Source organism: Nerophis ophidion, linkage group LG05 (assembly GCF_033978795.1).
Source record: "Nerophis ophidion isolate RoL-2023_Sa linkage group LG05, RoL_Noph_v1.0, whole genome shotgun sequence".
NCBI classification, from domain to species: Eukaryota; Metazoa; Chordata; class Actinopteri; order Syngnathiformes; family Syngnathidae; genus Nerophis; species Nerophis ophidion.
Window position 1 is genome coordinate 80,469,818 of NC_084615.1, and position 72,089 is coordinate 80,541,906.

Consider the following 72,089-nt stretch of genomic DNA (forward strand, 5'->3'; position numbering starts at 1 on the left):
TGTTGATGTGGACACCACTAATTGTTCTATTCAAGTTTTCATTGATGGTGACTTCAGGCTTACTGTAGCTCAGGGTCACTTTAGCTGCTGGTGGAAGTGGTTCCCAAATTGTGAACCACTCTACCTCCAGCGGCCCTGAGTTAAATTGAATTTGAGACCCCTGTTTTAGCTGAAACTGCCCTTGCTGGTTGTGTTTTCAGGTAAAACTAGCAGTGATCTCCCAGTGTTTGACCCCGGCATTTCCCTGGAGGCCCTTGGAATCCTAGGAGCGGCCAACAGCATGAACCCAAACTCACCTCTGATGCATGAAGCAGGATGGATGGAAACAATGTCAGCGAGACATGGATATGAGGTTCACCCCCAAAATCTTCAGTGGTAATCAGGGAAGCAATTGTGACCTAAAGAAAATCCCCCAAAAACAACATAAAAAGCCAATATTGTCATAATCGTCTCACCCAATTTAACACTGATATGCTACGACTACACAAACATTAGAACAAAGGTCATATCCCTTTGTAAATGCAACACTATTTTAAATACTAGGGGTGTGGGGAAAAATCGATTTGAATCGAATACGTTGTGCGATTCAGAATCGATTCTCATTTTTAAAAAATCAATTTTTATTTTTATTTTTTTATTAATCCAACAAACCACTACTCAGCAATACCATAACAATGCAATCCAATTCCAGAACCAAACCTGAGCCAGCAACACTCAGAACTGCAATAAACAGAGCAATTGAGAGGAGACACAAACACCACACAGAACAAACCAAAAGTAGTGAATATTATCAACAACAGTATCAATATTAGTTATAATTTCAGCATAGCAGTGATTAAAAATCCCTCATTGACATTATCATTAGACATTTATAAAAATAATCAAAAAGAACAATAGTGTCACAGTGGCTTACACTTGCATGGCATCTCATAAGCTGGACAACACACTGTGTCCAATGTTTTCACAAAGATAAAATAAGTCATATTTTTGCTTCCTTTAATAGTTAAAACAAATTTATATTATTGCAATCAGTTGATTAAACATTGTCCTTTACAATTATAAAAGCTTTTCAAAAAAAAAATGTACTACTCTGCTAGCATGTCAGCAGACTGGGGTAGATCCTGCTGAAATCTATGTATTGAATGAATACACAATCCTTTTGAATAAGAAAAATATCGTTTTTGAATCGGGAATCGAATCGAACAAAATCGATATATTATCGAATCGTGACCCCAAGAATCGGTATTGAATCAAATCATGGGACACCCAAAGATTCACAGGCCTATTAAATACTGATGTACTCTAAAGGGACAAGCAGTAGAAAATGGATGGATGTATGTAAAAATGGGTAAGATAAAGAGCAGCTGTAGTAAAAACTGCAGCATGTTACTAGGCAGCCTGAGCAGGGGTGAGGAGAATTCTGGCTCTTTTATGAGCTCCTTATGGATTCGGTCACTCAAAACTTAATCCTGCATACTACAAGCCAGTCATCTTTAACTGGTTTTGTTGCAGGACCCTAAATCACACCTTAATAGCAAGCGGCTCTACTGTAAATTGAAATTCCTCAGAAATATTAAGTGAAAAGAATGTTCAGTGAGGTATTGTAGATAATTATATTCAGTAGTGTGCAAACATAAACAAAAAAGTTTAATGAACATGTTAGGGGTCATATGTTTTATCCACAAACAGATAACTCTATTTAAGTTCCATTAAGCCTTTACTTTAAACACAGTAAACATGACCATAAAGCAGGCCTGGGCAACTGTTTAGACTCGGGGGGGCAAATTTAGAGAAAAAAATGTGTCTGGGGGCAGGTGTATATATATATATATATATATATATATATATATATATATATAAATGGAGCATATCCGTTCGGCCACCGTGTTCAATGGAGAATTCTGATCAAAACAATAGTGTCACAGCGGTTTGCATTTGCATCACATCTCATAAGCTTGACAACACATTGTGTCCAATATTTTACACAAAGATAAAATAAGTCATATATTAGCTTCTTTTAATAGTTAAACCACATTTAAACAATGGATGCCTTATTCCAATATATGACTCATTATTATATAAACTAAATGAAAAATGTTCTACTGATATCATCTCCATAGCTTGTGTATGCCAGTCAATATTTATTATGTGTGTATGCCAGTCAATATGTATTATATGTGTATGCCAGTCAATATTTATTATGTGTGTATGCGAGGCAATATTTATTATGTGTCTATGCCAGTCAATATTTATTATGTGTGTATGCCAGTCAATATTTATTATGTGTGTATGCCAGTCAATATTTATTATGTGTGTATGCCAGTCAATATTTATTATGTGTGTATGCCAGTCAATATTTATTATGTGTGTATGCCAGTCAATATTTATTATATGTGTATGCCAGTCAATATTTATTATGTGTGTATGCCAGTCAATATTTATTATATGTGTATGCCAGTCAATATTTATTATGTGTGTATGCCAGTCAATATTTATTATATGTGTATGCCAGTCAATATGTATTATGTGTGTATGCCAGTCAATATGTATTATGTGTGTATGCCAGTCAATATTTATTATATGTGTATGCCAGTCAATATTTATTATGTGTGTATGCCAGTCAATATTAACTTTTAAATACAAAATTTGCTTTCGCCTGAAAACAGGACTCTGGACCACTCTGCAACTGTCCGACAGTCAGACGCTTGTCTTGAGTTCAGGAGTGGCTTGACCATGGGACTAGGGCTATTGTATCTGTTGAAAAGCTCTATGGAGATGATGATTTCATTTTCCAGCATGATCTGGCCCCTGCCCAAAGTGCCAAAACCAGCAGTAACTGGTGTATTGACCACGGCATTACTGTCCGCGATTGGCCTGCATACTCCCCTGACCTAAACCTCATAGAGAATTTGTGGGGTATTGTGAAGAAGAAGCTGAAAGACACCAGACCCAATAATGCAAATGAGCTAAAGGCCGCAATGAAGCATCCTGGGCATCCAGAACACCTCAGCAATGCCACAGGCCAATTGCCTCCATGCCACGCCGCATTGATGCAGTAATCCATGCAAAAGGATTCCCAACCAAGTACTGAGTGCATTAATTGACATGTTCAAATGTTTGACTTTGTTTTGCTGTTATAAAACGTTTTTGTTTACTTGGTCTGAGGAATTATTCTAATTTTTTGAGATAACATTTTTGAGTTTTCTTAAGCTGTATGCCATAATCAGCAATATTAAAATAGTAAAAGGCTTACAATATTTCAGTTGATGTGTAGTGCATCCAGGATGTATGACATTTCCATGTTTTTAGTTGCATTACAGAAAATAAAGGACTTTATCACAATATTATACTTTTCTGAGACAGTCCTGTATATACATACACACATATAAAAAAATTTAAATTCCATTCCGTTTTTTCAGGCATAACGTTTTTAGCATTCAGTCAGACATTGTGAGGTTTTGTATTAGTGTTCCTAAAAATAGGACCCAAGCACAAATATTGTACAGCAAATTTACACTTCTTATATGTATGTATATATATATATATATATATATATATATATATATATATATATATAGTAACTCATTACATTACCATAGTAACTAGTATATCATGCAAAAGCGCAGATTCCAACCATTGAAATACTTTGTATCGTTGAAGACTTATGGTCATTAGAAAACATCATAATGGCAGCTACACTTTCCGTCTTAAAGATCTTAAAAAATGATTTGGGAATGTCTGGCGGGCCAGATTGAAATGGTTAACGGGCCACTTGCAAATAGAATATTTGCTTGCCAGATGAGTATTCCATTGCCGTGCTAGCGATTAGCATTAGCACTTTTTATTTTTATTTCAAATAGCGCCATTGTAGCCACCCTTAAGAGCTTTAATAGACGACACACAGCTGCATAAAAAACAACTTTCAGAATAAAAGCTCAAGATTTATTAGTTTTTTTCAGAGGGAAAGACCCACGGAAAACAATTTGCTCTGGTCTACATGTAATCTATGACAGCTGGTGCAGCTCTGTGGTTGTACCTTGGGAAACCTTACTTCCTGACGCCTTAAAAGAAACGTGCTGGACAATGAGCTGAGAGTTTGTGTTTACAGTAGCTTTTTAGTTAACGCTTCCGACTCTCAATTAGGGGACTGCGGTTGTAGCTCCGGCAGGACACAGGCAGGTTACATAACTCTGCCTTTGTGCGACTATCATTTCAATAGGAATGTGTCGGAATTTTTCAGCATTTCCTCATATTTTCAACTTTCAAGCCTGAAACCCTTCCCCTTCCAAATCCTTCTCAAAGCAGACAATGAGATGTGGCTTGAGTCGCTTGACCAAGAAAAATACAGAAAAAACATCAGAAACAAAGGGACCCTAGTATGGAGGTTCATTCGGGGCAGTATAGCTCGGTTGGTGGAGTGGCCGTGGCAGCAACTTGAGGGTTCCAGGTTGGATCCCCGCTTCCACCATCCTAGTCACTACCGTTGTGTCCTTGGGCAAGAAACTTTACCCACCTGCTCCTAGTGCCACTCACATTGGTTTAAATGCCCTTCTACCGCTTATTCCCTTTAGGGGTCGCGGGGGGCGCTGGCGCCTATCTCAGCTACAATCGGGCGGAAGGCGGGTTACACCCTGGACAAGTCGCCACCTCCTCACAGGGCCAACACAAATGGACAGACAACATTCACACACTACGGCCAATTTAGTGTTGCCAATCAACCTATCCCCAGGTGCATGTCTTTGGAGGTGGGAGGAAGCCGGAGTACCTGGAGGGAACCCACGCATTCACGGGGAGAACATGCAAACTCCACACAGAAAGTTCCCGAGCCTGGATTTGAACTCAGGACTGCTCAGGACCTTCGTATTGTGAGGCAGACGCACTAACCCCTCCGTCACCGTGAAGCCTTGGTTTAAATGTAACTTAGATATTGGGTTTCACTATGTAAAAGCGCTTTGATTCACTAGAGAAAAGCGCTATATAAATATAAAAATATAATTAGGGACTGGATGTCCCTTTGGGACAGAGGAGCCTATTGTATTTCTAAGGTTTTATTATTATTATACTGCCGCCTCTTTGAGCTGTAATTTGACTCCCTTAACATGCTTCAAAACTCACCAAATTTAACACTAACATCAGGACTGGCAAAAATTGCGATCTAATCAAAAAACCAAAACCCAAAACACAAAATTGCACTCTAGCGCCCCCTAGGAAAAGACAGACACAGCTGCTTGTAACTTCCGTTAGGAATGTCGTAGAGACATGAAACAAGAACCTCTATGTATGTCTGACTTAGACCAACATTTCATACAGTGACCTCCATCAGCAAAAAACAGGAAGTTGGCAAAAACACCTTCAAAACAAAAGTTTCCTAAAAAATGTCATTTTTCCTCCCTAGGAATAAAACAGACAAAACTGCTCCTAGGAAGAAAACACAGACAAAACTGCTTGTAACTTCCGGTAGGAATGTCAAAAAGTCTAACTTAGACCTACATTTCATTCATGACATCCTTCAGCAAATATCAAAAGCAAGTTGGCAATTACACCTTCAAAACAAAAATGTTGTAAAAACCAGTCACCTTTTTTCAAACATTATCTCCTCTGAGCGCGTTTGTTGTGTCGGCTTCAAACTCGCACAGGAAAGAGATTGAACCCTATTGATCAAAAGTTGCGCAAAGAGTTTTTCTAACTGCTCCGGTTTTGATTTTACGAGCCTTCAAAGAACCACTTCGCTGATGCTGCTGCCGTCTCAAGATGGCCGCTTAAAATTAGGAAGCACCAGTGTGACCGCACAATGCAGAGAAGGTAGGTACTGTGCAGGTAAAGATATGTTGACTGAGTGAAAGGAAGAGGCACCAGTTTGGCACCAGGATACAGATAAGGTAGGTAATGTGCAGGTAAAGATATGTTGTCTGGGTAAAGGCAGGAAACACCAGCAAAAATCGGTCCTGTTCATCGCTGCTTGCAGCTTTAATTCAATTTGTGTCTTTATTATGAAAGCTTAAATTCATGTACATTTTTTTGCATTATACTTTGGTGAACTTATTTTTTTTTTACATCAGATCATGCTGACAATGTAATTGTAAAATTCAGTGTAAAAAAAATTCAGTGTGGAAAAATTCTGAACTAAAAAATTCAGTGTCAAAAAATGTGCTGCTTCAAAAAGCAAGACAAACTTGACACCTCATTGGCTGGTTCTGACACAGAATCTATTGCTTCAACTGTAAGTGAGTCCAGCAAAATTTTTCAGCACTGAATATTTTTAAACTGCATTTTTATACACTGCATTTTTTTTTACATTGACATTTTTTTACACTGAATTTCAGAACACTACATTTCTTTTTAATGCAACTGTCAGCATAATTTGATGTAAAAAATAAAAAAATCAGTTCACAAAATTGAAATGCAAAAAAGCCAGTTACTTAACTTCAGTGTCAAAATAAAAGCTTTCATAAGAAAGACACACATTAACCTCCATACCCCACACTGCAAAAATTGAAATCCGTCAAAGTTAATTGGTGACGAACCCCCAGATGCAGAGATGGAGGCAGGCAGGCATGGAGTGAGAAAACATGATTTAATTTAAATACTAAAACAAAAACAAACAAAGGGTACAAACAAAAAGCGCGCACGTGGGCGGATAACAAACAAAAAGGCTTAGCGTGGAAGCTAGCAGGTATCGAGCAGGAAACAGAAATCGTACATGTAATATGAAAACAAACTTGGAAGCAGGGAACAAAAAACAGTAAGCTACAAACCACTATCAAATATAGCTTACCGCAACGATGCATTGACACGATACGACAAGTGCGACATCGACAAGACAATAATCCAGCCCCTGACTGGAAGACAAACAAACTCAAATAGAAACAGGCTGATTGACCCCAGGTGTGGCCAGGTGCCAATCAACCGCAGCTGAGGGGAAAACAGCACACAGGGGAAAAAAAACTGAAAACGGACAAAATAAGAGCGCTGACAAGAACTAGAAACAGGAAATACTAAACACACACAGAGGAAAAACTAAAACACAAACAGTCAGTGGCACGCCTGACAAAATCTAAGTAAGATTAAATATCTCAAATAAGGGTGATATTTGCTTATTTTATGTCTGATAACATAGTTCGTCTCACAAAGCAGATTTTATGTTAGAGTGTTTTACTTGTTTTAAGGGTTTTGGTCCTAAATGATCTCAGTAAGATATTACAACTTGTTGCTGCGATTTGAAGACCTATATTGAGTAAAATATGCTTGAAACTAGAATATCAACTGTTGCAAAGCTGTGTCATCAACACTCTCAAGTATAAAAATACTTTATTAAAGTAATAATTTCTTACTTCAAGCATGAAAAAAAAATCATGTTAACGAGCGCATATCAGTATTTCAAGATAATGGCACTAGCATTTACTTAATTAAAGTATATTTTTCATCATATTGAGCAAAAGTCTATTTTTTTTTCCACCAAGAAAAGTGCACTTGTTATTAGTGAGAATATACTTAATGCAAGGTATTTTGGGGTTCATTGAAGTTAGCTAATTTTACTTGTTTCGGAAAGTCTTGACAAGCCAAATTTTCTTGTTCTATTAGCAGATAATTGTGATTAGTTCAGTTAAATTACCCCTCATTTTTTATTTTTTTTTCTTGTTTTTGAACACTGACTTTTTGCAATGCAGCTTTGGGACCCTGACACAGCTAGACCACTGAGGATGGGTCGCAGATGGGTCTTCTGGCATTTTAATGACCCAAACAATAGAAGTGGCTCAAAAATAAGCACACCATCCTGCATCCTAAATAAAGTCTGGGTTGCCAAGAGACACCCCTTGAGATTTAAAGTGTATCTGTAAATAGAAGTGGACTAAATCTAAAAAAAAATGGACTAAAACATAGAGTTGCAAAAGTGTCATGGAATAATAAAACCGTTTAAGTATTGGTTATTATTCGTAAAAAAACAACGTGCCGCAGTTGAAAACCGCACTAATGGACAGAACTCTTATCTGGTCACTGCATCTAATGCTTCCTAAAACGTAAATAGAATCGATAAACACGTTGTACGCACTGATCTATACATTAGAATCTGAGGTGCTGCCCTGTAATGGACATTAAGATCTTAAAGGCCTACTGAAAGTCACTACTAGCGACCACGCAGTCTGATAGTTTATATATCAATGATGAAATATTAACATTGCAACACATGACAATACGGCCTTTTTAGTTTAATAAATTGCAATTTTAAATTTCGTGCCGAAGTATCCTGCTGAAACGTTGCGGTATGATGTGACGTCACGCATTATAGAAGACATTTTGTTCCAGCACCGTTCCCAGCTATAAGCTGTCTGTTTTCACCGCATAATTACACAGTATTCTGGACATCTATGTTGCTGAATCTTTTGCAATTTGTTCAATGAATAATGGAGACGTCAAAGAAGAAAGCTGTAGGTGGGAAGCGGTGTATCGCGGCCGGCTTTAGCAACACAAACACAGCCGGTGTTTCATAGTTTACATTCCCGAAAGATGACGGTTAAGCTTTACTATGGAACAGAGCGGTCAAGCGAACACGGTTGGATTGGACCACACACACAAAGTACAGTGTATTATGCAGCGATCATTTCGAAAGATTGTGTTTCGAACAGGGTCCCTTGCGAAGGGCAGAGATGGGCATCGCCACCACCCGTCGACTGGTGCTGAAGAAAGGTGAGGGGCCGACCTGCAGGTTGTACAGGTACGACCATATAATCTCACTAAAACACTAGTAACACAATAAGCAGATTAGGGATTTACCAGAATTATCCTAGTAAATGTGTCTAATAACATCTGAATCACTCCCATTGCCCTATTCTTTTTTTTTCTAGTCCGTCACTCTAGTTCAAGTTTTCAAGTTCAAGTTTATTCACAATACCATACAACAATTTCAATAGTAGTAAATATCATCAATTAAAGATGTTGATACGTGAAAGGGTCCCCCAAATAAGCTAGAAGAAGCTTTTGACAGGGAGTCCAGGGAACTCTCACTTTCCTCATCCACAAATCTTTCATCCTCGCTCAAATTAATGGGGAAATCGTCGCTTTCTCGGTCCGAATCGCTCTTGCTGCTGGTGGCCATGAGTGTAAACAATGTTCAGATGTGAGGAGCTCCACAACCCGTGACGTCACGCGCACATCGTCTGCTACTTCCGGTATAGGCAAGGCTTTTTTATTAGCGACCAAAAGTTGCGAACTTCATCGTCGATGTTCTCTACTAAATCCTTTCAGCAAAAATATGTCAATATCAGGAAATGATGAAGTATGACACATAGAATGGACCTGCTATCCCCGTTTAAATAAGAACATCTCATTTCAGTAGGCTTTTATTGATGAAAGCAGGGGCGCACTTACAGTACTCCTAGGTAAACGCAGGCAGTTGCCATGGGCTACAAAGGTCTCTTGAAAAACAATCATTGAAGTATATTCCTTTTTGATGAGTCTATTTAACTTTATTGTCAGTGACAGCAAAAGTGTTTGATCAACACAGGAAGAGATAAACGCTGTCAGTGGAGGATACAAGTGGAAAGTGAAGGTTTTTATCTCAAATATTTGAGTCAGGCCTGGGCAATTATTTTGACTCGGGGAAGCAAATTTAGAGAAAAAAATGTGTCTGGGGGCCGGTATATTTATTTTTAGGAACCCTAATACAAAAACTCCCAACAATGTCTGATTGAATGCTAAAAACATCACACAGGTGTGCAGGCTAATTGGGAACTGGTGGGTGCCATGATTGGGTATAAAATCAGCTTCTCACCCTGGTCACAAACTATTCTCCCCTCAGGCAGGAGAATACGGTCCATCCAGACCCACACCTCCCGCCACCTGAACAGTTTTTTCCCCTTGGCCATCAGGCACATGAAAAATAATAAGATCTGATAGCTACTCTGTGTAATGTGTTGCACGATTGCACCAAGAAAAATGCCTAGTTTGTGAACCCGTTCTCAAACAATGGCAATAAAAAACTATTGTGATTCTGATTCCATGAAATGCTCAGTCATTCACAAACAACGATGGGGTGAGGGTCACCACTTTGTGAACAAATTGTCAAAAAGTTTAAGAACAACATTTCTCAACGAGCAATTGCACGGAATTTAGGGATTTTACTGTCTACGGTCCGTAAAATCATCAAAAGGTTCAGAGAATCTGGAGTAATCACTGCACGTAAAAGTAATAAACATTGAAGGTCCGTGACCTTCGACCCCCTAGGCGGTACTGCACCCCCCCAAAAAAACATGTGTAAAGGATATCACCACATAGGCTCAGGAACACTTAAAAAACACTGTCAGTAACTACACTTTGTTGCTATGTCTGTAAGTGCAAGTTAAAACTACTATGCAAAGCGTAAGCCATTTATCAGCTGGGCCCTCCATCCCACACATGTAAGTTCTTAGATTTGGTGAAAAGGAGCAAATAACCTCTTTTTCGTTCTTCTCTTGCGTGCTTGAACGTCTTGTCTCGCCAGCCTAGACAGAGAAGGGCACCACTGTTTATGCTGCACTGTTTACCTTAAATCCATATACATAGACTTTACTGACACCAAGCCCATTTTAAGATAAATATTCAAGATTGCACCAAGAAAAATTCCTAGTTTGTGAACCCGTTCTCAAACAATGGCAATAAAAAACTATTGTGATTCTGATTCCATGAAATGCTCAGTCATTCACAAACAACGATGGGGCGAGGGTCACCACTTTGTGAACAAATTGTCAAAAAGTTTAAGAACAACATTTCTCAACGAGCAATTGCAAGGAATTTAGGGATTTCACCATCTACGGTCCGTAAAATCATCAAAAGGTTCAGAGAATCTGGAGAAATCACTGCACGTAAAAGTATTAAACATTGAAGGTCTGTGACCTTCGACCCTCTAGGCGGTACTGCATCCCAAAAACAACATCAGTGTGTAAAGGATATCACCACATAGGCTCAGGAACACTTAAAAAAAAACACTGTCAGTAACTACACTTTGTTGCTATGTCTGTAAGTGCAAGTTAAAACTCTACTATGCAAAGCGTAAGCCATTTATCAACAACACCCAGAAACGGCGCCGGCTTCGCTGGGCCCTCCATCCCATACATGTAAGTTCTTAGATTTGGTGAAAAGGAGCAAATAACCTCTTTTTCGTTCTTCTCTTCCGTGCTTGAACGTCTGGTCTCGCCAGCCTAGACAGAGAATGGCACCACTGTTTATGCTGCACTGTTTACCTTAAATCCATATACATAGACTTTCCTGACACAAAGCCCATTTTAAGATAAATATTCAAGATTGCACCAAGAAAAATTCCTAATTTGTGAACCTGTTATCAAAAAATGGCAATAAAAAACTATTCTGATTCTGATTCCATGAAATGCTCAGTCATTCACAAACAAGGATGGAGCAAGGGTCACCATTTTGTGAACAAATTGTCAAAAAGTTTAAGAACATTAACATTTCTCAACGAGCAATTGCACGGAATTTAGGGATTTCACCATCTACGGTCCGTAAAATCATCAAATGGTTTAGAGAATCTGGAGAAATCACTGCACGTAAGCGTAATAAACACTGAATGCCTGTGACCTTCGACCCCTCTATCGGTACTACATCAAAAAACAACATCAGTGTGTAAAGGATATCACCACACGGGCTCAGGAACACTTAAAAAAAAAACACTGTCAGTAACTACACTTTGACGCTACATCTGTAAGTGCAAGTTAAAACTCTACCGTGCAAAGCGTAATCCATTTATCAACAACACCCAAAAACGCCGCTGACTTAGCTGGGCCCTCCATCCCACACGTGTAAGTTCTTAGATTTAGTGAAAAGGAGCACGCAAACCTCTTATTAGTTCTTCTCTTGCGTGCTTGAAGGTCTCACCAGCCTAGACAGAGAATGGCACCACTGTTTATGCTGCACTGTTTACCTTAAATCCATATACATAGACTTTCCTGACACCAAGCCCATTTTAAGATAAATATTCAAGATTTATAGACACACAAAAAAAACACCCGGGTTCATTCGGGCAGCAGAGCAGAACTTTTTTCAGCAGGGCTTGAATAATAATAGTATTTATAGTGGCACAGCTGTCATGGTACAGTACAGACTTGCATGTTCTTTTATTTTTAGCACGGCCGTGTTTATTTAACCCCTGCATGAAGCCATGTTCTATTGTTTGGTGTTATGTTTAAAGTATGTAAGCTTTTAGCAATCGCCATTAACACAAGTTGTTTTCCCCTCCGCTGTTAAAGATGATCGTAAGTGTTCTCACTAAGTTACTGACATGAATCTTTAATGGCTGTTTAGTTCCTTTACATGCTGATCGAACCACGTAGTGGCTGAACAAATAAAATATAAATGGCGGTTTTACATTGATGGTGTGGGTAAAGAGAAAGGTAAAATTGAGAGCAGCAGATGTGTGCTTATTCGTCCACTTGTAGTTTGTTGCCCCCTTCAGGTCAATGCAAGCAGGGACATTCATAAATAAATAGCTTCTGTACCTTCACTGTTTTCGTTTAGGGATCTCAAACTGGTTTTCATTGAGGGACACATGGCAGTTATCAGAGGGCCGCTTGCAACTGTGAATAATGCATGAATTTGCCTCTGGATGTCATTATCAATTATATAAATCAGGGGTCCCCAAACTACGGCCAGCGTCCAAAATCCAGCCCGCAAGTAGTCCCAAGTTAAACAAAATAACAGTCATCTAATTTTACTTTTTATTTTTATTTTTTTTTAAATCTGTCCTTTCTAATCGATTTTACTCTTGTTACTCTCGGTGTCTCCTAGCCAGTCAGGCAATGCAATGCATTTTCTCATCGATAATGTGACATCATTAGCGGCAAGTGCGCACTCTTTCAGTCATTTAGTGCGTGAGAAATATATATATATATATATATATATATATATATATATATATATATATATATACACACTATAAAATCGGTACCACTTTTTATATTTTCCTTTGTTTGTTTTTTATTGTAGCCACATGGTGGTTAACGTTTTGTAGACTTGTGTATGCGTGTGATTGTGAATATATCCGTCCATCCATTTTCTACCGCTTATTCCCTTTGGAGTCGCGGGGAGCGTTGGTGCCTATCTCAGCTACAATCGGGCGGAAGGCGGGTTACACCCTGGACCAGTCGCCACGTCATCGCAGGGCCAACACAGATAGACAGACAACCTTCACACACTAGGGACCATTTAGTGTTGCCAATCAACCTATCCCCAGGTGCATGTCTTTGGAGGTGGGAGGAAGCCAGAGTACCCGGAAGGAACTCACACATTCACGGGGAGAACATGCAAACTCCACACAGAAAGATCCCGAGCCTGGGATTGAACCCAGGACTACTCAGGACCTTCGTATTGTGAGGCAGACGCACTAACCCCTCTGACACATGTCATACATACATACATACATTCATATACAAATCCCGTGTCCATATGAGTTGGGAAATTGTGTTAGACGTAAATATAAACAGAATACAATGATTTGCAAATCCTTTTCAAGCCATATTCAGTTGAATATGCTACAAAGACAACATATTTCATGTTCAAACTGATAGACATTTTTTTGTTTTTGCATCCATCCATCCATCCATCATCTTCCGCTTATCCGAGGTTGGGTCGCGGGGCAACAGCCTAAGCAGGGAAACCCAGACTTCCCTCTCCCCAGCCACTTCGTCTAGCTCTTCCCGGGGGATCTCGAGGCGTTCCCAGGCCAGCCGGGAGACATAGTCTTCCCAACGTGTCCTGGGTCTTCCCCGTGGCCTCCTACCGGTTGGATGTGCCCTAAACACCTCCCTATGGAGGCGTTCGGGTGGCATCCTGACCAGATGCCCGAATCACCTCATCTGGCTCCTCTCGATGTGGAGGAGCAGCGGCTTTACTTTGAGTTCCTCCCGGATGGCAGAGCTTCTCACCCTATCTCTAAGGGAGAGACCCGCCACACGGCGGAGGAAACTCATTTCGGCCGCTTGTACCCGTGATCTTATCCTTTCGGTCATGACCCAAAGCTCATGACCATAGGTGAGCATGGGAACGTAGATCGACCGGTAAATTGAGAGCTTTGTCTTCCGGCTCAGCTCCTTCTTCACCACAACGGATCGGTACAACGTCCGCATTACTGAAGACGCCGCACCGATCCGCCTGTGGATCTCACGATCCACTCTTCCCTCACTCGTGAACAAGACTCCTAGGTACTTGAACTCCTCCACTTGGGGCAGGGTCTCCTCCCCAACCCGGAGATGGCACTCCACCCTTTTCCGGGCGAGAACCATGGACTCGGACTTGGAGGTGCTGATTCTCATCCCGGTCGCTTCACACTCGGCTGCGAACCGATCCAGCGAGAGCTGAAGATCCTGGTCAGATGAAGCCATCAGGACCACATCATCTGCAAAAAGCAGAGACCTAATCCTGCGGTTACCAAACCGGAACCCCTCAACGCCTTGACTGCGCCTAGAAATTCTGTCCATAAAAGTTATGAACAGAATCGGTGACAAAGGACAGCCTTGGCGGAGTCTAACCCTCACTGGAAATGTGTTCGACTTACTGCCAGCAATGCGGACCAAGCTCTGGCACTGATCGTACAGGGAACGGACTGCCACAATAAGACAGTCCGGTACCCCATACTCTCTGAGCACTCCCCACAGGACTTCCCGAGGGACACGGTCGAATGCCTTCTCCAAGTCCACAAAGCACATGTAGACTGGTTGGGCAAACTCCCATGCACCCTCAAGAACCCTGCCCAGAGTATAGAGCTGGTCCACAGTTCCACGACCAGGATGAAAACCACACTGTTCCTCCTGAATCCGAGGTTCGACTATCCGACGTAGCCTCCTCTCCAGTACACCTGAATAAACCTTACCGGGAAGGCTGAGGAGTGTGATCCCACGATAGTTGGAACACACCCTCCGGTCCCCCTTTTTAAAGAGAGGAACCACCACCCCGGTCTGCCGATCCAGAGGTACCGCCCCCGATGTCCACGCGATGCTGCAAAGTCTTGTCAACCAAGACAGCCCCACAGCATCCAGAGCCTTAAGGAACTCCGGGCGGATCTCATCCACCCCCGGGGCCTTGCCACCGAGGAGCTTTTTAACTACCTCAGCGACCTCAGCCCCAGAAATAGGAGAGTCCACCACAGATTCCCCAGGCACCACTTCCTCAAAGAAAGACGTGTTGGTGGGATTGAGGAGGTCTTCGAAGTATTCCTTCCACCTATCCACAACATCCGCAGTCGAAGTCAGCAGAACACCATCCGCACCATACACGGTGTTGATAGTGCACTGCTTCCCCTTCCTGAGGCGGCGGACGGTGGTCCAGAATCGCTTCGAAGCCGTCCGGAAGTCGTTTTCCATGGCTTCCCCGAACTCTTCCCATGTCCGAGTTTTTGCCTCCGCGACCGCTGAAGCTGCACACCGCTTGGCCTGTCGGTACCTGTCCACTGCCTCCGGAGTCCTATGAGCCAAAAGGACCCGATAGGACTCCTTCTTCAGCTTGACGGCATCCCTCACCGCTGGTGTCCACCAAGGGGTTTTAGGATTGCCGCCCCGACAGGCACCAACTACCTTGCGGCCACAGCTCCGATCTGCCGCCTCGACAATAGAAGTGCGGAACATGGTCCACTCGGACTCAATGTCCAGCACCTCCCTCGTGCAAACATGCAATTCAATATGCTTTGTAGCATATTCAGTTGAATATGCTACAAAGACAACATATTTGATGTTCAAACTGATAGACATTTTTTTTATTTTGCAAATAATCATTAACTTTAGAATTTGATGCCAGCAACACATGACAAAGAAATTTGGAAAGGTGGCAATAAATACTGATAAAGTTGAGGAATGTTCATCAAACACTTATTTGGAACATCCCACAGGTGTGCAGGCTAATTGGGAACAGGTGGGTGCCATGATTGGCTATAAAAGCAGCTTCCATGAAATGCTAAGTAATTCACAAACAAGGATGGGGTGAGGGTCACCACTTTGTAAGCAAATTGTCGAACAGTTTCAGAACAACATTTCTCAACGAGCTATTGCAAGGAATTTAGGGATTTTACCATCTACGGTCCGTAAAATCATCAAAAGGTTCAGATAATCTGGAGAAATCACTGCACGTAAGCGATGATATTACGGACCTTTGAACCCTCAGGCGGTACTGCATCAAAAACCGACAATAGTGTGTAAAGGATATCGCCACATGGGCTCAGAAACACTTCATAAAACCACTGTCAGTAACTTACAGTAACTCTGCTATGCAAAGCGAAAGCCATTTATCAACTACACACAGGAACGCCGCCAGCTCATCTAAGATGGACTAATGCAAAGTGGAAAAGTGTTCTGTCGTCTAACGAATCCACATTTCAAATTATATTTGGAAAGTGTGGACGTGGTGTCTTCCGGAACAAAGAGGAAAAATAACCATCCGGATTGTTATAGGCCCAAAGTTGAAAAGCCAGCATGTGTGATGGTATGGGGGTGTATTAGTGCCCAAGGAATGGGTAACTTACACATCTGTGAAGGCACCATTAATGCTGAAAGGTCCATACAGGTTTTGGAGCCACATATGTTGCCATCCAAGCAACGTTATTATGGACGCCCCTGCTTATTTCAGCAAAACAATGCCAAGCCACGTGTTACAACAGTGTGGCTTCGGAGTAAAAGAGTGCGGGTACTTTACTGGCCCGCCTGCAGTCCAGACATGTCTCCCATCGAAAATGTGTGACGCATTATGAAGCGTAAAATACGACAACTGTTGAACAACTTAAGCTGTACATCAAACAAAAATGGTAAAGAATTCCACTTTCAAAGCTTCAACAATTAAGTTTCCTCAGTTCCCAAACGTTTATTGAGTGTTGATAAAAGAAAATGTGATGTAACACAGTGGTGAACATGCCCTCATTGACATTATCATTAGACATTTATAAAAATAAAAAAAATAACAATAGTGTCACAGTGGCTTACACTTGCATGGCATCTCATAAGCTGGACAACACACTGTGTCCAATGTTTTCACAAAGATTTTGCACTGTTTTACAATTTAATAAATCAGAAACTGATGACATAGTGCTGTATTTTACTTTTTTATCAACTAAAAATGCTTTGCTCTGAATAGGGGGTACTTGAATTAAAAACATGTTCACAGGGGGTACGTCACTAAAGAAAAGTTTGAGAACCACAGCATTAGGCCACTGAGGGGCTGTAAAGAATGACGTAAAATTTGATTGGCAGTTTGCTGTGAAGTTAAGTATTTTTATGGATATTTATTTAGACAAAAACATGTTTGGAAAGTATGATAATTTACTATAATATTTTTTGCAATATTTGATACTATAAAAACTTTAAAAGGTGTGCAATATCAAGCAGTACATCTATTATTTTCAGTCGAAATGAAAAAAAGGAATTACATTTAGTAAGATAATATTAAGTACTTTATAGAGATGTACGATAATGGCTTTTTTGTCAATATCCGATATTGTCCAACTCTTAATTACCGATTCCGATATCAACCGATACTGACATATACAGTCGTGGAATTAACACAATATGCCTAATTTTGTTGTGACGCCCCGCTGGATGCATTTAACAATGTAACTTTACCAGGAATTGATTAATGTGGACCCCGACTTAAACAAGTTGAAAAACTTATTAGGGTGTTTCCATTTAGTGGTCAATTGTACGAAATATGTACTATACTGTGCAATCTACTAATAAAAGTTTCAATCAATCAATCAAAAACGAGGTTTTCCAAAATAAGAGTACAACTTCAACTCCAGTTATGAAAAGAAAAATGCCAACATAGCACTGCCATATTTATTATTAAAGTCACAAAATGCATTATTTTTTTAACATGCCTCAAAACAGCTTGGGATTTGGGACATGCTCTCCCTGAGAGAATCCTGATACCCACTACAACAGGGGTGTCCAAACTTTTTCCACTGAGGACCACACACAGAAAAATTAAAACATGCGGGGGCTGTTTTGATATTTTTCATTTTCAAACCATAACAAAATATATGGATTCTTTTTTTTTTTACCTTTAGGACTCCCAGGGACCATAGAGGGTCTCCGTCATTAACATGTTAAAAATAAGTCAAATTATTATTTTAATTTTTTATGTAACGCTTACAGTAAATCTGTATATACATTTCAGGTTGATATAAAGTAAAAAAAAAAAGGTTTTATGCCTTTTCTGTCAAAGACAACTTTGTTTTTTACAATAAAACTGAAATATGCAGTATTTCCCCCATTGCCCAAAACATTCAGAAAGCAATGTTTGATCTGAAGTATATGGAGCCCTAAAAGATCAATGATGCAGGACAACATTGATTTAAATGTATTATTTCTGAGTAATCACAGTGAAAACATAAATAAAATCCCACTAAATATCTTTGGGATCCAAAAGTTCCCCCGCTCATAAAGTGATACATTTTTATTATTTGTTTTACTTTCAACACTTAAGGTACGAGATCAACTTCAGATATATTTGTCGATTTTACGTTTGAAATATTATTTTGTTGGCAACCACACAGTATATGCACATAATATTTTCCACATAAAACATTATGAAGTGAAACAGTTGAAGTAATTGGAGCATTAAATAGGTCAATATGTCATTATAAAAAATAAAAAATAAAAAACTTTTTTTTTAGCATTGGCAATAAGAGCACAATAAAGAAAAACAAACAGCCTGCATGGCAGCTTTGTGTCAACATTGCAACTTTTCCCCGTTAGATTTCACCTCATTCTACTTTTTTTTTTTGTGTTTTATTTATTTTTGCAATAGCATTTCAAAAATGTGTGGCGGGCCACTGAACAATTGGCTGCGGGCCACAAATGGCCCCTGGGCCGGACTTTGGACACCCTTGCACTACAACTGTGGGAAATACTTTACTTTGACTTTCACAAAGTGCATTATTTTCTTTTTTTTTTAACATGCCTCCAAACAAATGCTACAAAAACAATGAAGGCACACAGCTTCAGTCTGGATTATACTACGTCCGTGTTTTACCGGATACGTACCGCGCCGTACAGAGGCGTTTTAAAAAGTCATTCATTTTACTTCTTGAAACCGATCATTTCCAATATTACATTTTAAAGCATTTATCAGCCGATAATATATAATTAATATTATCGGACATCTATACTACTTGGGCTTCACGGTGGAAGAGAGGTTAGTGTGTCTAACTCACAATACAAGGTCCTGCAGTCCTGGGTTCAATCCCGGGCTCGGGATCTTTCTGTGTGGAGTTAGCATGTTCTCCCCGTGAATGCATGGGTTCCCTCCGGGTACTCCGGCTTCCTCCCACCTCCAAAGACATGCACCTGGGGATAGGTTGATTGGCAACACTAAATGGTCCCTAGTGTGTGAATGTTGTCTGTCTATCTGTGTTGGCCCTGCGATGAGGTGGCGACTTGTCCAGGGTGTACCGCGCCTTCCGCCCGATTGTAGCTGAGATAGGCGCCAGCGCCCCCCGCGACCCCAAAAGGGAATAAGCGGTAAAAAATGGATGGATCTATAGTAGTGTATCATTTCCAAGTGTTTTGGGCCAGCTAAAATGATGTCACGGGCCAGATGTGGCCCCCGGGCCTTGAGTTTGTTTGACACCTGTGGTTTAACATCTATATTATCTGCAATGAGTATAGATTGTAGGTAAATGTTTCCATAAATCTACTGCTTTCTTAATTAGTAGAACACCATTTTTCGAAAGAGTTTTCTTTTGTGTTTCGTCATTAACTGGATTCAACAGTAGCTCTGTTTTTACTATTGCTTTACAATGGGATGTATACATTTGAGGTATTACAGCGATGCATGCAAACTACAGTCTATCATGGTGATACTTTGCCGATAGCCACAATAAAAGTGCTCGCACAAGGTGATTATCTACAACATCAGCGTAACAGTATGGCCTGTCATTTTACTTTCACTCTGTTAGACCTTTTGACCCTCAATAAAACATTCATTACTTCCTCCACCTCTGGAAGAAAGCATACACATCTTGATAAGGCCCCATTGCAAGATCCATCCATCCATCCATTTTCTACCGCTTATTCCCTTTCGGGGTCGCGGGGGGCGCTGGCGCCTATCTCAGCTACAATCGGGCGGAAGGCGGGGTACACCCTGGACAAGTCGCCACCTCATCGCAGGGCCAACACAGATAGACAGACAACATTCACACTCACATTCACACACTAAATTGGCCATTGCAAGATGCACATTTAAAAATAAGGTAACACAAATCTAATTAACATGGAGCACCCATTCAATTTTGCAATACATTAAAATAATTGTATGTTCGGTTACCAGCTTAAGCACTTGGTTAGGAAACAAGCACTCAAAGCGGACTCAGCTAGACTGGCTCAAAGTAATGTTACAATTTTCCACGACACCAAAGCAAGAACATGGCGGTCGACAGTACGAACCCCGTTTCCATATGAGTTGGGAAATTGTATTAGATGTAAATATAAACGGAATACAATGATTTGCAAATCCTTTTCAACACATATTCAATTGAATGCACTACAAAGACAAGATATTTGATGTTCAAACTCACCTGCACACCTGTCGGATGTTCCAAATAAGTGTTTGATGAGCATTCCTCAACTTTATCAGTATTTATTGACACCTTTCCCAACTTTTTTGTGACGGGTTGCTGGCATCAAATTCTAAAATGAAATGATTATTTACAAAAAAAATAATGTTTATCAGTTTGAACATCAAATATGTTGTCTTTGTAGCATATTCAACTGAATATGGGTTTAAAATGATTTGCAAATCATTGTATTCCGTTTATATTCAACACAATTTCTAACACAATTTCCCAACTCATATGGAAACGGGGTTTGTACATTAAAGCTCCACTTTTTAAAACATCCTAGCTTGCAGCTAATTTTACATGGGATTTGAAATAGACATGCTACCTATTAGCATTAGCGATTTTACAGGGCGATTTCAACGCTTCTGGGAATGCAAATGACAGCTAAAATGCACGTTACCATCAAACAACTGGTGTGTAATTAGTACAATACTTACAATTCATACTATTTTTCAGACTTAAAACAAAAGACTGGCACATTCAACTCAATGGCAAAGACTACTTCCTGGCTAAGGCAACACACCGTATTCTATACACTACTGCCAAGTAATGTCTTGGTATTGCCACTGCATGCAAAGTAAACTTTATAATACAAACCCCGTTTCCATATGAGTTGGGAAATTGTGTTAGATGTAAATATTAACAGAATACAATGATTTGCAAATCCTTTTAAACCCATATTCAGTCGAATATGCTACAAAGACAACATATTTGATGTCTCCTCAGTTCCCAAACGTTTATTGAGGGTTGTTAAAAGAAAAGGTGATGTAACACAGTGGTGAACATGCCCTTTCCCAACTACTTTGGCACGTGTTGCAGCCATTTTAATTATTATTTGCAAAAAAAAAAAAAGTTTATGAGTTTGACACATCAAATATCTTGTCTTTGTAGTGCATTCTATTGAATATGGGTTGAAAAGGATTTGCAAATCATTGTATTTCGTTTATATTTACATCTAACACAATTTTCCAACTCATATGGAAACAGGGTTTGTACTTGCAAATGAGACGCAGAAGTTTAAAAAACCAGATAAAACAATTAGACAGCATAGCCATCCATTTTTCCACTGCTTGTCCCTTTCGGGGTCCCTGGAGCCTATCTCAGCTACATTCGGGCGGAAGGTTTGTGTACACCCTGGACAAGTCTCCACCTCATCACAGCACAGCACAGCACAGCACAGCTTAGCATTAAATGTTAACTAAAATAAATGACTTTTTAAAATATTAATATGTATTAACACGTTTGAATACATACAAAAATACCAACATTTGTACCGTTTAATACTGGTATCGATTTTCAGGTACCGGGAATTGGTCCTGTATCGATTTAAAAGTAAAAGATCCCCGTCCCTAGTGGTGGTGATGCAGGTGTGGCCTACCTTTTTTTGGCAGTTAAAAGCATGTGACATGGTCCACATGACTGGGAGGGCAAGCTGGGTGAAGATAGGGGGTCAATGCACTAAAGTCGCTCGAAAGAGCGGGCCAGGTGAGTCTCAGGTAAGGCGTGACGTCGTCATTGTACTTTTGAACTCTTCGGTTGTAAATCTATAAAGGTGTGTACCTGCTCCTCAGGTAGCCGGCCAGTGTGTGTGTACGTGTGTGTGTGGAGCCTGCGGGGAGAGAAAAGAAGAGTTGCTCGGAACAAAACGGCTAAAATGCTCCGGGAGGTTTAGGTGGTTTACCTGAGAACAAAACTGCTGGTTGCCAGCATGTACCCCAACTCCCAGCCGGCCAGACATCCGGCCCAGACTCTGCCTGTTAACAGCCAGTACATGGCGCACTCGTATGACCTCGCCGCCTACCATCACATGACGGGAGTGGGTGATCCTTCTGGAAGTACCTGGAACACAGTTTACCGGGAGGAGTACCCCTACAGCTTCCCAGGTTCCAGCCCCGGCCCCGGGCAGGTAAACTTCACCACTGCGGAGTTGAGCGGCACGCCCACCACCACTGGAGTTGGGGGAGGAGGAAGCCTCGCTCCCTACAACCTTTTCACCAGTCCGGACCCTTTCGTCACCAGGAGGAGACCCCTTGAGCAGGTCAAGCCTTCTGCACCTTCAGGTGGGACATTTTTGTCATCAGAATATAAACTTTATTCATTTTGATTTGGGGCTGATAAAACATGTTTTTGTATTCATAAAGTGGATTACACAACATATACATTATATATATATACATATACACATACACACACAATATATATAAAAATGTATACGTATATACACATACATTTATACATATATATACACACACTACATTATATATATATATATATATATATATATATATATATATATTATATATATATATATATATATATATATATATACACACACACACACACATTTATACATACTGTATATACACACTCACATTGTATTTGTATATATTTATATGTATATGCATATACAGTATACACACCCATTTATACATATATACATACATATGTACACAAACTATATATATATATATATATATATATATATATATATATATATATACACACACACATATATACTGTATATATACACACACACACACATTATACAATATACATACATTTATACATATATACACACATTTATACATACATACCGGTACATAAATATTTACACTTATACATACATATATATTATATATATATATATAGGTGTGGGAAAAAAATCACAAGACTACTTCATCTCTACAGATCTGTTTCATGAGGGGTTCCCTCAATCATCAGGAAATTTTCTCCTGATGATCTGTAGAGATGAAGTAGTCTTGTGATTTTTTTCCCACACCTACATATTGCGCTCTACCACGGTATCGAGCACTATTCTCTGGATAATCCAATCAAGACATATATATATATATATATATATATATATATTATATATATATATATATATATATATGTACACGCACATATGTATACACACATTTATACATATATATACACTTATACTTATACATTATATTTGTACACAAACATATACATAGATAAATGATAAATGATAAATGGGTTGTACTTGTATAGCGCTTTTCTACCTTCAAGGTACTCAAAGCGCTTTGACACTACTTCCACATTTACCCATTCACACACACATTCACACACTGATGGAGGGAGCTGCCATGCAAGGCGCCAACCAGCACCCATCAGGAGCAAGGGTGAAGTGTCTTGCTCAGGACACAACGGACGTGACAAGGTTGGTTCTAGGTGGGATTTGAACCAGTGACCCTCGGGTTGCGTACGGCCACTCTCCCACTGCGCCACGCCGTCACACAAAAGATACACAAATTGATATAGACATTTTTGTATACACACATATACATATATATATACATACACACACAAACATATACACACACATATATATATATATATATATATATATATATATATATATATATATATATATATATATATATATATATATATATATATATAAATAACCATTATTATACTTTTAAGTTCAATATTTTTTATAAACATACATTTTTACCTAAATTGCATCTTTTTATTATAGAAAAAATTATCATTAAGCCAAATACATTACAAGAAACACTACTGTACTTTTTATTCACAGTATCTGAAATATTACAACATGTTAATTTATTAATTTGTGTACAGTTTATGTGTAAATATAAGAAAGTAATGAAATATTTACATAAATTTCACAACTGAATGACTGTTCTGTATTTAATATAAGATTTGAGCTGCCTACTCTTCCAGGAACTATACTGTACCCCTACTGTATTAATAGTATCTATTTCGGTATCATAATATGTATATAAATACAATAAAGTATGCAACCATTTTGTATTATTTTATTGTATCAAAAAAATATGATTATACCGGAAACACATATAGATGAAATAGACATGAAATATTTGCCCAAATACAAGTTATTTAACCAAAGATTTTCTGAAATTTAATTGGAATTAAAGGCCTACTGAAATGAGATGTTCTTATTTAAACGGGGATAGCAGCTCCATTCTGTGTGTCATACTTCATCACTTCGCAATATTGCCATATTTTTGCTGAAAGGATTTAGTAGAGAACATTGATGATAAACTTCCCAACTTTTGGTCACTAATAAAAAAGCCTTGCCTGTACCGGAAGTAGCAGACGATGTGCGCGTGATGTCACCGGTGTGAGGGCTCCTCACATCTGAACATTGTTTACAATCATGGCCACCATCAGCGAGAGCGATTCGGACCGAGAGAGCGACAATTTCCCCATTAATTTGAGCGAGGATGAAAGATTCGTGGATGAGGATAATAAGAGTGAAGGACTAGAAGAAAAAATAAATAGTTTAAAAGGTGACAGCAGTGAGAGCGATTCAGATGTTATTAGACACATTTACTAGGATAATTCTGGAAAATCCCTTATCTGCCTATTGTGTCGCTAGTGTTTTAGTGAGATTATATAGTACCTGAATGTCGGAGGGGTGTGGCCACGGGTGTGTTGACCGCCAGTGTCTCTGAGGGAAGCCACGCAGCTGCAGCAGGACACAAGCTCCGCTGATGTCTCCGGCAAGAGCCGACTTATTACCACAATTTTCATACCGAAACCTGCGGGTTGACATGTGGTCGGGAACCATGTTCGCTTGACCGCTCTGTTCCATAGTAAAGCTTCACCTTTAGGAATTTTAAACAGGGTGTGTTTGTGATGCTCAAGGCAGCTGCAATCCACCGCTTCCCACCTCCATCTTTCTTCTTTGAGTTCTCAATTATTAATTGAACAAACTGCAAAAGATTCAGCAACACAGATGTCCAGAATACTGTGTAATTATGCGATTAAAGGCCTACTGAAAGCCACTACTAGCGACCACGCAGTCTGATAGTTTATATATCAATGATGAAATATTAACATTGCAACACATGACAATACGCCCGCTTTAGTTTACTAAATTACATTTTTAAGTTTCCCGCGGAGTTTCTTGGTGAAAACGTTGCGGAATGATGACGCATGTTTGTGACGTCTCGGGTTGTAGCGGACATATTAGCCCAGCACCATTTACGGCTAAAAGTCGTCTCTTTTCATCGCATACTTACACAGTATTTTGGACATCTGTGTTGCTGAATCTGTTTGCAATTTGTTCAATTAATAATGGAGACTATAAATAAGAATCCTGTTGGTGGAAAGAGGTGGATTGCAGCTGTCTTTAGCAACACAAACACAGCCGATGTTTCTTTGTTTGTTGTGAAACTTTAACACAGAACGGTCAAGCCAACATGTTTCTCTACGTCAACCAGCAAGTTTTTGAATGGGAAAATTGTGATATTAAGTCGGCTCTTACCGGAGACTTCAGTGGATTATGCGACCTCCTCCTGCAGCTGTCAAAAAGGCAGCTGTGATCTTGGCTTCCCCATTGGCTTCTCTCAGAGACACTGGCGCTCACCGCAGCCCTCCGACTTTCAGGTATGACTTTATAATCTCACTAAAACACTAGTAACTCAATAAGCAGATAAGGGATTTTCCAGAATTATCCTAGTAAATGTGTCTAATAACATCTGAATCCCTCACACTGCCGTTGCCTTTTTTTGTGTGTGTTTCACTCTAACTTTCCTCATCCACAAATCTTTCAACGTCGCTCAAATTAATGGGGAACTCGTCGCTTTCTCGGTCCGAATTACACTTGCTGCTGGTGGCCATGATTGTAAACAATGTTCAGATGTGAGGAGCAACCAGTGACATCACGCGCACATCGTCTGCTACTTCCGGTACAGGCAAGGCTTTTTTATTAGCGACCAAAAGTTGCGAACTTTATCGTGGATGTTCTCTACTAAATCCTTTCAGCAAAAATATGGCAATATCACGGAATGATTAAGTATGACACATATAATGGACCTGCTATCCCTGTTTAAATAAGAACATCTCATTTCAGTAGGCCTATAAAGTATCAGACTGGTTAGTGTGGCCTTCAGTAGGTCTTTAAACGATGTCAAATATAGCTACAAATGAGGCATGATGACGCAATATGTACATACAGCTAGCCTAAATAGCATGTTAGCATCGATTAGCATGCAGTCATGCACTGAGCAAATGTACCTAATTAGCACGCCACACAAGTCAATAACATCAACAAAGCTTACCTTTGTGCATTTACACACATCCTGAAAAGTTTGGTGGACAAAATGAGACAAAGAAGGAGTAGCATAAAACACGTCTTACTATGGCAGCGTCGAACAAAGTTGAACATGGAAACGAACTAAGGTGCATTCAAGGACCGCCGAAATTAGTAGGACAAAACATTCCTGGCTGAGATGTTCTTTTTTTAAACGGGGATAGCAGGTCCATTCTATGTGTTATACTTGATCATTTCGCGATATTGCCATAGTTTTGCTGAAAGGATTTAGTAGAGAACGTCGACGATAAAGTTCCCAAGCCTTGCCTTTACCGGAAGTAGCAGACGATGACGTCACAAGGGTGAGGGCTCCTCACGTCCTCACATTGTTTATAATGGGAGCCTCCAGCAGCAAGAGCTATTCGGACCGAGAAAACGACAATTTCCCCATTAATTTGAGTGAAGATGAAAGATTCGTGGATGAGGATATTGACAGCGGAGGACTAGGAAAAAATAAAACATTTAAAAAAAAGTAAAAAAAAAAAAAAGGCGATTGCATCGGGACGGATTCAGATGTTTGTAGACACATTTACTAAGATAATTCTGGGAAATCCCTTATCTTTCTATTTTGTTGCTAGTGTTTTAGTGAGATTAAATAGTACCTGATAGTCGGAGGGGTGTGTCTTTCTATGTTGACTTCTCTATTATTAATTGAACAAATTGCAAAAGATTCAGTAACACAGATGTCCAGAACACTGTTTAATTGCGCGATGAAAAGAGACGACTTTTAGCCGCAAATGGTGCTGCGCTAATATTTCCTGAAAGTCCGTGACGTCATGCGTACACGTCATCATTCCGCGACGTTTTCAACAAGAAACTCCACAAGAAATGTAAAATTGCAATTTAGTAAACTAAAGCGGCCGTATTGGCATGTGTTGCAATGTTAATATTTCATCATTGATGTATAAACTATCAGACTGCGTGGTGGCTAGTAGTGGCTTTCAGTAGGCCTTTAATATAAACAATGGGATTTCTAACAATTAGGGACGTTTGTGTCATGTTTGCTCTCTTACAGACACAATATTAAAACAGACACAATATTAAAACAAAAATGATATTTTTCCACCATTTTTTCCATTATCATCCATTTTTAAAATGTATGAAGGGCCCCTGGTGTGGACAGACAACAGGCGGAATTACTTCTGCGCGTTACAATTAATTACAAAACTGTGAAATATCAAAAGAATGTTGATTGGGAGTCCTGAAGATTGTTCATCCACTGGAACTCGCCTCGTTCTGCAACTTCCTTCAAATGCTCACAGTCACACCAAAGTGGCCCAAATTGGATTTTTTTGCGATGTGATTTTTTTTCCGGCTGACTGTTTACACTGCAAGTAAAATGTGAGTTTTATCAGACTCCAGTGTAAAGGCGCACTGGCCCCAAAGTGGCCTCGACGTCGCATGCACGCTCACTTACAGTACATAAAGTGAAAACTAAGGAAGTTGACCGGGAGGAAGTCGCTACTACTACAAAATAAAATAAAGGTTGCAAACCCTTAAAAATGTGTAAATTAAAGCAACATAATGTATGAATGGATGTATATTGTGTAATGTATTTGTCAGGAGTTGGACTATGGGATTGTTTGTTTTTCCAACTCAACGAAAATTGGCATGAGCGAGACGTGAATATGAGTACATGTTTATTCCTACGAAACAACTTTCAAACAAAAGGCGCGCACGAGGGCGGAGAACAAACTTAACTAGAGAACAAAAACTAGCACTATGGCATGACTATAGACAAAACAAACAAAACTCAACAACTGTGACATAACAAAAATCAAACAACTTACATGGCATGAGCAGGAGGGAAACTAGGCATGGCATGGCATGAAAGGAGTTGAGGGGTAAAGTCGCCAGGATGACTTCCTGGCAACTTCTGGTTTAAATAATAGCTATGGTGATTACAAACAGGTGTGAGACATGAAGACAGGGGTGTGACATGAAGACAAGGTGGAAACTAATGAGTTGTTATGGAAATAAGAAAAAAACAAGGTAGTGGAGGAACAAGAACTGAATGTCCAAAAAACCAAACCAAACATGACCAAAACAAAACATGAACCCCGTGGGCGTGACAATATTTGGGAGGTTTGTAATCTTTTTATCGCTGTTAAGTAGAGCATGTGGACCCCGACTTAAACAGGTTGAAAAACTTGTCACTGACAGTTTGGTTATGTTTGAGTTTTCCTCTGTTTGTTTTATTTCCTGTCAGCTTTCTTATTTTGGTTCAGTTTCCTGTGTGTCTCCGTGAGCACTGTTTCCCTCACCTGTCCCTGACTGGTAGTCTGGCACACCTGGTGACAATTGTAAATCAGGCCACTATTTAAGACCTGCCTCACCCTCCAGTCAGGGCTGGAGTATTGTTTGGTGTAAGCTGTGGACTGTTTACTGTCTTCTTGTTTCTTCATTTCCTGGTTCCTGTTCCCTTTTTCCAGTCTGCCTGTTCCTGGTTTGTGTTTTTCCTGAATTTGGACATTAAATCATGTTTTCCTGCACCAAGCCTGCCATCTCGACATCTTCGGCTTCGTCACCACCATTACTTGACAGAACACTCCAGCCAAATACGAACACCAAGATGCAGAGATGGCAGGCTTGGTGCAGGAAAACATGATTTAATGTCCAAAATTCAGGAAAAACGCAAACCAGGAACCAGGAACAGGCGAACTGGAAACAGGAAACAAGGAACAAGAAGACAGCAAACAGTCCACAGCTTACAGCAAACAATACTCCAGCCCTGACTGGAGGGCGAGGCCGGCATAAATAGTGGCCTGATTGGCAATTTCCACCCTGTGCGCCAGACTGACACTCAGGGAAAGGTGAGGGAAAACAGCGCTCAGTTGCCGACTTCCGGGAACTGGTATGGGTCGAATGTGGGCGGAAATCTGGAGACAATGTATTCCTTGAGCAGCCTTTCGAAGCACTTCATTATGATGGTGGTGAGTGCCACCGAGCTGTAATCATTGAGGGAGGAGATTGTGGGGTTTTTAGGTACTTGAATGATCGTGGCCGTCTTAAAACAAGACGGTACCACAGCCTGGGTCAGCGAGGTGTTGAGGATGTCTGTGAGAACCCCAGCCAGCTGGTCTGCACATCCCTTAAGCACCTTGCCCGGAATGTCATCAGGTCCTGCTGCTTTCCGGGGGTTCACTCTCCTCAGGGTTTTCCACTGTGTCCAGGTTGAGCGGCTGCTCATCAGGGCGAGGGATGGATTTCCTCGCCGGAGTGGCGTTAAGTGCCTTAAACCTTGCAAGGTGGTTGTTTAGGTCACTAAGGAAGCTGGCTCTGTTGTCACAGGGACGGGGATGGAAACAACTTTATAGTTCGTGATGACTTGTATGTCCTGCCACATTCGTCTAGTGTTTGTGGGGTTCTCGAAGAAGTCCTGCACTTTCTGACTGTGAGCACGCTTTGCAACCCTAGTGCTCACACTTCCTCTAGAAGGCCTTACGGACAACAAATCATGATCTGATTGGCTATCGTAATTATCTATCAACTGTATGTGCCCGTTCACTTACATTGCACGGACGCCCGCATTGTTGATTATGAAGGGTCCGGGCAGATTTGGTACAGCATGGCAACATAAACTCGCTGAATTCTGATTGGATGCACTCTCAAACCAAAATCAACAGCACTGGAAGGAGCATAATATGCGGGAAGAGAATATGAATAATTTTATTAGATTAGATTAGATCAGATAGTAGTTTATTTATTCCTTCAGGAGAGTTCCTTCAGGAAAATTAAAATTTTCAGCACAATCCCATTCAAGATCAGACAAACATTACAGGGAGACAGAACAGGATCGCTGACGGGTCTGCCGGCTTCCAGCGCCCCTTACAAAAAAGATGAGATACAAGTAAACAAGTGGGGGGAATGGGAGAAAAAAATAGAAGATTAAAATAAAATAAAATATAATAAAAAAATCGGTCTAAGCCTGGGCCCCTGGAGAGGTGGTCTAGACTGAGGCCAAGGGGAAAAAAAAACAACAACTCATATTCATAGCACACATCCCTCTTACATGTGTGTAAGAGGGAAACATCAAACATCAAAGAACACAAAGGACATGAAAGACATTAAAGCCGCAGATACAAGCAGACACTTCGACATACAGCTATGAATAAAAAGTAAAAGAAAGATATCCACTGTGGTGGCCTCTGCAGTGTTCCACGCCATCGTCCGCTGGGGTGGAGAGAGCATGGCCAGAGACAGGAGCAGACCCAATAAAGCAACCAAGAGAGCCGACTCCTTTTATATATTTAGGGAAAGTAAATAAAAAATACTTTTATCTTTAATTATGATTATGATTTCTGGTTATGTTAGGCCAGCAGAGAAGGCCTTGCTGGCCCTGACGGCACAACACTGGCCTATTATTTTCACACCATTGACTATTGATGCACCGGAAATACGGTCATCTTGAATAGAAAAAACGAAACCGGATGTCGTGATGAAATATCCATTTCCGCTGGCGACTTCGTCTTTCCGGCGCACACAATTGAGGTAGCTTGCCCAAAGCAGACAAAAAAAATCACATTCATGTCGCAATCATACTTGCCAACCTTGAGACCTCCGAATTCGGGAGATAAATAATCTGTTCATGAAAATATGTATATATATATATATATATATATATATATATATACATATGCCCTGCGATGAGGTGGCGACTTGTCCAGGGTGTACACCGCCTTCCGCCCGAATGTAGCTGACATAGGCACCAGGGCCCCCTGCGATCCCAAAGGGAATAAGCGGTAGAAAAATGGATGGATATATATATATATATATATATATATATAAAAACCGTTCATGAATGAGTATATCCGTTCGACCACCGTGCTCAATGGAGAAGTCTGATCTACAAAATTTGCAGGCAGCATATCCCTTCACCTTCGAGCTGTCCTGGATGAACTGAAATTCTTGTTTCCAATCATTTTGGAACTTGCAAGCGTACTTCTTCTTCTTGTCTGTCGTCGCCACGTCTCTTCTCCGTTCTTCTGCTTCGTCTCTGTTTTTGGACATTACTACTTGCCGTAGTTTTGAAGCAATGCATGATGGGAATGCGGATGTTGTTTGTCAGTGTATTAATGTGCCGGCTGGAATAAACACAAGCTGAGAAATAGCTCTGTGCCTGCCTACTTCAGTGGTTAGAGCAGCAGTCCCAAAACTACGGCCCGCGGGCCGGGTACGGCCCACCAGCGTCCAAAATCCGGCCCGCGGGAAATCCCAAGTTAAAAAAAAAAAAAAAATTATATTATTTTATGACTTGTCCAGGGTGTACGCCGCCTTCCGCCCGATTGTAGCTGAGATAGGCACCAGCGCCCCCCGTGACCCCAAAGGGAATAAGCGGTAGAAAAATGGATTGATGGATATATTATTTTATTTTTTATTTGAATTTTTTTTAAATCCGTCCTTTCTAATCCATTTTACTCTCCTAACCATTTGGGGAAATCATATTGTCGAAAAATGCATTTCCCCATCGATAAAGTGACATCATCCATGGCAAGTGCGCACTCTTTCAGTCAATTAGTGCGCGAGGAATATATATACACTATAAAATCAGTAACACTTTTTATATTTTCCTTTCTTTGTTTTATATTGTAGCAACATGGTGGTTAACGTTTTGGAGGCTTGTGTATGCATGATCATGATATATATGATCATGATATATATATATATATATATATATATATATGTATATATATATATATATATATATATATATATATATATATATATATATATATATGTATATATATATATATATATATATATATATACATATACATACATACATACATACACACAGCCCGGCCCCCAGCCAAATTGTTTTAACCCAATGCGGCCCCCGAGTCAAAAGGTTTGGGGACCCCTGGGTTAGATTGTCCGCCCTGAGATCCAAAGGTCATAAGTTCAAACCCCGGCCGAGTCATACCAAAGACTATAAAAAAGGAACCCATTACCTCCCTGCTTGGCACTCAGCATCAAGGGTTGGAATTGTGGGTTAAATCACCAAAAATGATTCTTGGGCGCGGCCACCGCTGCTGCCCACTGCTCCCCTCACCTCCCAGGAGGTGATCAAGGGTGATGGGTCAAACGCAGACAATAATTTCACCACACCTTGTGTGTGTGTGACAATCATTGGTACTTTAATTTTAAGGGTTATAGATACAGCTATGGATAAGGGAGACATATATAATAGTCTCTTTTTCAGGTGAGAGAGGACGCTAAAAGCAGTGCCTTTAAGGCATGCCCCCAATGTTGTTGTCTGTGTGGAAATCGGGAGATATTCGGGAGAATGGTTGCCCCGGGGGGCTTCACGGTGGAAGAGGGGTTAGTGCGTCTGCCTCTCAATACGAAGTTCCTGCAGTCCTGGGTTCAAAACCAGGCTCGGGATCTTCCTGTGTGGAGTTTGCATGTTCTCCCCGTGAATGCGTGGGTTCCCTTCGGGTACTCCGGCTTCCTCCCACTTCCAAATACATGCACCTGGGGATAGGTTGATTGGCAACACTAAATGGTCCCTAGTGTGTGAATGTTGTCTGTCTATCTGTGTTGGTCCTGCGATGAGGTGGCGACTTGTCCAGGGTGTACCCCGCCTTCCGCCCGATTGTAGCTGAGATAGGCGCCAGCGCCCCCCGCGACCCCAAAAGGGAATAAGCGGTAGAAAATGGATGGATGGATGGTTGCCCCGGGAGATTTTCGGGACGGGCACTGAAATTTGGGACTCTCCCGGGAAAATCGGGAGGGTTGGCATGTATGGTCGCAATCAGGCCGCCTTGAAAAGATCAGATTCGAAACGGATTCTGGACTACCTCCGGAAGTGGCCTGAATCCGATGCAAAAAGATCAGATGTGAAGCGCTTTGAAGCGTTTAGACTTGCAAAAAAAATTCTGATCAGTGTCACTTGAAGGCATAAAAAAATCGGATTTGGTGGGCAGTGTAAACGCTGTCAAAGGGGCCTGGATCTGATGCCAAAAGATCAGATTTGAAGCACTTTTAAGTGTCGAGACTGGCAAAAAAAAATCTGATCTGTGTCATTTGAGGGCAAAAAAATAAGACTTGGTTTGCAGTGTACATGGGGCCTCCAAGTGGACAATAAAAGCAGAAATAAGATTCTGGTAGGTTTAATCATACTTTAATCTTGACGAGCTAATTTCTAATACTACATCAGAGCTAATTTTGGCAAGGCCCATGATGCAACTATCGATCTGTTAAGTTATGATGCATAATCTTTGGGATGGTGTCATATTTCCTGACATAGTGTTCTGCAATGAGGTGATGAAACGTCCTAATTTGTTTATTTAGACCAGGGGTCAGGAAACTTTTTGGCTGAGAGAGCCATGAAAGCCAAATGTATTTCCGTGAGAGCCGTATAATATTTTTAACACTAAATACAACTGTTAGGTTCAAACACTGATAACATCTATTGAACAGACAAGAAGCAAGGAATTAAACAGAGACAGGATTCAATTAAGCTCAATGAGGAGAAAGGTGTAGAGCTGTACCCTTGCACAGTGTCGTCCCACACTCTGACAAGACAATTCTACACCTCCTCTTTCATTTGGACTTTCCCTGATTACAACAACTAAATGCGTGCATCTTTTATTCTTTTTAATAACATTGTTATTCTGAGGCTAACCAATAATAAATCAAATACTTTTGACCATTAACGCGACACCTTGAACAGGTGCGGTAGATGGATTAAAATGCATGAGAATGTTTTATATTTTGGAGGTTATTTTTCAACACTGTGATTACCAGCAAAATTATTATTTACTTATCGTGTTAAGCAACGTTAGCTAAGATTGATCTGAGAGCCAGATGTGGTCATCAAAAGAGTCAAATCTGGCTCGAGAGCCATAGGTTCCCTTCCCCTGACTTAGACTGGAAAAAAAGTGTCTGAAGGAGGTGCACGCCAATGGGAAAATAAAGAAGAGGATGTTGGATTGTTTATGTTGATGAATGTATGTTGTAGGGTTGTCCCGATGCCAATATTTTGGTACCTGTACCAGTAGCAAAATGTATTTCGATACTTTTTTAAATAAAGGCCACCACTAAAAAATGGCATTATTGTCTGTATTTTGACAAAAAAATCTTAGTTTACATTAAACATATGTTTCTTATTGCAATGTTGTCCTTAAATAAAATAGTGAACATACCAGACAACTTGTCTTTTGGTAGTAAGTAAACAAACAAAGGCTCCTATTTATTCTGCTGACATATGCAGTAACATATCGTGTCATTTTTTATTCTGTTACTTTATCAACATTTTTAAGGACAAGTGGTAAAAAATGCTTACAGTCTAACCCAGTGTTTTTCAACCTTTTTGGAGCATTTTTTGCTTTGAAAAAATCTGGAGGCACACCACCAGCAGAACATTCAAAAACAAAACTCAGTTGACAATAAAAAGTCGCTGTTGCAATTGTTGTATCTGACTTTAAAGCAGGCCTGGACAATTACTTTGACTCGGGGGCCACATTTAAAGAAAAAAATGTGTCTGGGGGCCGGAATATTTATTTTTAGGAACACTAATACAAAACCTTCCAAAAATGTCTGATTGAATGCTAAAATCCTTATGAGAGACCGCCTTAAAAATTGTAATGTTATTTTAACTTTTTCTATGAACGATAAAACACTGAATATTTACAAAATATGAATGTCACACCGCCTTTCGATCGACATATTTTAGAATAGAGTTAAACGCGACAAAAATGCAACAAACACTGAAATATGATTGTGAAAGGTACAAAATAAACCCAACTACAATCTGATACATCTGATATATCACTAAGCTTTAGAACTTTGTTGTTAAAATCTCCTTCTGTGTCTGTGGAAACGCTCCCCGCCCACACTGCTTGGTGCCTCATCTGAGCTGCTGTGACTTACATGACCATAGTAACTAATTAGATTACCATAGTAACTAATTATATTACCATAGTAACTAATTACATGAGCATAGTAACTAATTAGATGACCATATAGCAACTGGTATATCATCCAAAAGCGCAGATTCTTAACCATTGAAAAACTTTGCATAGTTCAAGACTTACGGTCATTAGAAAACATGACTGCACATCATCATGGCAGCTCCACTTTCAAACCTTAAAATATGTAAAAAAAAGTATTTGGGAATGTACTGCGGGCCAGAGTGAAAAGCTTAACGGGCCGCATGTGGCCCCTAGGCCTTAATTTGCCCAAGTCTGCTTTAAACCACAACCAAGCATGCATCAATATAGCTCTTGTCTCAAAGTAGGTGTACTTTCACCAGCTGTCACATCACGCCCTGACTTATTTGGAGTGTGTAGTGTTTTAGTTCTTGTCTTGCGCTCCTACTTTGGTGGCTTTTTCTCTTTTTTTGGTATTTTCCTGTAGCAGTTTCATGTCTTCCTTTGAGCGATATTTTACGCATCTACTTTGTTTTAGCGACAAGAATATTTCCGTTTGTTTTTATCCTTTTTTGTGGGGACATTGTTGATTGTCATGTCATGTTTGGATGTACTTTGTGGACGCCGTCTTTGCTACACAGTAAGTCTTTGCTGTCGTCCAGCATTCTGTTTTTGTTTACTTTGCAGCCAGTTCAGTTTTAATTTTGTTCTGCATAGCCTTCCTTAAGCTTCAATGCCTTTTCTTAGGGGCACTCACATTTTTGTTTATTTTTGGTATAAGCCTTAGACACCTTTTTACCTCAACCCTGCCTCCCGCTGTTTCCGACATCTACAAAGCAATTAGCTATTTACTGCCATTTACTGATATGGAAGATTATTACATGGTTACTCTACTGACCTCTAGACAGCCCCGACACTCAACAACAACACATCATTTGCAGACTATAATTAATGGTTTGCAAACATATTTTAAACCAAAATAAGTGAAATTAGATAATCTCCCACGGCACACCAGACTGTATCTCGCGGCACCAGAGGTGGGTAGTAACGCGCTACATTTACTCCGTTACATCTACTTGAGTAACTTTTGGGATAAAATGTACTTCTAAGAGTAGTTTTTATGCAACATACTTTTACTTTTACTTGAGTATATTTATAGAGAAGAAACGCTACTTTTACTCCGTTCTATTTATCTACAATCAGCTCGTTACTCGCTTCTTTTTTTTTTTATCAATCTGTTAATGCTCGCTTTGTTTGTTTTGATTTAGTCAGACACACATTCAAAGTAGGATCTATCACATGCCTGCGTTTCACCAATCAAATGCAGTCACTGGTGACGTTGGACCAATCAAACAAAACCAGGCGGTCACATGACTGTCACACGTCGAATCCGACCTAAAAAAGTTTAAAACCTTATTGGGGTGTTACCATTTAGTGCTCAATTGTACAGAATATGTACTGTACTGTGCAATCTACTAATACAAGTTTCAATCCATCAATCAAAAGTGTAAAGGAAAAAAGACACTTTTTATTTCAACCGTACTTCCCGTCAAAAGCCTAAAGACTGATCGCACAGTTCCTGTCTTCACAATAAAAGTGCCGCTCCATCGCGCCTGCGTTAACAAAATAAGAGTCTCCGAAAGCCAGCGCAAACAAGCTAGCAAGCTACGGAGTTTGCCGCCAATGTATTTCTTGTAAAGTGTATAAAAACCAATATGGAAGCTGGACAAATAAGATGCCAAAAACCAACGACTTTCATGTGGTATTAGACAGAAAAGAGGAACTTTTTTTCTCCTCCATTTGAAAATGTGGACATTATCAGCACTATACTGTCTGATTCCAATCAATACGAGTCATCAGAATCAGGTAATACACCAACTTATATTCTTGTCTTCATGAAAGATAGGAATCTATATGTTAAACATGCATGTATATTCATTAAAACACCTTCAACATGCAAACAAAAACGGCAAAATAAATAACTATAAATTATATACTGTATATATATATATATATATATATATATATATATATATAAGTGAATCATATTTATATAGCGCTTTTCCTCTAGTGACTCAAAGCGCTTTACATAGTGAAACCCAATCTGTAAGTTACATTCAAACCAGTGTTGGTGGCACTGGGGGCAGGTGGGTAAAGTGACTTGCCCAAGGACACAACGGTAGTGATATATATATATATATATATATATATATATATATATATATATATATATATATATATATATATATATATATATATATATATATATGATATGTGTGTGTATGTATATATGAGGTAGATCACCTCAACTTGGTCATTTATTAAGTAATAGATTAACGTTGAAAAACTTATTGGGGTGTTACCATTTAGTGGTCAATTGTAGGGAATATGTACTGTACTGTGCTATCTACTAATAAACGTTTCAATCAATCAAATCAATGAATGCCTACTGAGCCTATGGTGCTGTTAAGTTATTGTGGCTCAATTTGCCTTAATTTTTTAATTTTAATGTATTATTATTTAATACATATTATTGTTTTAGTTGCTTAAGAGATATTCCTGGCTCTGAATTTGCTCATTGCGATTTTTATGTTTTTGTGCATTACTTGTTGCCGTCATCATTAAAGGAACAGGTTACTCATCAGTTACTCAGTACTTGAGTAGTTTTTTCACAACATACTTTTTACTTTTACTCAAGTAAATATTTGGGTGACTACTCCTTACTTTTACTTGAGTAATACATCTGTAAAGTAACAGTACTCTTACTTGAGTACAATTTCTGGCTCCTCTACCCACCTGTGCACGGCACAGTGGTTGAAAAACACAAGTCTAACCAACAGTTTGACAACAGTACAGTTTGACTTCTCGAGTGTACTTTGTCGTGTGAAAAGCGTACTAATAATGTCTGTAACTTACTGTTTGGTTGGCGACGTCAATTTTTTTTACTCAATGGAGCTGTCACATGACCCTCACTAACAGCCAGTATTTCAACATATATTCATACCCTGAGTCGAGTCACACGCACACACATCCATCAAGCTTATTTCCGCCTCTCCCTTCCGCAAGCCGGCGTGGGACGTGAAGGCAAAGCTAACAAAAGAGGCGCTGGAGGCCGCCAAAGGGTCGCTCCCCCACCCTCTGCGGGTGACAGCCCGGCGAGATAATGCAGCTGAGGGAGGCCGCGGTGCGCAGACTGAACCCGCGTACACGTCTACACGTTCCCTCCACTGTGTGCCGTGGCGTCGCACAAGATTTCCCGATCAATAACGGACTCGCCCTCGCCTGCGAGTGTGTGTGTGCGCCAATGAATGTGTAATGCCTGTGTAAACACCGCGGGCGGCGATAAGAAAAAAAGTCCTGTTGCAATGAACTTGAGAGTCTTTACATTAGATAGAGTTAGTGTGATTAATAGAAATGATGGCTCTTTAAGTGGCGCCTGAACTTGAACGCTGCAAAAAGTCGTCTGCTTGGCTGCACCACGTGTGACTCACCGGCGCTGCCTTTCTTTCGTTTCGCTCGCTTGTTTTCAATAAAGAGTAGAGATTCGTTTCTCATGCGTGTAAATATTTACGTGTAAGGCCATGTTGGAGCGGTTTCCTTTCATATGCTATTGCTTATATTCGGAATCAGGATGAGAAATACTTTATTAATCCCAGATGGGAAATTGACATTATATGACAGGGAGACAGAACAGGATCGCTGACGGATCTGACAACTTCCAGCGACCCTTACAGAAACAGGTTGAAACCGGTAAACCGTCCATCCATCCATCCATCTGCTTCCGCTTATCCGAGGTCGGGTCCCGGGGGCACTAGCCTAAGCAGGGAAGCCCAGACTTCCCTCTCCCCAGCCGCTTCGTCTAGCTCCCCCCGAAGGATCCCGAGGCGTTCCCACGTGTTTTATGCCACTCCCTTGTCTCAATTTGTCCACCAAACGTTTTATGCTGTGCATGAATGCACAAAAGTTGAGCTTTGTTGATTGTATTGATTTGCCGGAGGCATATTTGGTCAATCCATGACTGCAAGCTAATGGATGCTAATATGCTATTTAGGCTAGCTGTATGTACATATTGCATCATTATGCCTCGTTTGCTGGTATATGTGAGCTCAATTAATTCCTTTACTTATGTCCTCTCAGTATTTATTTTATATTTGCATGTGCAGGACAAAAAAAACAACCCAAAAAACAAATCAAACTCCTTCAGAAGACTCGACTAGTTTGCAAACGCTACAATCCGAAAATGCATAGCAATTGGGTATTGATATCATGGGGCGATTATACATCATACATCATACATGTACAAACCCCGTTTCCATATGAGTTGGGAAATTGTGTTCGATGTAAATATAAACAGAATACAATGATTTGCAAATCCTTTTCAAGCCATATTCAGTTGAATATGCTACAAAGACAAAATTTTTTTTTTCCAAAATGGCGCTGCTGTAGTGGCTGCTGTAGGCAAGAGCTCTGTGCTCTTGTGTCATCCTTTTGTGTTTCCCTCTTGTTTTCATGTGTTATTATATTTTTTTGCATTTTGGTCCGGGACCCTTTGGGACTGTGTGACAAGGGGTGGCACTTTCGTGACCTCTGTGGTGCTTTTTTTTTTTGTGGACTTCTGGATCTGCCTCCAGGGAGCCTTTTGGCCATGGAGACCAGCTGCAGGGTCTCTGCCACACCAGAGTCTGTTTGGATGTACTGGAGGAGATGCGGATGAGGGGACAGGGCTGCGGAGCTAGCACTGAGCTACTGGGACGGAGAGGCTTTGCGGTGTCTTGACTGGGTGAGCAGGTGTCGGACACCTCAGTCACCTTGGACGTATCATCGCTCATCCATGCGGACTGGACACTGGCCGAGAGTGGAGTCGGCTGTCTTGGTTGCCTTGTTGGGTCTGCTTCTGTCTCTGACCATGCTCCCTCCACCCCAGCGGACGATGGCGTGCAACACCGCAGAGGCCACCACAGTGTATATGTTTATTTTACTTTTTATTCATAGCTGTAAGTAGAAGTGTCTGGTTGTATCTGCTGCTTTAATGTCTTTAATGTCCTCTGTGTTCTTTGATGTTTGATGTTTCCCTCTTACACAAATGGAAGAGGGATGTGTACTATGGCTATGAGTTGTTGTTTTATTTATTTATTATTATTATTTTTTCCCTTGGCCTCAGTCTGCACCCCCACTCCAGGGCCTAGGCTAAGACCGATTTTTTAATTTAATTTTAATCTTCTATTTTTTTCTTCCCACCCCCCTTGTTTACCTGTATGTCATCTTTTTTTGTAAGGGGCGCTGGAAGCCGGCAGACCCGTCAGCGATCCTGTTCTGTCTCCCTGTAATGTTTGTCTGATCTTCAATGGGATTGTGCTGAAAATTGTAATTTTCCTGAAGGAACTCTCCTGACGGAATAAATAAAGTACTATCTATCTATCTATCTATTTGATGTTCAAACTCATAAACATTTTTTTTTGCAAATAATCATTAACTTTAGAATTTGATGCCAGCAACACGTGACAAAGAAGTTGGGAAAGGTGGCAATAAATACTGATAAAGTTGAGGAATGCTCATCAAACACTTATTTGGAACATCCCACAGGTGTGCAGGCTAATTGGGAACAGGTGGGTGCCATGATTGGCTATAAAAACAGCTTCCCAAAAAATGCTCAGTCTTTCACAAGAAAGGATGGGGCGAGGTACACCCCTTTGTCCACAACTGCGTGAGCAAATAGTCAAACAGTTTAAGAACAACCTTTCTCAAAGTGCAATTGCGATAACTTTAGGGATTTCAACATCTACGCTCCATAATATCATCAAAAGGTTCAGATAATCTGGAGAAATCACTCCATGTAAGCGACATGGCCGGAAACCAACATTGAATGACCATGACCTTTGATCCCTCAGAAGGCACTGTATCAAAAACCGACATCAATCTCCAAAGGATCAATCAATCAATCAATCAATGTTTACTTATATAGCCCTAAATCACTAGTGTCTCAAAGGGCTGCACAAACCACCACGACATCCTCGGTAGGCCCACATAAGGGCAAGGAAAACTCACACCCAGTGGGACATCGGTGACAATAATGATCCAGTGGGACGTCTGTGACAATAATGATTATGAGAACCTTAGAGAGGAGGAAAGCAATGGATGTCGAGCGGGTCTAACATGATACTGTGAAAGTTCAATCCACAATGGATCCAACACAGTCGCGAGAGTCCAGTCCAAAGCGGTTCCAACTCAGCAGCGAGAGTCCCGTTCACAGCGGAGCCAGCAGGAAACCATCCCAAGCGGAGGCGGATCAGCAGCGCAGAGATGTCCCCAGCCGATACACAGGCAAGCAGTACATGGCCACCGGATCGGACCGGACCCCCTCCACAGGGGAGAGTGGGACATAGAAGAAAAAGAAAAGAAACAGCAGATCAACTGGTCTAAAAAGGGAGTCTATTTAAAGGCTACAGTATACAAATGAGTTTTAAGGTGAGACTTAAATGCTTCTACTGAGGTGGCATCTCGAACTGTTACCGGGAGGGCATTCCAGAGTACTGGAGCCCGAACGGAAAACGCTCTATAGCCCGCAGACTTTTTTTGGGCTTTGGGAATCACTAACAAGCCGGAATCCTTTGAACGCAGATTTCTTGCCGGGACATATGGTACAATACAATCGGCAAGATAGGATGGAGCTAGACCGTGTAGTATTTTATACGTAAGTAGTAAAACCTTAAAGTCACATCTTAAGTGCACAGGAAGCCAGTGCAGGTGAGCCAGTACAGGCGTAATGTGATCAAACTTTCTTGTTCTTGTCAAAAGTCTAGCAGCCGCATTTTGTACCAACTGTAATCTTTTAATGCTAGACATGGGGAGACCCGAAAATAATACGTTACAGTAGTCGAGGCGAGACGTAACAAACGCATGGATAATGATCTCAGCGTCCTTAGTGGACAGAATGGAGCGAATTTTAGCGATATTACGGAGATGAAAGAAGGCCGTTTTAGTAACGCTTTTAATGTGTGCCTCAAAGGAGAGAGTTGGGTCGAAGATAATACCCAGATTCTTTACCGTGTCGCCTTGTTTAATTGTTTGGTTGTCAAATGTTAGAGTTGTATTATTAAATAGAGTTCGGTGTCTAGCAGGACCGATAATCAGCATTTCCGTTTTTTTGGCATTGAGTTGCAAAAAGTTAGCGGACATCCATTGTTTAATTTCATTAAGACACGCCTCCAGCTGACTACAATCCGGCGTGTTGGTCAGCTTTAGGGGCATGTAGAGTTGGGTGTCATCAGCATAACAGTGAAAGCTAACACCGTATTTGCGTATGATGTCACCTAGCGGCAGCATGTAGATACTGAAGAGTGCAGGGCCAAGGACCGAACCCTGGGGAACTCCACACGTTACCTTAACGTAGTCCGAGGTCACATTGTTATGGGAGACACACTGCATTCTATCAGTAAGATAAGAGTTAAACCAAGACAGGGCTAAGTCTGACATACCAATTCGTGTTTTGATACGTTCTAATAAAATATTATGATCGACGGTATCGAAAGCAGCGCTAAGATCGAGGAGCAGCAACATAGATGACGCATCAGAATCCATCGTTAGCAATAGATCATTAGTCATTTTTGCGAGGGCTGTCTCCGTCGAGTGATTTGCCCTGAAACCGGATTGAAAGGTTTCACATAGATTGTTAGACGCTAAGTGTTCATTTAACTGCTCCGCAACAATTTTTTCGAGGATTTTTGAAATAAAGGGAAGGTGAGACACCGGTCGGTAGTTTACCATGAGGTCAGGATCGAGGTTAGGTCTTTTAAGAAGAGGATGAATAACCGCTTTTTTGAATGCTAGGGGAACAGTGCCCGAGGAAAGTGATAAGTTTATAATATTTAGCACTGATGGACCTAATAATACAAAGAGCTCCTTGATCAGTTTCCCAGGAAGAGGGTCAAGTAAACATGTTGTTTGTTTTATTCCATTTACACGTTGTAACAATTCCTCTAATGTTATTTCCTCAAAACGAGAGAAACTATTTTGGAGGGCAGTATCCGCCGTATATACAATCGTGTCAGTGTTAATAGAACCCCGTTGTAGCTGGGACGCATTGTCTTTAATCTCCTTTCTAATGACTTCAATTTTCTTACTAAAGAATTGCATAAAGTCATCAGCTGAGTGGGTGGAGCTACTGGAAGGAGTCCCTTGTTGGGTAAGCGATGCTACCGTACTAAACAAAAATTTAGGATCGTTTTTATTACGGTGGATGAGATTTGAGTAATAATTAGCTTTAGCTAAGGTAAGCATGCGTTTATAAGTTATTAAACCATCACTAAATGCTTGATGGTGCACCTCAAGTTTAGTCGTGCGCCATTTGCGTTCCAGCTTTCTGCATAATAATTTCTGAGCTCTAGTTTCTTCTGTAAACCACGGGGTGCGCTTTTTTGGAGCCTTTTTTAACTTTAGCGGTGCTATGTTATCAATGGTTTCGCGCAGGGCGTCGTTAAAGTTGTTAGTGAGGTTATCAATAGAGCCCACATACTTTGGGAATGGTGCCATTACCGAGGGCAGTAGGTCAGCAAGAGTTGTCGTTGTGGCCGTATTAATGTTGCGGCTGCTATAGCAGTTATTATTATTATTAGTTTGACGAACATGCGTCTGAACCTCGAATTTTATAAGGTAATGATCGGACAATACTTTAGTATACGGGAGTATCGTAACTTTGGAAGCGGTGATACCCCTGACAAGCACTAGGTCTATCGTATTACCGTTGCGATGCGTGGGTTCATTTATTATTTGTGTGAGACCACAGCTATCAATTATAGTCTGGAGCGCTACGCACGGTGGGTCCGATGGGGTATTCATATGGATATTAAAGTCCCCCATTATGATTATATTATCGGCGTGTGTCACTAGATCAGCAACGAACTCTGAGAATTCATTGATAAAGTCCGAACAGGGCCCTGGGGGGCGGTAGATAACAGCCAGGTGTAGAGGCAGCGGTGTGACAGACCTCATAGTAAGCACCTCAAACGATTTATATTTATTATTTATGTTAGGACTAAGGTTAAAGTTTTCGTTGTATATTAGTGCGACCCCCCCACCCCTTTTAAGCGGACGGGCAATATGCGCATGTGTAAAGTTAGGAGGACATGCCTCATTTAGCGCAAAAAAGTCGTTTGGTTTAAGCCAGGTTTCACTGAGACCGATGACGTTAAGATTGTTGTCTCTGATAATATCATTAACTAACAACGTTTTGGGAGACAATGATCTTATGTTTAAAAAACCTATATTATAGGTAGTGGGCTGTTTTAGGGAATTTTTGATCAAATTATCCGTAGTAGCAATATTAATAATGTTGTGTTTATTATGCCCAGTGCATTCAGTATAATTACGACCATATCTAGGAATTGATACGACGGGAATGTTCCGATTGTTTGATTGTTGCTTTGATAAACTGCACGCATCATGGTTAGCCACCTCAGTAACGGGGATTTTCCGATTGTTTGTTTGTTGCTTTGATAAACTGCACGCATCATAGTTAGCCACCTCAGTAGCAGAAAAAACTTGTTCTAATTTAACAGACTCCTTACCCAGACCAGTAGTCTCGCATTTTCCATCTAAATCCGTCTCCGGGATGGAGGAAAGTGGTGTTCTGTGGGGATTAGCCTTCTGCTTTGTTTTTAGCCCCGCTCGACATCCGCGTTTCCGATCACACCGCTGGCGTCTGCTCCGTAGACGGCCCCCGCTGCTACTAGACTCCGCTGCTTCACAGGCCGCTGGACGTAGCCGCCGACGAATCCCCATGCTAGTTAGCATGTTTAGCACGCCCGCGTCTATCAGTCCAAAACGGCCCAATATGTCCATATCCAGAAGTGTCTGGCGGTCGTACGTGATCACGGAGTGACCACGATGCGAGCCAGCCATGAAGTCTGCAGAACTGTCCGGCATTTCCGCCAAATGTTCCATCTTTAGCAAGAGCACCGCAGTGTCGCAGCCCGTCCGGGCGCCGCCATCTTGCAAACTCTATCACCACATGGGCTCAGGAACACTTCAGAAAACTACTGTAACTAAATACAGTTCGTCGCTACATCTGTAAGTGCAAGTTAAAGCTCTACTATGCAAAGCGAAAGCCATTTATCAACAACATCCAGAGACGCCGCCGGCTTCTCTGGGCCCGAGATCATCTAAGATGGACTGATGCAAAGTGGAAAAGTGTTCTGTGGTCTGACGAGTCCACATTTCCAATTATTTTTTTAAATATTCAACATCGTGTCATCCAGACCAAAGGGGAAGCGAACCATCCAGACTGTTATCGACGCAAAGTTGAAAAGCCAGCATGTGTGATGGTATGGGGGTGCATTAGTGCCCAAGGCATGGGTAACTTACACATCTGTGAAGGCACCATTAATGCTGAAAGGTACATACAGGTTTTGGACCTACATATGCTGCCATCTAAGCGCCGTCTTTTTCATGGGCGCCCCTGCTTATTTCAGCAAGACAATGCCAAGCCACATTCAGCACGTGTTACAACAGTGTGGCTTCGTAAAAAAAGAGTGCGGGTACTTTCCTGGCCCGCCTGCAGTCCAGACCTGTCTTCCATGGAAAATGTGTGGCGCATTATGAAGCGTAAAATAGGACAGCGGAGACCCCGGACTGTTGAAGGACTGAAGCTCTACAGTTCCCAAACGTTTGATGTTGTAAGATGTAACACAGTGGTGAACATGCCCTTTCCCAACTACTTTGGCACGTGTTGCAGCCATGAAATTCTAAGGTTTTTTTTTTTTTGTTGCAAATAATAATTAAATTTATGAGTTTGAACATCAAATATCTTGTCTTTGTAGTGCATTAAATTGAATATGGGTTGAAAAGAATTTGCAAATCATTGTATTCTGATTCGCGGGGCGAATCTGGGTCTTAGCCAACTGGGACAGAGTTTTATCAATGATTGACATTTTGGTGCCAGTCAGACGCACGCCAATCTGACGAAACCCCTGCTCAAGATGGCGGCCGTGTCGACGTGCCTGACAAGGCTGAAGGCGTCGTCCGTGTATTCATATCTACGTTTGTATGAGTAATCCCAGCCCGTGGCGCCAGGTCTGAGAGGGATGGACAAACACACCAGCAGAAAGTTGGCGCAGCTTTTTGGGATGTTTCTAATGTTTGCTTTGCCAACCCATGTGCGACAGTGGGGCATTCTGGGTAATATTAGAAGCCTTACCATATAAAAGCGCAGCAGCTGTGGAGGTTGTTAGAATAATCATGTATATAATATCACATAACTTTAGTTATCCGTTGGTATAGTTATTAGCTATTGTGCTGAGGTTACACTTTTGTATCTGTGCAAGGACGAAACTTCTTGTCTGAGGGGTGGCCTCAGCCGCAGATGTTATCTCTGTTTTAGCCCACTAGCAGTCAAGGACTTTAAGGACCTCAACGAAGATCGGACGACAGCATGCAGACGAAGCAGAGACAAGGGGAAATCACAAGGCCACTAACAGCCAAGGACTTCAAGGACCTCAATGAAGATAAGACGACAGCATGCAGACGAAGCAGAGACAAGGTGAAATCACAAGGCCACTAACAGCCAAGGACTTCAAGGACCTCAATGAAGATAAGACGACAGCATGCAAACGAAGCAGAGACAAGGCGAAATCACAAGGCCGCTAGCACATTCTGTCACGTATTGTGCGTCCTGGACCTGCTTTGCATGATATATGTGACCACTCCTTTTAGAGGCGGGCTCAGTGATGTTGACTGGAAAACTCCTGAATAGAATAGAGCAGTGGTTCGCAACCTTTTTTCAGTGATGTACCCCCTGTGAACATTTTATATAATTCAAGTACCCCTTTGATAAAGAAGTAAAATACAGCACTATGTCATCAATTTCTAAATTCATTAAGTTGTATAATTTGTAGTGGTCTTTCTTGTACCATGTGTAAAAAAAAAATATATAAAAATAAGTAAAAACTTGTGTAAAAATAAACAAGTGATTCAATTCTAAATGCAGATTTCTCCACATAGAAGTAATCATCAACTTAAAGTGCCCTCTTTGGGGATTGTAATAGAGATCCATCTGGATTCATCAACTTACTTCTAAACATTTCTTCACAAAAAAAGAAACCTTTAACATCAATATTTATGGAACATGTCCACAAAAAAATCTACCTATCAACACTGAATATTGCATAGTTGCATTTCTTTTCACAGTTTGTGAACTTACTTTCATATTTTGTTGAAGTATTATTCAATAAATATATTTATGAAAGATTTTTGAATTGTTGCTATTTTTAGAATATTTTGAAACATTTTTAAGTACCCTTTGGCATACCTCCAAGTACCCCCAAGGGTACGCGTACCCCCATTTGAGAACAACTGGAATAGAGGGACGCGGGAGCTCTACCTTAGAGCGTAGGGTGAGACTGTGCCTAAGTATGCAGCTCCATGCGTTCTCCTCATGAGCTAAATTGAACTCTGTGGCTGCATGATTCCTTTCTTCTTGTCTGTTTAATAGATGTTTGAACCTGACAAGTTCGTTTGTTAATGAACCATTAAAATGAGCAGCCAATAAACAAATGCTTCATATATTAGTTTTAAAGAGTAAATGATTTGTTTTGTGTTCTTTTAATAGATCTTTCTTACATGTTTTTTCTGTTTTAAATATTCTAAGGCAGGGGTCGGCAACCCATAACGTTGAAAGAGCCACATCGGACCAAAAATTCCAAAAAAACAAATCTGTGTGGAGCAGCAAAAAATGAAAAGCCGTATATTTAAGTTAAAGTTAAAGTGCCAAGGATTGTCACACACACACACACACACACACACACACACACACACACACTGGGTGTGGCAAAATTATTCTCTGCATTTGACCCATCACCCTTGATCACCCCCTGGGAGGTGAGGGGAACTGTGAGCAGCTACAGTGGCCGCGCCCAGGTATCATTTTGGTGATTTAACCCCCAACTCTAAACGTTGATGCTGAGTGCCAAGAAGGGAGGTAATGGCTCCCACTTTTATAGTCTTTGGTGTGACGCGGCCGGGGTTTGAACTCACAACCTACCGATCTCAGAGCGCATACTCTAATAATATAGGCAACACATGATGTAAGTGTCTATATTAGCCTACTATCAAAATGACTATGTGTCGGAGGCTTAAGCAAATCTTCGTTGACAGAAAAGTAGCTAACGTTTGCTGTGGTCTGGAACAACATGGCGCACACACACAACTATCAGTAATGCAGCCAATGTTACATACAGATAATGTGTCATGAGACATGCAAAACTAAATTATATACAAAGAGGGTAAAAGTGAAGGATATTAAATGAGCTCAAATATAGCTACAAATGAGGCGTGGTGATGCAATATGTACATACAGCTAGCCTAAATAGCATGTTAGCATTGATTAGTTTGCAGTCATGGGCTGACCAAATATACCTGATTGGCACTCCAACGAGTCAATAACATCAACAAAGTTCGCCTTTGTGCATTCAGGCACAGTATAAAAGGTTTGGTGCACAAAACGAGACAAAGAAGGAGTGGCATACAACACATCTTATTATAGATGTGGAGAATAAAATATTATACTTCAACATTTTCAACAAAAATATGCTTCAGCCTATGACACAGTCATTTTGATAGTAGGCTATTATTGCTAATATAGACACTTACATAATGTGTTGCCTTCATTATAAGACTTATATACGGCTTTTTATTTTTTACTGCTCCAGACAGATTTGTTTTTTGTATTTTTGGTCCAATATGGCTCTTTCAATATTTTGGGTTGCCGACCCCTGCTCTAACCTCTTGGAATTGCAACCGCATACAGAATCTACTATACAATACTTGCAAAGGAGAATCAGATGCATAAGAAAACCATATATGTGTGTGTGTGTGTGTGTGTGTATATATATATATATATATATATATATATATATATATATATATATATATATATATATCAATCAATCAATCAATGTTCATTTATATAGCCCTAATATATATATATATATATATATATATATATATATATATATATATATATATATATATATATAAATAAAATAAATGGGTTGTACTTGTATAGCGCTTTTCTACCTTCAAGGTACTCAAAGCACTTTGACACTACTTCCACATTCACAAATTCACACACTGATGGAGGGAGCTGCCATGCAAGTAACTAACCAGCACCCATCAGGAGCAAGGGTGAAGTGTCTTGCTCAGGACACAACGGACGTGACGACGTTGGTACTAGGTGGAGATTGAACCAGGGACCCTCGGGTTGCGCACGGCCACTCTCCCACTGCGCCACGCCATCCCCATATATATATATATAAAAAGTTATTGGCTGATGGGGCTCAAATGATGGTGCTGTGGAATTCTGCCTAGCAACAAGTGATATTGTAAGCCTATTAAAAAAAAAAATTAGTGAATAAAATGTCTTAAAGTCCTTATAGATCCGTGTCAATGCAAGTATCTCAATCCATAAGCACCTTTTTTTCAGTGGCGGATGGAGTACAAATGATGAGTGCTCCCGAATTCTGCCTAGCAACAAGTGCCCTATGCAACATTTTCCTATAGCAAAATGTTCCATGACGCCAATGCACATGCTTTCTATTTGACAAGTTATTTCACTTGTGTCATTTTTTTAAATGATTCAAAAATTATACAGGCTTTCTTGGCAGACTCTTTGGAAATTCAGAAAGCAAATTTTCTTTTTTTTTTTTTTATTATTATTTTGTTTTTATTAAGGACCCCCATTAACTGGTTGCCACAACAACCCACTAGTCTTCCTGGGGTCCACAAACTCAATACAATTACAAGTAAAAGCATATAATTGTAACTACACAATACAGAAACAAATAAAAGCATCAACAAGCAAACAATTTACAGTCACAGAATAATAATTACCATATAAATGTACACAATACAACACCAAACAAAAATCAAAAAGCAAAACACATAAAAACATGACTTATTCTTATCAGTTCCACTTCCACAAATAAAAACAGATTCCAGAGAGAGGGCAAACACACGTAATATTATTGTTTCTAACTGGGCTTATTTTGGTGTTTTAGGAGGGAAGACTCGGACAAAGGACAAGTACAGGGTGGTCTACACGGACCACCAGCGCCAGGAGCTGGAGAATGAGTTTCAGTTCAACAGCTACATCACAATGAGACGCAAGTCGGAGCTTTCCATGGCACTCAGCCTCTCCGAAAGACAGGTGAGGTGGCAGTGGTCATGATACAGTACCATACCATAGTATGTTTATGTCGGATTACTGTACATTTAAATATTGAGGGTTCCAGGTTCGATTCCCGCTTCCGCCATCCTAGTCACTACCGTTGGCTGGAGTAGTCTGTCACAAAGTGGTGGTGACAAACCCCGATATGCAGAGATGACAGCCTTGGTACATGAAAACATTGTTTTAATCTTAAAAAAAAGCAAAGAAACAGCAAACAGGGACAGGAGTTGTGTTATGATCCGCTGCCTGGATCATATTATGATTTAGATTTTTGAGTCTTTTTGTGTGTTCTGTTGGTTTTGGACTCCTTCAGTTCCTGTTTGTGCACTTCTCAGTTGGTTTCCATAGTTACTCATCATTTTCAGCTGCCGCCTGTTCCGGACGTGCAGCTGTTTTGTGATTACTGTCATTATTTAAGCCCGCCTTCTCCAGTCAGTCAGTCTTGCTTCCTAGCTTGTTTTCATACAACAAGTAACGACTTCTGTTTTCCCGCTCGCTACCTGCTAGCTTCCACAATTGGCTATTTGTTTGCTAGCTCTTTTAGTTTTGTCAAAGTCAGTTTTATTGCTTAAATAAATCATTTCTTACCTGCACGCTGTGTCCAAAGACCATCTGCATCCCTGGGAGAATGAAATCCTTGCATCACCATGCGCCCAGGTCGTTACAGTCGGGATCCAGTGAATAGCTCACAGCATTCAAAAAACAAGCAGTCCGCAGCATATAGCAAACAATCCTCAAGCTTTTACTGGAGGGGAGGGCAGGTTTAAATAATGCCTCCGATTAGTGCTCGGGCCAACACTAATCAGAGGCAGGTGGAAATAATAAGTAACCATGGTAACTAAAACAAACAAGGGTGCACACAAATCAGGAACTAGTGGAATCCAAATCTAACAGAACATAACAAAACATGATCCAGAGCATGGCTCATGACACTGGTGACAGGAAACTATAAAGGGCAGTGATTAACCAAAACACCTGGTGGCAACACTAATTGCAAAACTAAGACAGGTGAGGAGAATCAGTGCCCATGGAAACCAACAGAAAAACAAGGAAAGGGTCCACCTCGGGAACAGACTAAAACAGAAAAAGTACCAAATAGAAATCATGCCATGACCCGTGTAACAGATCATGACACTATCAATCAATCAATCAATGTTTACTTATATAGCCCTAAATCACTAGTGTCTCAAAGGGCTGCACAAACCACCACGACATCCTCGGTAGGAAAACTCACACCCAGTGGGACATTGGTGACAATAATGACCCAGTGGGACGTCGGTGACAATGATGACTATGAGAACCTTAGAGAGGAGGAAAGCAATGGATGTCGAGCGGATCTAACATGATACTGTGAAAGTTCAATCCACAATGGATCCAACACAGTCGCGAGAGTCCAGTCCAAAGCGGATCCAACACAGCAGTGAGAGTCCCGTTCACAGCGGAGCCAGCAGGAAACCATCCCAAGCGTAGGCGGATCAGCAGCGCAGAGATGTCCCCAGCCGATACACAGGCGAGCAGTACATGGCCACCGGATCGGACCGGACCCCCTCCACACGGGAGAGTGGGACATAGAAGAAAAAGAAAAGAAACGGCAGATCAACTGGTCTAAAAAGGGAGTCTATTTAAAGGCTAAAGTATACAAATGAGTTTTAAGGTGAGACTTAAATGCTTCTACTGAGGTGGCATCGCGAACTGTTACCGGGAGGGCATTCCAGAGTACTGGAGCCCGAAATACATGTTTAGTTTATGAATATTAAATACATGTTTAGTGTATTAATATTAAATATATATTTAGTTTATTACAATTAAATACATGTTTTTGTATTAATATTAAATACATGTTTAGTGTATGAATATTAAATACATGTTTAGTGTAAGAATATTAAATACATGTTTAGTGTAAAAATATTAAATACATGTTTAGTGTATTAATATTAAATACATGTTTAGTGTATTAATATTAAATATATATTTAGTTTATGAATATTAAATACATGTTCAGTGGATATATAATAAATACATATTTAGTGTATTAATATTAAATACATGTTTAGTGTATAAATATTAAATACATGTTTAGTGTATGAATAATAACTACATGTACTAATATATTCCAGTTAAATAAACTGTTCAAAGTCCAAGTGTTTAGAAAATCCAAAGAAGAAGAATTATGAGTGAGTGAGTGAGTGAGTTGTATTTATATAGTGCTTTTCTCTAGTGACTCAAAGCGCTTTTACGTAGTGAAACCCAATATCTAAGTTGCATTTAAACCAGTGTGGGTGGCACTGGGAGCAGGTGGGTAAAGTGTCTTGCCCAAGGACACAACGGCAGTGACCAGGATAGCGGAAGCGGGGATCGAACCTGGAACCGAGTTATACCACTCATAAAAAAAACATGTTTAATGTAACGTAAGATATTTTTTTCTGTTGCTAAAATAAAGCCAATAATGACAATTTTTTGTGGTCCCCTTTATTTAGAAAAGTACCGAAATACTTTTGGTACCGGTACCAAAATATTGGTACCGGAACAGCAGTGAGTGACTTATATTTATATAGCGCTTTTCTCTAGTGACTCAAAGCGCTTTTACATAGTGAAACCCAATATCTAAGTCACATTTAAAGCAGTGTGGGTGGCAGTGGGAGCAGGTGGGTAAAGTGTCTTGCCCAAGGACACAACGGCAGTGACTAGGATGGCGGGAGCGGGGATCGAACCTGGAACCGAGCTATACCGCCCCATAAAAAACACGTTTAATGTACCGTAAGATTTTTTTTTTTTTTTTTTTGCTAAAATAAAGCCAATAATGACATTTTTTTTGTGGTGCCCATTATTTAGAAAAGTACTGAAATACTTTTGGTACCGGTACCAAAATATTGGTGCCAGGACAACAGTGAGTGAATTATATTTATATAGCGCTTTTCTCTAGTGACTCAAAGCGCTTTTACATAGTGAAACCCAATATCTAAGTTACATTTAAAGCAGTGTGGGTGGCACTGGGAGCAGGTGGGTAAAGTGTCTTGCCCATGGACACAACGGCAGTGACTAGGATGGCGGAAGCGGGGATCGAACCTGGAACCGAGCTATAACGCCCCATAAAAAACACACTAAACTTTAATGTACCGTAAGATTTTATTTCTTTCTAAAATAAAGCCAATAATGACATTTTTTGTGCTCCCCGTTATTTAGAAAAGTACCAAAATACTTTTGGTACCGGTACCAAAATATTGGTAGAGTGGGAGAAATGTAGATCAGCACACTTTTGTTTTGAAGTCATGTTAAATGTTTTGAACTTATTGAAAAATGATATATCATTTATTTCGTTAAGTAATTGACTTAACTATTTATGAATAGAACTGTTGTATTTACAATTCATTGATGTGAATTGTGCACAAATTGAGAACAGGAAGTGAATAAAGGTGAGAACAGGAAGTGAATAAACATGTTAGTAAATGCTGTGAAATAGAAAGGGGGTGGGATTAAATTAGTTTTGCTTCTCTCTACTCCTTTTTGCACATGTTTTAAAGAAGAAAAGAAACAAAAATATGTACAATATGTGATGTATCTTATTGAAACTTTATACATGTTCAAAATAACCTTAAACTTCCAAGTAAATATACAACAATGTTCATTTTTTTACTATTGTTTTTCAGTTTGTTAGTGCGTACACTTGTACAAACCCCGTTTCCATATGAGTTGGGAAATTGTGTTAGATGTTTTTCTGATGTGTTCCTGAGCCCATGTGGTGATATCCTTTACAACTGATGTCGGTGTGGAACACTGTTGCTTCCGGGTTCTCCGGACCACCAGGGACAGACATGACAGGCTTCGTTCAATTTTGACAAGGCTTTATTTTCCAATAAATCTCCTTTTTGCTTTCCAGCAATTGTGTCTTTTTGCACATGTCCTTCTGCTTTTCAGCAACTATCTGTCCGTCTCTCTCTCCCGCCCGCGGCCTTTTACAGAGCGACAGGTGATTAGACAAACACTTTCAGCTGTGTCATCCAATCACCTGTCGCCATCCTCGAGGCCGGCCCTGCCACACCCCGCTTCCACGCAGGCGCACAGGCCACGCCCATCACAGTCGGTTTTTTATGCAGTACCACCTGAGGGATCAAAGGTCTGTAATATCATCGCTTAGGTGCAGTGATTTCTCCAGATTCTCTGAACTTTTTGATGATTTTACGGAGCGTAGATGGTAAAATCCCTAAATGCCTTGCAACAGCTCGTTGAGAAATGTTGTTCTAAAAATGTTTGACAATTTGCTTACAAAGTGGTGACCCTCACCCCATCCTTGTTTGTGAATTACTTAGCATTTCATGGAAGCTGCTTTTATAGCCAATCATGGCACCCACCTGTTCCCAATTAGCCTGCACACCTGTGGGATGTTCCAAATAAATGTTTGATGAGCATTCCTCAACTTTATCAGTATTTATTGCCACCTTTCCCAACTTCTTTGTCTCATGTTGCTGGCATCAAATTCTAAAGTTAATGATTATTTGCACACAAAATAAAGTTTATGAGTTTGAACATGAAATATGTTGTCTTTGTAGCATATTCAACTGAATATGGCTTGAAAAGGATTTGCAAATCATTGTATTCTGTTTATATTTACATCTAACACACTTTCCCAACTCATATGGAAACAGGGTTTGTAAATTAGGAGCCTTTGTTTGCTCACTTACTAATAAAAGACACATTGTCTAGTATATTCACTATTTTATTTAAGGACAACATTGCAATAAGAAACACATTTTTAATGTATCCCTAAGATTTTTTGGTTAAAATAAAGCCAATAATGCCATTTTTTGTGGTCCCCTTTATTTAGAAAAGTATCGAAATACATTTTGGTACCAGTACCATACTTGATAACCTTGAGACCTCCGAATTCGGGATATTGGAGGGGGTTTATTGTCACGTCCCGGAAGAGTTAGTGCTGCAGGGGTTTCTGGGTATTTGTTCTGTTGGCCTTGCATTCACTCATGTGTGTGTGTAAAACCTGCATTTAATATGTGACGGGGCCGGCACGCTGTTCGTAGGGAGGAAAAGAGGACGTGACGACATTTTGTAGAGGACGCTACAGGCAGTCCTTTTAAAGCACGCCCCCGATGTTGTTGTCCGGGTGGAAATCGGGAGAAATTCGGGCGAATGGATGCCCTGGGAGATTTTCTGGAGGGGCACTGAAATTCGGGAGTCTACCGGCAAAATCGGGAGGGTTGTCAAGTATGACCGGTACCAAAATATTGGTATCGGGACAACCCTAAAACACATGGGACGGAATTTTCTTCGTTATTTTGATTATTGCCACCAATGTTGAAATGTCAGCTCCCTATTGATTGTGCGCAAGTAAAGATAATGGTTTTTTTGCCGATATCCGATATTGTCCAACTCTTAATTACCGATACCGATATATACAGTGGTGGAATGAACACATTATTATGCCTAATTTTGTTGTGATGCCCCGCTGGATGCATTAAACAATGTAACAAGGTTTTACAAAATAAATCAACTCAAGTTATGGAAAAAAATGCCAACAAAGTGCATTATTTTTTTTAACATGCCTCAAAACAGCAGCTTAGAATTTGGGACATGCTCTCCCTGAGAGAGCATGAGGAGGTTGAGGTGGGCGGGTGTAGGAGGTAGCGGGGGGTGTATATTGTAGCGTCCCAGAAGAGTTAGTGCTGCCAGGGGTTCTGGGTATTTGGCCTAGTGCAGGGGTCGGGAACCTTTTTGGCCGAGAGAGCCAAAAAGCCAAATATTTTAAAATATATTTCCGTAAGAGCCATATAATATTTTTTTTAACACTGAACACAACTAAACTCATGCATTTTTAAGTAAGACCAACATTTCTAGAGTAAAATAGGTCTCCTGTTCTTTGTAATAACATTGTTATTCTGAAGCTAACTGTGGAGGGGGCGTGGCCTGTGGGCCTGCAGCGACAGGTGCGTACATGGCCCACCTGGGCCTTGTTGTCTAATCACCTGTCGGTGTGTTATAAGCAGCAGCCAGGAGGAGAGACTGGGTTGGGCCTGGAAATACTATTGCTGGAAAGCAAGTGAGAGACTTAGTGAAAAATAAAACAATATTGTAACCCTGAAACAGGCTCTCATGTCGGTGCTTGGTGGTCTGAAGAACCCCCAGGAGGGCAAGCCCCACACTAACCAATAATAAATAAATAACTTCTTACCATTAACGCGACTTCTTGAACAGGTGCGGTAGAAACGGATGGATGGATTAAAATGCATGAGAATGTTTTATAATTTTAACATTATTTTTAACACTGTGATTACAAGTGGAATTATTCATTACTTATCGTGTTAAGCAACGTCAGCTCAGATTTATCAGAGAGCCAGATGCAGTCATCAAAAGAGCCACATCTGGCTCTAGAGCCATAGGTTCCCTACCCCTGGCCTAGTGGTTAGAGTGTTCGCCCTTAGACCGGTGGGTCGTGAGTTCAAATCCCGGCCAAGTCATACCAAAGACTATAAAAATGGGACCCATTACCTCCCTACTTGGCACTCAGCATCAAGGGTTGGAATCTGGGGTTAAATCACCAAAAATGATTCCCGGGCGCAGAACCGCTGCTGCCCACTGCTCCCCTCACCTCCCAGGGGGTGAACAAGGGGATGGGTCAAATGCAGAGGACAAATTTCACCACACCTAGTGTGTGTGTGACAATCATTGGTACTTTAACTTTCCCTGTGTTTATGTTGTGTTACGGTGCGGATGTTATCTCGAAATGTGTTTGTCGTTCTTGTTCGGTGTGGGTTCACAGTGTGGCGCATATTTGTAACATTGTTAAAGTTGTTTAGACGGCCACCCTCAGCGTGACCTGTATGGCTGTTGACCAAGTATGCCTTGCATTCACTTGTGTGTGTGAAAAGCCGTAGATTTTATTTGATTGGGCCGGCACGCAAAGGCAGTGCCTTCAAGGTTTATTGGCGCTCTGTACTCAGCGCCGTTTTAAAAAGTCATAAATTTTTTTTCAGATATTACATTTTAAAGCATTTATTGGCTGATAACATACATCTCTACCCGCAAGCATTTTCACTTTTATTTAAGAACCTGTCCATGTGTTCTTAAACAAAACATTAAAAAGGTGTGCTTTTCATCCAGGTGAAGATCTGGTTCCAGAACCGACGCGCCAAAGAGAGGAAAGTAAACAAGAAGAAGCTGCAGGACTCCCAGCAGCCCTCCACGTCCACCAGCACCCCGCCTGCACACGGGGGGCCCCGGGAGGGCCACAACGCAGCCAGCAACATTCTGGCCAACGCCATATCAGAGGAATTCAAGCTGGAGTTCATATGACGGGGGGGGAAGTGCACCCAGTTGGTCCAAATCATGCGATGTGAGAACCTCACGATTCGGGCGTTAGTCTGAAAGGAACTTTTCTGACAACTTTTAATCTGTGAACGTGGATCAAGACTCGGACTGTCCGGACTTCTAACGAATAATATTTATAAGATACTCCTTAATTTGGAAACGGCCGCGAATGAAAGAGCGTTTTGAGGAGTCGGGATTTGTACATACGTTGATACTTTTTCATGTGTCTAAGAATGTGAATGTGTGCGATTTCCCAGTTTACTACGCGCTAACCCAGGGGTGTCCAAAGTGTGGCCCCCGTTGCTAAATTTTTAACGGCCCGCAGCACAATCGATAACATTCTAGTACAGGGGTCGGCAACCTAAAATGTTGAAAGAGCCATATTGGACCAAAAATACAAAAACAAATCTGTCTGGAGCCACTAAAAAAATAAAGGCCATGTTACATACAGATAGTGTGTCAAAATTGAATTATGAGGACTTAAAGGAAACTAAATGAGCTCAAATATAGCTACAAATGAGGCATAATGATGCAATATGTACATTTACAGTAGCTAGCCTAACTAGCATGTTAGCATCAATTAGCTTGCAGTCATGCAGTGACCAAATATGTCTGATTATCACTCCACACGAGTCAATAACATCAACAAAACTCACCTTTGTGCATTCATGCACAACGTTAAAAGTTTGGTGGACAAAATGAGACAGAAGAAAAAGTGGCATAAAACACGTCTTAGAAAGTGGGAGAAAGTTATACATGTAAACAATCTACGGTGAGTTCAGGGACCGCCAAAATTAGTAGGACAAAACGGCGCTCGCCAAATACTGGAATCAGTGAAGCATGTTTAATAGAAACAGTGTGATTTATCACAATTAGGGAGGTTTGTGTCATGTTGTCCTCCTACGGAAACCATATTAAAAGAAAAAAAAATATTTTTTTATATTTTTTCCCCAACATATTTTTTCATTTTTCATACATTTTTGAAAAAGCTCCAGAGAGCCACTAGGGTGGCGCTAAAGAGTCGCATGCGGCTCTCGAGCCGCAGGTTGCCGACCCCCGTTCTGGTATGATAGCTTTTATTTGGAAATGATACAGGTGTCATTATTTGGTACTTTATATATGCCAATGTTAGCATTGTAGCATTTTTAACACATTTTTCCAAGAGTACATCGTAGAGTAATATACACTATAATGCCAAAAAGTATTAGGCCACTCATCCAAATAATGAGAATCTGGTGTCCTAATCCTTTGGCCCGGTGTATAAAATCAAGCACTTAGGCATGGAGACTGTTTCTACAAACATTTGAGGAAAAAAAAAAACCTACTCAGTGGCCTAGTGGTTAGAGCAGGCCCGGGCAATTATTTTGACTCGGTGGGCCAAATTTAGAGAAAAAAAATGCGTCTGTGGGCCGTTTTATCTATTTTTAGGAAAACTAATACAAAACCTCACAATAAAGTCTGATTGAATGCTAAAAATGTCATGGCAGACCGCCGTAAAAACGGGAAACAATTTGATTGTTTTCTATGTGTTATGGTCTTGGTCAAGTGGGGGTGACCCTGGGATGCAGAGACAGGAGACAAGGTGGAATTACCAAAAATTAAAACATTTAATTAGACAAAAAGGGATAACTAAGGGCGATGGGGCAGAAACGCACACCATATCACCTGGACAAAATAGGTTTCTGAAACGTCGGCAGGAAAAAGGGCCAGGGAACACTGAGTAGGGCAAGAGTCCAACAAAAGAAATCCTTTTACCTCAGGGGGACTAGCAAATAAACATACAAGAGGTTAGGGAATTCGGGACAAAGTACATACCAGGTCTGGTGAAGCAGGTGAAGGAGTTCTGGATACAATAACCGGCAAGGCCAAGCTGACAGTGACAAGCCTAAATTCTGGTATGCTAATTGCGAGCAGGTGTGCCTCATGGTCCGCCCCTCGCCGAAGACGAATCAATTAATAAACAGGTGCAGACAAAAGGAGAAGGCAGGAAAACACTAAAAACACAACACTATGAACAATAAAACTTTGAATATTGAGAACATATGTGTTGTGTTTACTAAGTGGAGATGACGGCAGACTGACACCAGGTGGCAGTAATGTTCATACATTTATTATATATATAGTCAATGTACATATAATAATAACAAACAATACTACTGAACTATATAATGGAGTGTGACAAAATCCAAGCGTGTATGCGTGTGACTATGTGTGTAGATTAGCTGAAGTGTGTGTTACCAAAGTGTTGACGAGACCAAAGGAACGAGGAAGTTCATGGGGCAGGCAGGATCAGTGGCGAGAGAGAGGCGTCAGAGTCCAGGGGCGAGCGAGGAGTCGAGGAACAAGGGAGGCAGTCGAAATCCAGGGAAAACGGAAGGAAAACAGGTTCACCTTATGAGAAACTAAGTTCCCGCCAGGATCCCTGGGTCCACTGGTCTTTTAAGCAGCTCGCCCTCATTAATTCCAGGTGTGTGGAAAGGCAATCGCCTGCAGGCTTGTAGCTGCGTGGGCGTGCTGCTCTCAGCGCGAGCAGGGGCGTGTCCGAGCGTGGTGTCAGCTGAGAGAGCGCATGTGGGCGTGGCCCGCGGTGCGCTCGTCATGAGGCACAGATGAGGACGCATTGGAATGCAGCCCTGTGACAATATGAAGGTCACACCCCCTCTCCATCGACATATTTTACAGTCAAGCCAAATGCAACAAACAGCGAAATATGAACGTGAAGGGTAAAAAAACAAAAAACCTCTACAATCTGACATATGTGATTTATCACTAAGCTTTAGAACTTTCTTGTAAAAATCTCCTTCCGCGTCTGTCCCTGACACCCACGTTGGCCACTCTGGAACCACTCTGTGGAAACGCTCCCCACCCACACTGCTTGGTGCCTCGTCTGAGCTGCTGTGACCTAGATTACCATAGTAACTAGTAGGGTTGTACGGTATACGGGTATTAGTGTAGTATCGCGATACTAATGAATCATATTCGGTACCATACCGCCTCTGAAAAGTACCGGTCCGCCACACCCTAAGATTTTTTGTTAAAATAAAGCCAATAATGCAATTTTTTCTAGTCCCCTTTATTCAGAAAAGTATCGGAAAGTACCGTAAACTATCAAAATAATATTGGTATCAGGACAACACTAGTCACTAAAATATGCAAAAGCGCAGATTCCAACCATTGAAATATGTTGTATAGTTCAAGACTTACGGTCATTTGGAAACATCACTACTAATGGCAGCTACACTTTCCATCTTAAAGATCTAAAAAAAATATTTGGGAATGTCTGGCGGTCCAGATGAAAAGCTTAACGGGCCCCCGGCCATTAATTTGCCCAGGTCTGGGTTAGAGTGTCCGCCCTAAGATCGTTAGGTTGTGAGTTCAAACCCTGGCCGAGTTTTACCAAAGACTGTAAAATGGGACCCATTACCTCCCTGCTCGGCACTCGGGCATCAAGGGTTGGAATTGGGGGTTAAATCACCAAAAATGATTCCCGGGCGTGGCCACTGCTCACTGCTCCCCTCACCTCCCAGGTGACCCATCTCAGTGATTTCCAGCGTTCAACTGTCATAGGATGCCACCTGCGCAACAAATCCAGTCGTGAAATTTCTTCGCTCCTAAATATTCCGAAGTCGACTTTATTATAAGAAAAGTGAAGTTTGGGAACAACAGCAACTCAGCCACCAAGTGGTAAGTCACGTAAACTGACAGAGAGGGGTCGACTGATGCTGAAGCGCATAGTGCAAAGACTTTCTGCACAGTCAGTTGCTACAGAGCTCCAAACTTCATGCGACCTCCCAATTAGCCCACGTACAGTACGCAGAGAGCTTCGTGGAATGAGTTTCCATGGCTGATCAGCTGCATCTAAGCCATACATCACCAAGTCCAATGCTAAGCGTGGGATGCGGTGGTGTAAAGCATGTGACCACTGGACTCTAGAGCAGTGGACACGCCTTCTCTGGACTGACGAGTCAGGCTTTTCCATCTGACGGACCAGTCTGGGTTTGGAGGTTGCCAGGAGAACGCTACATTTTGGACTGCATTGTGCCGAGTGTGAAATTTGGTGGAGGAGGAATTATAGTGTGGGGTTGGTTTTCAGGAGTTGGGCTCGGCTCCTTGGTTCCAGTGAAAGGAACTTTGAATGCTTCAAGTTACAAAAACATTTTGGACAATTCCATGGGATGGCACTTCAAGTTCATATGTGAGTCATGGCAGGTGGCCAAATACTTTTGGCAATATAGTGTATTTTGGTACATGACGCATGCTACAGTAAGTATTTTAGCATACTAGCATTACCATGCTAGCTTTTTTTTAAACTGCCGGTAATTTAATACACACCTCAGTGTCGTACATTTTGGTATTTCACGATTGCTAGCCGTAGGCATGCTATTGTTAGCCTAGCATTGTTAGCATGTTAGCTTGTATTTTGCTCTTGTTTTTTGTTGACAATGTCTGGCTAGTGTGCTAGCTGCTAGCATTTCATTTTGACTTTGGCGCTTCAAAATTTACACAAAATTTCTACACAAATTCCGTTTTGTAGGTCTTTGACAAGAATATACAGTACAGGCTAAAAGTTTGGACACACCTTTTTATTTCAATGCGTTTTTTTGTATTTTTATGATTATTTACATTGTAGATTGTCCCTGAAGGCATCACAACTATGAATGAACACATGTGGAGTTATGTACTTAACAAAAAAGGTGAGATAACTGAAAACATGTTTTATAGGTAGTACTGTATTTATTCCAAATATTCCAGTTCCTTCAAAATAGCCACCCTTTGCTCTGATTACTTTTTTGCACACTCTTGGCATTCTCTCCATGAGCTTCAAGAGGTAATCACTTGAAAAGATTTTCACTTCACAGGTGTGCTTGAAGCTCATGGAGAGAATGCCAAGAATGTGCAAAAAAATTATCAGAGCAAAGGGTGGCTATTTTGAAGAAACTAAAATATAAAACATGTTTTGAGTTGTTTGACCTTTTATTTTGTTAAGTACATAACTCCACATGTGTTCATTCATAGTTGTGATGCCTTCAGGGACAATCTACAATGTAAATAGTCATGAAACTAAAGAAAACGCATTGAATGAGAAGGTGTGTCCAAACTTTTGGCCAATACTGTATATATTGTACTGGTTTTTAATGGTTAAAACCACCAAAATGGGCCCCTGCGTCCTTTGATTTGTCAGTCTGTGGCCCTCACTGGGAAAAGTTTGGGCACCCCTGCTCTAACCTACTGTAAATTGAACGCTGCAAAAAATCAGTGTTCAAAAACAAGAAAGAAAAAAAAAATACAAAAATGAGGGATATTTTATTTGAACTAAGCAAGATTATCTGCCACTAGAACAAGAACATTTGGCTTGTCGTGACTTTCGGTGGCGGCATGGCTCGGTTGGTAGAGCGGCCGTGCCAGCAACTTGAGGGTTCCGGGTTCGATCCCCACTTCCGCCTTCCTAGTCACTGCCGTTGTGTCCTTGGGCAAGACACTTTACCCACCTGCTCCCAGTGCCACCCACACTGCTTTAAATGGAACTCAGATATTGGCTGTCACTATGTAAAGCGCTTTGAGTCACTAGAGAAAAGCGCTATATAAATATAATTCACTACACTTCACAACAAAACAAGTCAAATTAGCTAACCTCAATGAAACCCAAAACATACCTTAAAATAAGTATATTCTCACTATTAACAAGTGCACTTTTCTTGGTGGAAAAAAAATATGAGACCTTTTTCTTCAATATGTTGAAAAATATTCTTAAATAAGTAAATGCTAGTACCATTATCTTGACATAAATATATGCGCTCGGCAGCAGGATTTTTGTTTTTCATGCTTGAAGTAAGAAATTATTACTTAAAAAAGTAGTTTTATCCTTGTGCACTGCAAAAAGTCAGCGTTCAAAATCAAGAGAAAAAAAAAGCAACATTTTCTGCCAATAGAACAAGAAAATTTGGCTTGTCAAGACTTTCCAAAACAAGTAAAATTAGCTAAATATATTCTCACTAAAAACAACTGTACTACTATATGAGTACCTATTTTTTATTGTTTCTTGAAAATAAAACAGCAAAGTCCATTTGGCTGTCATCTGTTTTAATATGAGAAACAATTGTGTCAAAGTCATGATTTTTTTGAAAATGCTTGAAATAAGAAATTATTACTTTAAAAAAGTAGTTTTATACTTGTGAATGTTGATGTCAGCTTTGCAACAGTTGATATTCTAGTTTCAAGCATGTTTTACTCGATATAGGTCATCAAATCTCAGCAACAAGTTGTAATATCTTACTGACATCATTTGGACCAAAACACTTAAAGGGGAACATTATCAGCAGACCTATGTAAGCGTCAATATATACCTTGATGTTGCAGAAAAAGGACCATCTATTTTTTTAACCGATTTCCGAACTCTAAATGGGTGAATTTTGGCGAATTAAACGCCTTTCTGTTTATCGCGCTGGAGGCGATGACGTCAGAATGTGACGTCGCCGAGGTAACACACCCACCATTTTCATTTTCAACACATTACAAACACCGGGTCTCAGCTCTGTTATTTTCCGTTTTTTTGACTATTTTTTGGAACCTTGGAGACATCATGCCTGGTGGGTGTGTTGTCGGAGGGTGTAACAACACTAACAGGGAGGGATTCAAGTTGCACCACTGGCCCCAAGATGCCAAAGTGTCTGCCGCCAGACCCCCATTGAATGTGCCAGAGTGTCTCCACATTTGACCGGCGATGCTAAGACAGACATGGCACAGAGATGTATGGATAACCTGCAGATGCATTTGCAACCATAGTCAACGAAATCACAAAGGTGAGTTTTGTTGATGTTGACTCCCAGCTAATCGATGCTAACATGCCACGCTAATCGACGCTAACATGCTATTTACTGGCGGTGCTAAAGCAGACATGGCACAGAAATGTATGGATAACCTGTAGATGCATTTGCAACTATATTACGTTTCCTTCCACCCACATTTAATGCGAAACAAACACTTACCAATTGAGGGATTTAAGTTACTCCAGTGTCAAAAGATGCGATAGTCCTGATCGTTTGGTCCGCACATTTTACCGGCGATAACGCAGCTATTCGGCCATGCTATGGCTATGAATAGCGTCAATAGCTATTCGCTCAATAGCTTCAGTTTCTTCTTCAATACTTTCATACTCCAACCATCTGTTTCAATACATGCGTAATCTGTTGAATCGCTTAAATCGCTGAAATCCGAGTCTGAATCCGAGCTAATGTCGCTATATCTTGCTGTGGTATTCCCATTGTTTGTTTACATTGGCAGCACTGTGTGACGTCACAGGGAAATGGATAGTGTCTTCGCAGAGAGCCAAAATAAGGCACTTTAAAGCTTTTTTTAGGGATATTCCGAGACCGGTAAAATTTAGAAAAAAATGTCAAAAAACGGAACTGATTTTTATTATTTTCAACCCTTTTGAAATTGTGATAATGTTCCCCTTTAAATCAAGTAAAACAGTAACATAATATCTGCTTAGTGAGAAGAATTGACTTATCAGACAAAAAAATAAGCAAATATCACCTTTATTTGAGCTATTCAATCTCACTTAGATTTCAGTTTTTGCAGTGCACTTGAGCACATAAAGTACACTCAGGGTGCTGTTACTGTAAATAAAAGTCACTTTGAAGATCTTACAGTCATATTTCTAGATGCCGGAGCGCCTAAATGGAGAACAGAGAGTGTTCCTCTCATTCCCACCGAGCTTTCACTTCCGCTCTGATGCAGAAATGTCTCGGTCAGGCCCAGTGGTGGTTTTAGCTTCAATGAATGAGAACTATAAATAAATATGAATCTTTTTTTCTCCAATCTTTGTTGCATTCTCTAGAAGAAGCCGTCCTGGGTGATGGCCCATGTGGTCCTGTATCTGAAACTGCTCCTGGTGCAGCCCCAAAACCCAACATACTGCACACAACATGTTCTTACAAGTTCAAGTTGTTATATCAAAATTGGTAGCATTACAAACACATTTGTCTTAAGACAAATCTGGGAAATGATTTTGTCAAATTTAGAGAAAAAAAATGCGACTGGGGGCCGGTATATCGGATTTTTAGGAACACTGGTACAAAACCTCACAATAATGTCCGATTGAGTCCATGGTTCTCGCCCGGAAAAGGGTGGAGCATCATCTCTGGGTTGGGGAGATCTTCCCCCAAGTGGAGGAGTCTTGTTCACGAGTGAGGGAAGAGTGGATGGTGAGATCGACAGGCGGATCGGTGCGGCGTCTTCAGTAATGCGGACGCTGTATCGATCTGTTGTGGTGAAGAAGGACCTGAGCCGGAAGGCAAAGCTCTCAATTTACCGGTTGATCTACGTTCCCATCCTCACCTATGGTCATGAGCTTTGGGCTATGACCAAAAGGACAAGATTATGGGTACAAGCGGCCGGAATTTATTTTCCTCCGCCGGGTTGCGGGGCTCTCCCTTAGAGATAGTGTGAGAAGGAGCTCAAAGTAAAGCAGCTGCTCCTCCACATCAGATGAGGTGGTTAGGGCATCTGGTCAGGATGCCACCCGAACGCCTCCCTAAGGAGGTGTTAAGGGCACGTCCGACCCAGGACACGTTGGGAAGACTATGTCTCCCGGCTGGCCTGGGAACGCCTCGGGATCTCCCGGAAGGAGCTGGACGAAATGGCTGGGGAAAGGGAAGTCTGGGCTTCTCTGCTTATGCTGCTGCCCCCGCGACCCAACCTCGGATAAGCGGAAAAAGATGGATGAATGCTAAAAACCTTACGACAGCCCGCCTTAAAAACGGAATGGAATTTGACAGTTTTTTTTACTGTATGAGACACCCAGACTGTACATGAAAATAAAGGATGTGGGATTTACAATATTAACTATGAACGATAAAACACTGAATATTGACAAAATATGAACGTCACACCCCTTCTCGATTGACATATTTTACAATCAAGCAAAACGCAACAAACACAGCGAAATATGAACACCGAGGATATAAAAAAAACCCAACTACAATCTGATATATCTGATACATCACTAAGCTTTAGAACTTTGTTGTAAAAATCTCCTTCCATGTCTGTCCCTGACACCCACATTTCAGGCTGGCCACTCTGGAAACTCTCTGTGGAAACGCTCCCCACCCACACTACTTGGTGCCTCGTCTGAGATGCTGTGACTTAGGCCGGATAACTCCTTAAATGAATAATTATTAAGCCTGAGCCCGTGCCAGCCACACTAACCCATCGTTTAATGTTCCCCTCTTTACATGGGTAAGCGAGCCATGTATTTCTTGAATCTCTAGCTCTTAGCTTTGTATGGACTCATCGATTGTTTGCGAACTGAGTTCGGAGAGGAAGTGACACCAGAAAGACAGCGCCCCACACAGGAAGTGACGTCAGAAAGAACACCCCCAGCCAACTTCATAACAGGCGCTTCCTTAAAAGAAGAAAACGGGCGATTGCAGCTATTTGGGATACAACACGTCTCAGGCGGCAACATGGCAATGTTGAGTGGCGGTTTTGGATAAGGCCTGGAAGAACGGCAGCCTGGCGGGATATGTTTGTCACCGAGTGTGTTGGGCCACAGGAACGGCAAGAGAATGTTCGAATGTCCAGGTCAGCTGTGATTCTACTTAGCGAAAACTTTGTCTATTTGTCGAAGGGGAGAAAACGATAATTCGCGATCCAAAGGACAAGGGGTTACTATGCAAAACTGCAAATGCGTTTGGACTGGCAAAGTGTCAAGGCGTGGACTTTGGTGTGGATTGTTTTCCCGTGGTGCAAAGCGATTTGTGACGTTTGGCTGGCATCGTGGTGTGGTTGCGTTCTCTCGTGGATGCAAGCGGAATGGAACACAGCGTGAAGGTAAGAATAAATATTTATTTATGCTAAAGAACAAACTAAGAACAAAAACACTTGCACGAAGGCACTAACAACAAAACCAACAGAACTAGCATGTGAGCAAGAAGAAACTAAGGACGCTAGCATGTGAGCTAGGGAAACAAACAAAGGAATAGCGTGGAAGCTAACAAATACAAAAAGTCTTTTACCACAATGAGGGATAGCGAAGTCACCTGTTGCATCGGAAGCAAGTTGAGACTGCGAGACCGAATGACAAACAAGGGCAGTCTTAAATGGAGACAAAAAATTGGGAGGCAGGTGCGCGAGAAAGACAGAAGGCAGGTGACACAAATATGTTACTATGACAACGGAAACAAAACAGGAAGTGCCACCAGGAACTAAGGATTTCAAATACTAAACAGGTAGTAATAACAAGACAGAAAACAGAACCAAACCAGAACATGACATGATCAAAGTAGCGGATCATGACACGATTAGAGCGGACAGGGCGTGGAGTTAAAGACATCTTTTAATTATATTATAAAAAGAAACAAACAAAAGGCGCACACAAGGCGGAGAACAAACTTGGTTATAAGAACAAAAACTTGCACTAAGGCAAAATTATGGAAATAAACTAAAACTTGCACAATGGCAGAACTATGAACAACCAAAACAAAAACCCTTACCGTGACCGAGAAGAGTATGAAAAAAGCAGCATGGTTCATCAGCATGGATTACAAGGAGCGTAGGGGGTGAGTAGAGAAGGTCATAGCAGGTGCGTGAGTTCAAACGTGGAACAGGTGAAACAATCCAATCTAATCCACTTTATTTATATAGCACATTTAAACAACAATAACGTTTCCAAAGTGTTGCACAGCCATGTTAAAAACAATATTATGCTCCACCAATGACTGAATAAAACAAAAAATGAATAAAAATAAAAACAATAAAAACAATATAAAAACAAATATGATTAAAAACTATTTTAAAGGGTAAAATCAATTAAAACAGTAAAATAAAAATAAAAGTGTATAAAAAACACAGAGGACAGAGGACCACACAACTCACGTAGTGTTAAAAGCCAAAGAATAAAAGTGGGTCTTAAGACGAGACTTAAAACACTCCACTGTGGAAGCAGTTTGAACATGGAGGGGCAGAGTGTTCCAGAACTTAGGGCCGACCACAGAAAAGGTCCTGTCTCCCCTGGTCTTAAGTCTGGTCTTGGGCACCACGAGCTGGAGCTGGCTCTCGGACCTCAGAGCGCGCGCAGGAATGTAAATTTGGATAAGGTCCGAGATATAATGAGGTGCCAGTCCATGTAAAGATTTAAAAACAAACAGCAATGTTTTAAAATCAATTCTAAAATGAACAGGGAGCCAGTGCAAACTCTGAAGAATTGGGGTTATATGCTGGCGTTTCCTGGCCCCTGTTAAAAGTCCTGCTGCCGCGTTCTGGACTAACTGCAACCGGGAGAGAGCTTTTTGGCTAATGCCAGCATAAAGTGCATTGCAGTAGTCCAGGCCACTTGAAATAAAAGCATGCACGACTTGTTCAAAAAGGTTAAAAGATAAAAACGGTTTAACCTTTACTAAAAGACGAAGGTGATAAAAACACGATTTTAAAACGCCATTGACTTGTTTGTCTAGTTTAAAATGGCTGTCTATAGTGACGCCAAGGCTGGTGACTTTGGGACACACATCATTTTGCAATGGTCCCAAGTCAGTGAGGGCCAGACCAAAAACTAAAACTTCCGTTTTTCCCTCATTCATTATTAAAAAATTCTGGGCTAACCAAGCCTTGACGTGGCATAGACAGTTAAGAAGGGGTGTCAGGGGGCCGTGGCTTTTTGAAATCGGCATATAAATTTGGCAGTCACCTGCATAAAAGTGATAAAACACTCCATGTTTCTTAAAAATATCTCCAAGAGGGAGGAGATAAAGAGCGAACAGGATGGGGCCTAAAATAGATCCCTGGGGGACACCACAGTAAAGCGGGGCAGAAGAGGAGGTGGCATCCCCCAGCCTGACAGAGAAGGACCTCTCAGACAGGTAAGATCTGAACCACTCTAACACAGTCCCCCTGACACCCACACAGTCTCTCAGGCGGTCTAAAAGAATTGTGTGGTCGACTGTGTCAAAGGCAGCTGTAAGATCTAAAAGCACAAAAATGGCAGAGCTGCCAGAATCAGACATTAAAAGCAAGTCATTAAAAACCTTTAAAAGTGTAGATTCAGTACTGTGCAAAGCTTTGTATCCAGACTGAAATGGATCTAAAGTGCTATTTTCATCTAAAAAAGGCTGCAGTTGTGCCAGAACACATTTCTCCAAAATCTTTGACACAAAAGGTAATTTGGACATGGGCCGATAATTTGACAAACTTGTCGGATCAAGACCTGGTTTTTTAATCAAAGGCTCAACAACAGCTTTTTTACAAAAGGAGGAGACACAGCCAGAAATCAAGCTGCTGTTGATAATGTTCCTAACAGACGAATCAATAGTGTCCCAGATTTCTTTAAAAAAGCGAGGGGGGACTGGGTCTTTGGAACATGAGGGTTTTAGCAAATGGGTAACCATGGAAACAAGACAAGGGAGTAAAAAAGCAGGAACTAAAAAGAGTCCAAAAACCAAACAGAACATAATGTTTGGGTGTAGTTCAAGGTTGGACCCCGGGATGCAGAGAATGGAGGCAAGGGATGCGTTAAAAAATTAAAATATTTAACAAGTCCAAAATGGTAACTAAGGGTGCACACCATGGGAAACATAACCAAAGTTGTCTCTTTCAGAGCAAAGGCCAGGACGCACACAGCGTGTCAAAACTAGTCCTCTCAAAAACAAGGAGGCTAGGAAAACAAAAACACAACAAGGTCAAAATACAGGCGCATGTGAAGGCAACATACCAGGGAAGCAGAGTCAAGGTAGCACATGTCAGAGCGGAGTCAGGACCGATAACCGGCAGGGAACAGCTGGTGGAGATGCGCTTAAATGCTACCGGGAGGTGATTAGCAGCAGGTGTGCCTCGTTGGGGACAAAAGACTGGGGAAAGAAACTGACAAACCAATAGAGAAGGCAGGAAGAAGACAACAAACATAACACATAACTTAAACAAAACATAATCCCAGACATGACACAAAGCAGTTATTGTCCGCGATGTACACTATATTGCCAAAATTATTTGGCTTCCCATCCGAATGATGAGAATCAGGTGTCCTAATCACTTGGCCAGGTGTATAAAATCAAGCACTCAGGCATGGAGACTGTTTCTACAAACATTTGTGAAAGACTAGGCCGCGCTCAGTGATTTCCAGCATGGCACTGTCATAAGATGCCACCTGTGCAACAAATCCAGTCCTGAAATTTCCTCGCTCCTAAATATTCCAAAGTCAACTTTTATTATGAGAAAGGTGAAAAGTTTGGGAACAACAGCAACTCAGCCACCAAGTGGTAGATCACGTAAACTGACAGAGAGGGGTCGACTGATGCTGAAGCGCATAGTGCAAAGACTTTCTGCACAGTCAGTTGCTACAGAGCTCCAGACTTCATGTGACCTTCCAATTAGCCCACGTACAGTACGCAGAGAGCTTCATAGAATGCGTTTCTAAGCCATACATCACCAAGTCCAATGCTAAGCGTGGGATGCGCTGGTGTAAAGCATGTCACCACTGGACTCTAGAGCAGTGGAGACGCCTTCTCTGGACTGACGAGTCAGGCTTTTCCATCTGACAATCTGATGAACGAGTCCGGGTTTGGAGGTTGCCAGGAGAACGCTACATTTCGGACTGCGTTTTGCCGAGTGGGAAGTTTGGTGGAGGAGGAATTATCTTGTGGGGTTGGTTTTTCAGAAGTTGGGCTTGGCCCCTTAGCCGGACATCTTATATGTAATAGAAATGTGTAGGGGGGTATGGTGTTTGGTCATTAAATATGTATTCTGATATATGTTCTTCACAGAAAAATGTAATAGAAATGTGTAGGGGGGTATGGTGTTTGGTCATTAATTATGTATTCTGATATATGTTCTTCACAGAAAAATGTAATAGAAATGTGTAGGGGGGTATGGTGTATGGTCATTAAATATGTATTCTGATATATGTTCTTCACAGAAAAATGTAATAGAAATGTGTAGGGGGGTATGGTGTTTGGTCATTAAATATGTATTCTGATATATGTTCTTCACAGAAAATTAGTC

General features: G+C 40.9%; 1 protein-coding gene across 1 annotated transcript; it reads left to right on the forward strand.

Moving 5' to 3' along the window:
* Nucleotides 1-22,177: 22,177 nt before the first annotated feature.
* Nucleotides 22,178-58,082, forward strand: cdx1a (caudal type homeobox 1a). Its single transcript, XM_061899614.1, has 3 exons — nt 22,178-22,641; nt 50,611-50,759; nt 57,891-58,082. Exons 1-3 carry the CDS (start codon nt 22,290-22,292, stop codon nt 58,080-58,082), a joined length of 693 nt encoding a protein of 230 aa, XP_061755598.1. The 5' UTR covers nt 22,178-22,289.
* Nucleotides 58,083-72,089: the final 14,007 nt, after the last annotated feature.

What these genes read in the sequence shown, in the direction of transcription:
- cdx1a (XM_061899614.1), top strand. Translation starts at nt 22,290, where the DNA reads ATGTACCCCAACTCCCAGCCGGCCAGACATCCGGCCCAGACTCTGCCT. An exon ending in CAAGCCTTCTGCACCTTCAG is followed by an intron (nt 22,642 to 50,610) that starts GTGGGACATTTT and finishes TTGGTGTTTTAG; the next exon opens with GAGGGAAGACTCGGACAAAG. An exon ending in TCAGCCTCTCCGAAAGACAG is followed by an intron (nt 50,760 to 57,890) that starts GTGAGGTGGCAG and finishes CTTTTCATCCAG; the next exon opens with GTGAAGATCTGGTTCCAGAA.